Source organism: Pantherophis guttatus, chromosome 13 (genome assembly GCF_059756535.1).
Source record: "Pantherophis guttatus breed Tessera chromosome 13, ASM5975653v1, whole genome shotgun sequence".
NCBI classification, from domain to species: domain Eukaryota; kingdom Metazoa; phylum Chordata; class Lepidosauria; order Squamata; family Colubridae; genus Pantherophis; species Pantherophis guttatus.
Genome location: NC_142075.1, coordinates 9,920,361 through 9,992,145, shown reverse-complemented (window position 1 = coordinate 9,992,145; position 71,785 = coordinate 9,920,361). Strand labels below are relative to the sequence as shown.

The window sequence follows — 71,785 nt, the reverse complement described above, 5'->3', positions numbered from 1 at the left end:
TAGAATGTGTCTGAAGCTTGTCTATAAGTTAGGAAGGAAGGAAAGAAGGAAGGAAGGAAGGAAGGAGGGAGGGAGGGAGGGAGGGAGGGAGGAAGGAAGGAAGGAAGGAAGGAAGGAAGGAAGGAAGGAAGGAAGGAAGGAAGGAAGGAAGGAAATGCAATTTTTATGGAATTGCTTTTAAAGGCTCATTGAAAGTTCACCTGTGCAAATTGTAATGCAGTTGGTTGTGGTAGATGTGTCTGCCAGGAATAGATTGCACCAAGGGGTTATCTTTTAATAATCTGGGTGCTGGAATTCAATCTTTAGGACTTGGAATGAGACAGTCTGATTTTTGAGATTTGTTCTCCAATTACAAACAATTAAACTAGACTGTCTTATCATTACCACCACCATTTCTGTCTCAGCTTTCTGCACTCTTCCACTCTGGTTTTTCTTTTAGCACCCTAATGGATAGAAAAAATAGATGCTTCCTTTTTTAGAGGAGAAATAATTTCTTCCACATTACCATACCCCTTGCCTGTGCCACCAAAAATTTATTCATTATATTCACCGCAATTGTCAATGAATTCCGAAGAAGTCTCCTCCTGGGGAATTGACTTTCTTCTTTTATTCTGAGAAATGCCCAACAGAACATAAGTATCTTTGAAAGCAAAAAATACACATAGGAAACCTATTCAGAAGTAAACTAAATGGTAGCCATCAAAGGAGACAGCATAAAGTCCTCCGGCCTTGCCAACTTTGCATATCAAAAGCTTGTTTAAAAAAAGCTTTACAACAAATTTCCTTAGAGAGGTCCATATTAGGGCCCCATCCAAGTGTTGAATTTTAGGAAGTGTTAAAAACAAATTAAGAAACCAAGGAGTCCAACCAAAAATATATGTGCTAAGCCTACTGGAAACCAGAATGCTTTTTATTTGTTGCTTTGCCTTCAGATCAGTTTGAAATCAATCCCCATTATTTAAGGACAAAGTTTGCCTCTGACCCTTAAGGAATGATTTGGGGGAATTCTGGGAGATACACACACACACACACACACACATACACACACACAAAGTGAGGGAGAATTGAAGCTGATTTCCAGCTCAATAGTCAGAATCCGACTGGAATTTCCTGGTTGCCAGGAAACATAGAATACCCAAGATTGAAAACCAAAGTCCAGTGGAGCAATCAAATGAGAGCAAGCAAGTTCTTCTGGACTTCTGTTGGAACCAGGAAGTTGCACGTCCCAGGTCAGGTTTCAAACAACAAAAGCCAAATCAGCAAGAGTGGGATTCTACCGGTTCAGACCGGTTTGGGAGAACCGGTAGCTCCGACAATCAGTTGGGAGCGAACCAGTTCATCCAGATGTACAGATGGGGCCACCTGCCCGCCCACGCTATTTTCTGACCTTTATCTTCTCAGCTGCTTCGCGCGGTAGAGCAGATTGCCACGCGAATCAGCTGTGTTACTCCTCCGAAAAAAAACAGGAAGTGAAGATTTCTTCAAACTGTGCATGCACACACGTGTGCAAATTGCGTAATCACCGAACCAGTTGTTAAATCGGGAGGATCCCACCACTGCAAATAAGGGGTTGGAACATAGAATAACAGAGTTGGAAGGGACCTTGGAGGTCTTCTAGTCCAACCCCCTGCTCTACCATTTCAGACAAATGACTGTCTAGTCTCTTCTTGAAAGCCGCTAGCACCCACAACCTCTGAAGGCAATTGGTTCCACTGGTTGGTTGTTCTCACTGTCAGGAAATTTCTCCTTAGTTCTAGGTAGATTCTTTCCTTGATTAGTTTCCATCCATTGCTTCTTGTCTTGCCTTCTGGTGTTTTGGAAAATAGTTTGATCCCCTCATCTTTGTGGGGAGCCCCACACAAATATTGGAACACTGCTATCATGTCTCCCCTAGTTCTTCTCTTTGCTAGAAAAGGGTTAGGTAAGAAGAGGAAGAACTAAGGAATTCTTGAAAAATACCTGAAAGGAGACCCAGAGTGGAATAGGATGGCTTCATTCCTCATGACTTCTGAAGCTGGCGTCAACCTAAATTTAAGCCCTTTTCAGAATCTACTCAATCCAAAAGACCAAGTGGAGGTTTCACCTCGTACAACGTTGGAGTAATAATAACACTGTTCCTACCGTTTGATGGACACTGTTGAAATTTTGAAGCTTGTTGTGGGCACTCTCACAAAATGGCTACCTTGGTTTGAATGGCCAACTACCAATGAATCATCTGTAAGGAGGAGAATTTGCAGAACTTCTCTCCTCCGGCTTCCCAGGATACCCTGTGTTTCTATAACTTGCAGTTAATTGGTTTTTCTTGCAGGAAGGCATGCTTTTAAAGTAAATACTCCCTTGAGGCCATCTATACCATTTCTATCTTCTAAGGCTGCCTCTGGGGTCTTCATCACAGCCCAGAAGCATTCTTAGACAAGTAGTTCATGCTGGAAGATGTTTCTTTGTCTAGCAACACATAGCTTTAACATTTGTTTTTTTGGAGAAGTAAATAAGTAAAGAAGGGATCCTTGTGGACACCAAGAGATGCATACAGTTGCCTCCAACCTTCTGGGGGTGCTCCAAGCTTTTTTCACCTGCCATCTCTGCTTTCTTATAATATTGTGATTCAGATTAAAAGGATTTTCAGATTTCAGAGTAACAGAGTCGGAAGGGACCTTGGAGATCTTCTAGTCCAACTCCCTGCTCAAGCAAAAGACCCTTACATCATTCCAGACAAGTGGCTGTCCAGTCTCTTCTGAAATACACAAACTGTCCTTTAAATAGTCCTTAGGGTTTCCTGCCTAAGCAGAGGGTTGGACTAGAAAACCTCCAAGGTCCCTTCCAACTCTATTTTCTATTCTATTCTATTCTATTCTATTCTATTCTATCCTATCCTATCCTATCCTATCCTATCCTATCCTATCCTATCCTATCCTATCCTATCCTATCCTATCCTATCACCCATCTCTTCCCACTTATGACTGCATGACTGTAACTTTGTTGCTTTTATCCTTATGATTTATATGGATATTGATTGTTTCCTGATTGCTTATTTGTACCCTATGACTATCATTAAGTGTTGTATCTTATGATGCTTTATGAATGTATCTTTTTTTTTTATGTACACTGAGAGCTTATGCACCAAGACAAATTCCTTGTGTGTCCAATCCCACTTGGCCAATAAAGAATTCTATTCTATTCTATTCTATTCTATTCTATTCTATTCTATTCTATTCTATTCTATTCTATTCTATTCTATTCTATTCTATTCTATTCTACTCTACTCTACTCTACTCTACTCTATTCTATTTTCTATTCTATTCTATTCTATTCTATTCTATTCTATTCTATTCTATTCTATTCTATTCTATTCTATCCTATCCTATCCTATCCTATCCTATCCTATCCTATCCTATCCTATCCTATCCTATCCTATCCTATCTTATCCTATTCTCTCAGATTAGCCCATTCTAGGGGAGATAGAGATGGTTGAAGAGCTAAATCACACCAACATATCTCTATTAATTCAGTCTTCTGAAAGGGGATGACCTGAACAATCAAGTTTTCTTGATTTAATGAGCTCTCAGAGTTCATCAAAACCTACTCTCCTCACTAATATTACGTTAATGCTTTGGGTCCTTTTCATCTGTAGGTCAACTGTGTTCACAATTCCAAGATCCATCCTTTGCAAACTAGGCCAAGATGTCTACAAAGCTACTGTCTGTAGACCATCCCCAAATCAAGACAGAGAAAGCCCATGTAGTGCATAGACTCTTGAAACAAATTCCACCTGGAGAATTTAATGAGGCCTTCAGTGACTTACGCATGCTGGTAGAAGATGATCATATGATGTGTGAGGAAGCACCCAGTCTCTGTGCCGTGTACAACAAGGACCATTTCACACCACTCCGAACCAAGAAATGCGAGGTCCTCTTGACTCGCCACAATGAGCTGGAAGAGAACAACTTCCTGGATCCACAGAACCAGGTCTCCTTCAAGTATGACCACTTGCGGAGAATACCAAATGACTTCCAGGCTCATCCCGAAGAGGACAAGAAAGGAGAACTATGGAGGAGAGCCCTCCATGAGGCCCTGAAATTTTATGTTGACAACCACTATCCTGATGGGCTTTGTAGTGTCTTCGTCAAGGACACAGCTATGCGGAAGATTTTTGTGGCTTGCATTGAAAGCCACCGATACAAACCTTCTGCCTTCTGGAATGGCTTGTGGAAATCGGAATGGACATTTGCTCTAGCTCCTGCCTCTACATCCACGCAGGTGATCGGGGTCATCACGATCCAGGCACACTACTTTGAAGATGGCAACATACACCTGACAGCAGTCAAGGAAGCTGAGGAGACACTGCTGGTCACCGATGAAGCCCAGACGGCAAAGGACTTTGCCAAGCTGGTGGAAAAAATGGAAAACGAGATCCAGAGCAAAATAATGGAAGAGTATGACCACATGAACAGCAGCTACATAAAGTATTTTCGGAGACAGCTGCCCATCACTCACACCAGCCTTGATTGGGAAAAAGTGGTGACCGTGAAGACAGTAGAAGCTCGTGCGTTCTAGTGGAAGTCCTGCTTCTGTGCGGCCAGAGAAATGGGAGAAGAAAAGCGGAAAAGTTGGAGGAAACCTCAATCAATGGATGTATCTTCTAAAGTAAAGGAGCCAATAAAATAAGCAGTGTAATAAAATGGAAGATGCATGTCTACTTCTGGATAGGAAGATTTGGAAGAAGAAATGCAAAGCTAGTGTATCCCGTAGAGCAGCGGTCCCCAATCATTGTGATTTGGCGGCCTGGCTGTCGGGGGGAGAGAGGGGGAACCGGGTTGCATGAGTGACGACCTGTGCTCGCGTGAATGCAGTTCAACTTGCACGAACATTGGCCAGGCGTGTCTGCATGCACATGCAGCTTGAGTTGTGTGACTTGAGCTGTGTGTGCATGTGTACACGCATCAACCCACCACTCGCACAAGTTCAGCTGTTCACACATCTGTGCGCACCAGCACACTGCTTGTGTGGCCCAGTTCCGAATTGGAAACGGCCTGGTAGTGAACTATGGTCTGGGGGTTGGAGACCCCTGCTGTAGTGATACAAGAGGGAAAGGGGGGGAAAAAAAGCAGAGCGAAGCTTGTGGAAGTCGTGATTTTATTCATTTTCCCTAAAGCTACATTTAAATGCCTGGAAATGGAACAGGACCTTCAGTAAATGTATGGACATACTTTTTTGTTTGTTTTTTAATTTTAATTTATATGCCGCCCTTCTCTGGAGACTCAGGGTGTTAAGGTGTTAAGCAATAGCCTTCATACTTTTGTATATTTTATACAAAGTCAGCTTATTGCCCCCACAAACCGGGTCCTCATTTTACCTACCTTAGAAAGAATGGAAGGCTGAGTCAACCTTGAGCCTGGTGAGAATTGAACTCGCAGTAATTGCAGGCAGCTGGAAGCTAAATACTACCTATAACAGTAGCATTAGTCTGCTGCGCCACTCAGGCTCCTACGTTACCTGTGGCATGTGTGCATGTGTGGCTTCATGGTTAAGTGTTTACACGGCACCAGCAACAAAGAAGTGGTTGAGGTGTCTGGCAATTTGGAGAGCATCCAGGGAGTAGCAGGGGGCCTCTTTCAGCCTTTGCCAGCAGGAGATAATGAGGATGTCAGAAGTTAGCAGGAAGTCAGAGAGAGAGACAGCCCCGCATTACGTAAAAGAAAAACATCTGCTGGTTATTCAGGGTGTTATTACAGATGTTCGCAATGGAACATACAACTTGTATGGAATCCCATCCAAGCAGCAATCAATATCCCTTTTGTCCCATTCTCTTGACAAGACTGACCTTGAGATATTTCCCAACCTGCCATCTTCTGGAGAAGATCAGTCCCAAAGACAGTTGGTGAGCTGACTTCCACCCTGTTTCCAAACAGTACTGCATTCTGGTGCTCATTCGTGCATTGGAAATACTGAAACCGACAGTGAGCTGCTAACATCAAGATAAGCTACCGTATTTTTCAGACTATAAGACACGCCGGAGTTTAAGACACACCAAGATTTTGAAGAAGAAAACAAAAAAAATAGTTTTTGCCCTCCCCAGCCCCCAGGAAAACTCTGCAGGCCTCCCAAGCCCTCTGCGCATCCCATTTTTGCAAAAAAAAAGGGGGGGCATTTTTGGCCTCTGGAACCCCTCACGCATCTCGTTTTTGCCCTCCCCAGCCCCCAGGAGCACTCTGCAGGCCTCCCAAGCCCTTTGCGCATCCCATTTTTGTGAAAAATGGGCCCATTTTTCGCAAAAATGGGACGCACGGGGTGGGGTTTTGGGAGGCAAAAAATTGCTGCATTCGGTGTATAAGATGCACTGACATTTCCACCCTCTTTTAGGGGGAGGGGGGAAATGCTTCTTATACTCCGAAAAGTAGGCAATTTTTTACACAAGCAGCCAAAGTTACTTCACATCCTCCTCCTTCTGAAAACACCTAAGCTTGAGTCGAGGGTTGGACTGGGAAACCTCCAATATTTCTCCCAATTCTGTTACTGTGTATTCAAGGGAAGAATTTTGGATACTCTGAAGCTTATGGGAATCCCAACATTGCTTCATCCTGCAGTGGAACTAGACAAATTCTGAGAACCAACTTTTATACAGTAGTGGCCAAAATTGTGGGAAAAGTGTATTTTTGAAGTTGATGGCTAATAACACCACTTTCTTTCTTTCTTTCTTTCTTTCTTTTTTTTTGAGTTTCAAGATAATCCTATTCCACTGCCAAAATGGCCTGGGAATAGCCCAGACCTTCACCCAACTGAAAATCTATGGAGCCGACTAAAGAAACTTGTTAGTCAGAAGAGACCCAGCCATAAAACCCAGTTAATAGAAACAATCATTCAATCTTGATTTCACATGATAACAGCTGCAAAACTAAAAGACTTGGTTCACTCCATGGGAAGATGTTGTAAGGCCGTAATTCATGCTAAAGGTTACCATTTAGTAAGAGTATAGTAAGTATTAACTGACATGGTGATCATTTTCGTATATCTCGTTTTTTCTACATGTTTCACTTTTCTTCTTTAAACTGTAACTGCTATTCAAATAGCAAATCCTTCATAAAAGTTATTGCATTACATTCTTGATTAAATTATCTTTCCATTGATATATAATTTTAGGGTACTACTCCAAAAAAAAAAAAAAGTGGTGTTATTAGCTAGTTTTAGAAAATACACTTTTCCCAAAAGGTTTCCACAATTTTGGCCACTACTGTACATAGAGCCCTTCACTTAGATGGTCTCCCTTCCTTCACTTGCTGTCTTTTCAAAACTGTCTCTCTTGTGTAAAAGTTTTTCCCGGCCTTACACTTTGCTGATGTTTCCCTTTACACAGTTATAGCAGTCAACTCTGAGTAAATGATAAAGGAGATCAGTGGAAGTTCATCTCTTGTCAGTAAGAGAATGATCAGAGAAAGTAGAACAAATCTATTGAATTGTTATAGTGGGCTTTCATTTGGCATTTCTTTCGGTTGGATGGGGAAAAAAAAAGAATTGCTTCCGGTTTGAGTTAACAGTGAGATGCATCAACAGTTCACAACTTGGCGGTCCATCTCGCAGCCAAGATCTAAACTACTTTAGCAAAAGTCACTAAGATGCCAGAAGCAATATCAAGTTCTCAGACTTAAAAGCTTCCTGCCACGGAATAGGTTTTGGCCTGCGTCCATAACACAATTCAAAATGGTGGCAGTTGCAGAGAAATCTTGCCAAGGGTAGCAACTTTTTTGAGCTCGATGTTGAAGCTGAGCCAGAATTGATGAATTTCCTGGGTAAACGCTCGCTCCGTTTCAGAGAATTTCTTCTGAGTTAGTAGTGCTGTTCTATATTTGTTTATTTATTCTGTGTCAACTCTCAAAACGACTTTAACTAAAGCCGTATTCTCGTTTTCTTCGTTTCTTAGTTGCCATACATATCGGGGGAGAGGGGAGTGTGAAATGTTTTCTTCTAATGTGCCAGACGTAACAGTGATAGGGCTTGTGGGAACCAAAGTCATCCCAACGAGCACTTGTAACAACAGGAGGGAGCAGCTGAGAAGTCTGCCGCTTATCTGGTTGGACAACATGATCTGTGACACTTGGGTAGGTGGGGAATTATCTATTCTTTTAATTATACCAAACCGCGGGAAATATTTAGAGTTGGATTCACACCTGAACGTGCCGATATGATGTACCCAATAAAGGGGATCTTTGAAAAAAAGCTACAGCCTCAGAGTCCTGACTTGATTGGGATCATTACTCGGAACCATCACACTCTGCTTATATCCTATTTTTCTAGCCGCGTTGGCATATGCGACTTGATGGTCTGTACGGATAGCATGTTATGGCGATGCTTTGAAGTTGCAAGAAACTTTGACACTGCTCTAAGATGATTCATTGCTCTCCCCTATATAATAGCAATAGCACTTAGATTTATATACCGCTTCATAGTGCTTTTACAACCCTCTCTAAGCGGTTTACAGAATCAGCATATTGTCTCCAACTATCTGGGTCCTTATTTTACCCATCTCAGAAGGATGGAAAGCTGAGTCAACCTTAAGCTGGTCAGATTTGAACTGCTAAACTGCAGGCTCGAACTTCTGGCAGTGGGCAGAGTTAGTTTGCAATACTGTATTCTAACCACTGGGAAGGAAGGAAGGAAGGAAGGAAGGAAGGAAGGAAGGAAGGAAGGAAGGAAGGAAGGAAGGAAGGAAGGAAGGAAGAAAGATAGCAATAGCACTTAGACTTATATACCGCTTCATAGTGCTTTTACAGCCCTCTCTAAGCAGTTTACAGAGTCAGCCTCTTGTCCCCAACAATCTGGGTCCTCATTTTATCCACCTCGGAAGGATGGAAGGCTGAGTCAACCTTAAGCCGGTCAGATTTGAACTGCTGAAGTGCAGTTAGCAGTCAGCTGAAGTAACCTGCAGTGCTGCACTCTAACCACTGAGCCACCTTGGCTCTTTATGGTCCAGTCATGTCCAGCTCTAGGGCACCATGAATACTTCCGCTTCAGCCGAAACAATACAAGAGCACACAATAGATACAAACTCATGGTAATCCGATCCAAACTAGATTGCAGAAAATACGACTTCAGCAACAGAGTGGTCAATGCCTGGAATGCTCTACCTGACTCTTTGGTTTCTTCCCCAAATCCCAAAAACTTTAACCTTAGACTGTCTACTGTAGACCTCACCCCATTCCTAAGAGGTCTGTAAGGGGCGTGCATAAGCGCACCAGAGTGCCTCCTGCCCCTGTCCTAATGTTTTCTTTTATTCGTATCCTTTTCATGTATTTATAATTATGTTCACACTTGTATCTGTCATAAAATACATGCTTGACGAAATAAATAAAATAAAATAAAAAATAAAATAAACAAACCCTGCTCACCTCCATTTCTTAGCCAAGGGAGCCAGCGTTGTCCGAAGATGCTTCCGTGATCATGTAGCCATCATGACTATACGCCAAGGTGCACAGAATGCTGCTCCCTTCCCACCGAAATGGTACCTATTAATCTGTCAGAGCTGCCATCGTACGCTTCAACTTCACATTGCTAGCTGCCAGCATGCCATAAACTACGGGGAGAGAGGGAGCTGTTGGGAGGGGAAACGCTAACTGCTCATCATATCTTCCACAGACCATCTTGTGCCTTCTAGAGACATCATCTCACCAACCCAAGGTCAAAATCCTGGGAGTGGAATGCAGTGGCTCCCCAGCTAGCCCGCCATTGCTGAGACTGTTTCCAAAACCATTAATTCAAATCTAATTGGACAATGGGAGAGACTTGGAAGGGGAGGAACAGGATGGGAGAAAAGTTAACCAGAGAACTTTGGCACCTAAATTCCAGTTCTGGCTCTGCATTATTGTTATCCACTTGGCTTTCAGTAAAAAAGTATATCTTTCACTATAAATGGAGTCGAGAGTCTCTCTTTCTTAAAGGACCTAGTTGGGGCAGGTCTGACATAATCTTGCATTTGCATGCTTTCAAACTGCTAGGTGGGCAGGAGCTGAGACAAGAACAAGAGCTCACCCTATTGCACGGGTCTCAAACCTGGGCTGTCAGCTTTCCAGCTGATAAGCTCAGAGTCTTTAACCACTGAGCCATTGTGCCCCCTCCCCTCCACTGTCTAACAATGTTTTGAGATTAAGTAATTCAATCAACTCACACATGTGGTTTCCAAATCTGAAATGGTATCTAGCGATTGGGTAGCCTGCATATGAGTGCTGGTGAATCTGAAGCAGATGTGTGTGTGTGTGTGTGTTTGTGTGTGTGTGTTTGTAATAACTCACTGAGCTGAACTGAATTGCAGAGCTGATAAGATGTAGTCATGTAAGCAGTTAAATGAATGGGAAAAACAGCAACGTAATTACAGGCTTCCCACAGCACATTTAATCAGGTTAGTGAACAACCTTGTGGTTGCATTTGTGCAATGAACTCAGATGACTTACGGTAGTTAAAAGCCGAGCAGCTGTATTCTTTCCAGTTGAATCTGATCAATTTTAACCAAGGTTAGTTCTTTTGTGGGGTTTAGAAATTTGGGCAAGTCCCACACCTGTTCGCATACTTCTGGTTCAGCATGTTGTGCAAATCCAGGAAATTGTTGAATCAATTAAGTTAAGCCTACTCTGGAAGCCTAGCTTGTCAGAATATGGAATAACAGAGTTGGGAGGGACCTTGGAAGTGTTTTAATCCAACCCCCTGCTTAAACTTCCATTTCCCTGCTATACCATTCTCACTATCATGAAATTTCTCTTTAATTCTAGGTTGGATAAGCTTCCATTGAAGAAAGAGAGAGAGGGAGGAAGGGAGGGAGAGGAAGAGGGGAAAGGAGGGGAAGGAAGGGGAGGAGAGGAGGAGAGGAGAGGAAAGGAGAGGAGAGGGGAGGAGAAGAAAGGGAAGGGAAGGGGAAGGGGAAGGGGAAGGGGAGGATGAAAAGGAAAAGAAAGGAAAGGAAGGGAAAGGAGAAGGGGAAGGGGAGGAGGAGGAAAAGGAAAGGAAGCGGAGGAAATGAAAGGAAGGGGAAGGGAAGGAGGAGGAAAGGGAAGGGGAGGGGAGGGGAGGGGAGGGGAGGGGAGGAAAGGAAAGGAAAGGAAAGGAAAGGAAAGGAAAGGAAAGGAAAGGAAAGGAAAGGGCCCAAGTATAGAAAATTAGGACACATCCAGACAGCCATTTGCAGATATTTGTCTCCAGTCTGCAAACAACACAAGATAGGTCAGTGTAAATTTGTTCTGTCTGTGTAGCTGCATAGTTGGTCTACCCGCCACTTTGTTAGCAGAGCTGCCGAATGGTGCTGATCTAACAGTTCAGGATGGGGCAAACGAAAATGCAGCAGGAACCTCATCCATCAATCTCTCCTCTGAATGTGTGCTGGGAAGAAGGCAAATTTTGACAGATGGCAAGAGCAGCAGGTTTTGCCATCTGTCGGAAGCTGTAAATATACACGCTGCCCAGCATTTTTGGAGCATCACATATGTCAGATGTATGTAGAAATGCAAGTCCCAACTGGCAGCCAGGTCCCTCTGAAGACATCTGGTCTATAGTTTCTCTAGTGAGTTTGGTACTTGTCTAGTCAACCAAAGAGGTCCTGCTCTACCTCCATTATTAAAGCATCATTATGATCACTAGAGGGGGCACGATGTCTCAATGGTTAAAGACACTGAACTGGTCAACTTGAAAGCCCACAGCCTGGATTCAAGACCTGAGCGCTGTGCAAGGGGGTGAACTCCCATTCTTGTCCCAGCTCCTGCCTACCTAGCAATTTGAAACCTGCAAATGCAAGTAGATAAATAGGTACCACTTCCATGGGAAGGTAGTAGCATTCTATGCACCTCAGCATATAGTCATGTTGGCCACATGACCACGGAAGTGTCTTTGAACAATGCTGGCTTCTTTGGCTAAGAAACAGAGATGAACTCTGACCCCTAGAGTTTGACTTGACTGGATAAGGGAATCCTCTACTTTAACGGTCACTAGAGAAAGACATAGACCAGAATCATTCTTACAGGCAGATGTTTCTAGAGCAGGGTTTCCCAAACTTGGCCACGTCCCGTTGTGTAGACTCCAACTCCCAAAATTTCATCAATGGCTGTGCTGGTGGCTGCATTCTGGGATTTGAAGTCCACAAACCTGCAAATGGCCATGGTTGAGATACCACCTGTCAGGGTTCTGACAGATGCCCTAATTAAATCATGAGCCTTGAGCCAAGCTTCAAAAGAAATCCAGTTATTTATTAGGAGTTTATGTCAGCACGTTTCCTAGTGAAGCCAGCTCTGACCCTATGTAATTTATGCCCCAATTATGACCCTATTTCCCCCCTCCGCCCAGGGTATGTCATCAATCACATTCGCCAATGGAGCAATTTTGAGGGTTGTAGAGGTTACTCCCTCCGACTGCTGTAGGTAACCCTGGGATACAGCCTTGAGAGAGATAAGCATGGAATGTGCATCTGTCTTTGGCTGCCACGTTGTTTCTCCTGTTTCCCATTCCCCCCTGGCCTATGGCAACTCGAGAGCAGGCCAGGGATGTTTTGCGAGTTGACACCACCTTCCAAAGTCCTCTTGATGTTATGGCTTTCTTTAGTGATCTGGGCATTGATGTTTCCCTCCTGAGGGTGACATCAAGGGGTGGGCTGCTGAGGGTTTGCAGGGTTTCAGGAGAACCCCTAGTTAAGATTCTGTGTAGTTCAGAGAACCCCCAAATCCCACTCCTGACTGGCCCTTCCTATCCCACCCCGCCCCTCCCAGGAGTCTCCACGCATCCCGTTTTGGATGCAGGGCATGTGCAGAGGCTCCGGAACCCGGGAAGGGCAAAAACGCCCCCCTTCACCGTGGTGCAGGAAGCCGACTAGGCCATGCCCACCATGACTACGCCCACCCAGCAACTGGGTAGAGAACTCCTTGCTAAAATTTTTGAAGCCCACCCCCGGTGACATCGGTCACACAGAACAAACCAAAGTGTCTGGGGAAAGATTGAGAAGATGCCAAATGGAGCCGGCGAGCCGACACCCAGTTGTGTTTTCATCACAGTTGTATTAATCATGCAAATAACAAGGCTTGTGTCAGGAGAAGAGGGAAAATGTCTACTCTGGTTCAGAAAAAAAAAATCCAAAGACAATCTCAACTATGGGTTTTGGATGAGAGAAACACAGCTGCATCAGACAGAGATATCCCTAACAGATGGTTCAAAAAGGCATCTATTAGCCAAGATTAGGAAGCCCTTCAACCATTCACATCAAATTCAAGCTCTAGAGCCTTTTCTAAATCAAGACATTATTCTTGTACTAGGAATGTCATTGTGGGGCTTAGGAAGGAGATTTGATGTACCCTGTTCCCCCCAAAATAAGACATCCCCTGATAATAAGCCCAATCAGGCTTTTGAGCGCATGGCAATAAGGCCAAGCGCTTATTTCAGGGCTCAAAAAAATATAAAACAGGATCTTATTTTCAGGGAAACATGGTATATCTCCCCCATTCTACTGTTTGGAGAGATAAAGCCCATAAAAATCTATATCACTAAAGATGAAACTTAGTATCTCATCTATCTTTATCTTTCAGGAAGATTCATCACACCAGGAAAAGCTACAGAGGACCCAAGGGAAATATAAAGTATTATCAAGAAAACAACTGATGGCAGAGGGATATAGTTGTCTGTGATTTTCTTACTTACGGTTATAAGATTTAAAGTAGAGAAAAGAATTCATGGTATTGAACAACGTAGGGGAGAATTTGAAATAGAATTGTGTACAAACGTTGAGTTGACTAAGAATGTTGATTATAACATATAGATGGAATTGTAGATGACCAGGCTGAGCCCAAGGGAGGAGTCAAGCACATCATCAGTCTCGAGACCCTTTGAACTCACAAAAGATCCAGGCCCTCTTGAAGTCCATTGACTCTTATCAATTGCCAACTTGCTTTGACCATTAGAAGTTCAAATTCTTGTAGAGAGGGTTAGCATGCCATAAACCTGTATTCATTTCAGCTGCCTTGCCTCCTGATTTCCTGCACTCGATAGGACCAATGGGAAAGTGTGTGATTGCTATAATTGAAATTTACCTTATATTATACTCTTAAGGATTTTTTTTTAACCTGTACCATTGGTTTATGACACTAGAAAAAATATCCAGAACGTATGCAGGTACTTCAAATTTATGTTGGAAATATGAACAAGAAGAATAGTTAGGGACACTTCTTGTTCATTCTTGTTCAGGAGAAAATAACTACCATATTTTTCAGAGTATAAGGTGCTCCAGAGTATAAGATACACCTTAGTTTTGGGGAAGGAAAATAAGAAAAAAAAAATTCTGCCCCTGCCTACCAGCATCCATCGGTATTCATCTGGCCAGTGTCCTGTAGGTAGGTAGATAGGTAGGTAGGTAGGTAGGTAGGTAGGAAAGAAGGAAGGAAGGAAGGAAGGAAAAGAGGGAAAGAGGAAGGAAAAGAGGGACCAAGGAAGAATGGAAGGAAAAGAGACGGAGGGAGGGAGGAAAGGAGGATGCAAGGAAGGAAGGAAGGAAGTAATAGCAATAGCACTTAGACTTATATACCACTTCACAATCCTTTACAGCCCTTCCCTAAGCAGTTTACAGAGTCAACCTATTGCCCCCAACAATTTGGGTCCTCCTTTTACCCACCTCAGAAGGACGGAAGGCTGAGTCAACCTTGAGCCTGGTGAGATTCGATCTGCCAAACTGTTGGCAACCGGTGATCAGCAGAAGTAGCCTGTAGTACTGCACTTTAACCACTGTGGCACCACGGCTCTATAAAGATGGATTAAACTTCCCTTCCCTATTCGCTGTGTTTTGTTAAAGATCACTTCACTCCTGCACAGTGGAATAAAATATTCTTCTGGATCTGCAAGCTTTTCTGAGCAGGGATGAATTGAGTTGGCTAAATGTGATGAAACAAACAAGGAATCTGTCACCAAATGGGGTACCATTCCAACTTCCGACCAATTTCTCATCTGCTGTTTGTGGAAGCCGGGCCTCAAATAACGAAGGCACGGATAGGCTACAGTGACTTAAAACTGGGTTTATTAACAAATCTGCTAAAGCACAATAAAACAGTTGGAACAAAAAGAAAAAAAGGAAAAGGAAAAAAAAATATCTAGCCTGCGAATTTGCTTTTACAAATCGAAAACCCCGAATGTCAATTCTTTCCTTCACGTCGCACCAAGGCAGAGCATGTTAAAAAAAAAAATGGAAATGGCCATTGTTTGTACAATGAGGGCTGCCCCTCTCGTCTCTTTTGATGCCGCATCAATGGATGCTCCAGACTGGCGTCGCTTATTTAGTACCGCCGAAAGGGGCTTCTCTACCAAGGAAGAGGAAAACCACAGCAGGAAACAAAAAAACGATGCTCCCCTTTAAGCCCACTTCCGTCTTTCTTTTATCCTTTTGAAAAAAATAAAAATAAACGACGAACCGCGCCGTCCGATGAATGTTGGCTGATATTTTCTCTTCCAGTATAAATGCCAAGAAATGCCAATCCTCTTGTGTCTGAGGATCCTGAGTTGGCTTTTGTTGCTCTGTGGTTTTTCGGAATGGGCACAGCTGGTGGCCCAGTTGAAAAAAGTTCCGTAGTTAACCTCTCCTTGACCAGTAGCTTTCTGAGAACTGACCTGCAGTGTCTCTGCTCTTTTTTCCCTCCCTGCTCGAAAAAACAGCAGTTCTAAGGATTAATCCCTACCCCCTACATCCACTAAGCCAAGAACACAACACGAACCGGGAAACGCCCGGCTTTCTTAGCCAAACGGGCCCTACCTACCAATTCTAGACCACGCACAACATCTGGCCTAACACTGAGTTGTCACACTAAAGTACCCATACACATCACAGTGGCTTCCAGGCCTGGGAAGGGCAAAGGCCATCTTCTCTTAGAGGTTCTTTCCCAGCTTTTCCGGTCCTTGCACCAAACGCTGGCTCCACTTCAACGCAGAGCCCCGGTGGCCATGTCTGTGCTCTTCTCCCAAACCAAGAAAACCCACCTCTCCATCTACCACTCCTCCCAGCCTCCCCTCCCCAATCCTCCCATGGGGCACAGCCTCCAGGAAAGTGGCTTTCCAGAAGCCTCTTTTTTTTTTTTTTTTTACGTAGTTCCATTGCAAGGCCCAACTGTGAGTTTTAAGGCTCCTTGGTGGTGCAGGAGCTTTAACGCTTTGAATTCCAAAGGCATGGTATGAGGACTGGCCTGGGACATGTAGCCGTATTTCAGGCTGTCATAGTAGTGGTACTTAACGGGGTTTTGGTCTGGACCTTGGGGAAATGGCCAGAAACCGTAGAGGTAAATCTGGTTGCAGAAGCGGGTCGCCAGGGTGTACATCAATAAACCGGTGGTTGGGCGCTTGATATATACTTTGTTCGTCAGCCAATACCTGGAAAGGAACAAAAAAAAATCACACAACAAATTGTTAACTTCTTTTGGCATGAGTTTGAGACCACTGAGGGGGAAATGCTTCTTTACACAAAAAGCATCATCATTCCTGCCAAAAAAAAAAAATTGGAACAGCTTGGAGACGAAAAATCATTCGGGGCTAAAACTCAGTATCTATAAGTTCTCGGCAGACCTTGAGAATGTCAGAAGATGAAGAACAAGAAAATAACAAAGAGCAGCGATGAGTGATAACCACCCAGAGGAAGAGGTGAAGGTGAGGATGAAGGTGATGAAGGAAAGGAAATACCTGCTGGAATTTCCAGCAGAGCTTTGGAGTAACAAGTTGCGAGCTGTCAACTTAATCTACTCACAAGTAACTGAAATGACCTAAAAGAGAGAGTTGTTTTCATTTTGAAGCTGGTAAGATTTATTCCTAAGCGAGCCAGCAGGGCATCAATGTAAGGTTTGCTATGGTTGCTATTGATTTATTTTAATTTTGAGGCTGCCCAACTTCTCAATGACTCTGGGAGGTTCACAATTAAAGGAGCAAAAGCAACGTATGTCAAAAGAAAACACGCAACCAACTTGAAGGCTAACTCAATACCCAAAGAACCAAAGCCACGACTTCCCTCTCTCAAGGCCTGGGAAAACAACCAGATTTTTAATAGGTGGAGGTTTTTTTTGGGAAAGTCATTAAGATATGAGCAATATTGAACCAATACAAAGGGAAGTCATTCCTGGACTGCCAACTGAGAAAGCTGACTTCTTGGGTCCCATGAGATGACATTGTTTAATCAAATGGATTAAACAATGGATTACTTTTAAAAGCATTTTTTCGGCAGAAGAAAAAATGCTTTTAAAAGTAAAAGAAAACAGCCTCTGATGATTGCGCGGCTCAGCTGGGCATGGGGGGTGGGCAGGGATTTTTGCTACCGGTTCTCCGAACCACTCGCCTTCATCGCTACCGGATCGGGTGATCCGGTCCAAACCGGGAGCATTTCACCCCTGGCGCGGCCCCCTTGCGAACCGGTAGTAAAGGTGGATCTAACCGAGGTAGAGGGGCAGCCTTAGAGACATGGCCTCTGTTGTCCTTCAGATGGTGTGCTTCAAGATCCCAGTTGCTCAGACAGAGAGAGAGCAAAAGGCAATGAATTTTCTGTTCTATTCCAGTTTCAAGAAGGATTTGCTGCCACCAACCACTTCCCTCTCCTCTTGGCTAAACACCTGGGCCCACAACAAAGGCTAATTAATTTTGCAAGCATGTAAGCAATGTGGCATCGACTGTGTGTGCCACCACCGTAGTGTGAGATTCCAGGCTTTAATGAGAAGGCTGGCAGAAAGGGCATCATTATTTCCTTACTGCCAACTCGTCGACTACATCATTTGGCATTGCTATTAAACATACCACTTGAAATTGACCGAGGCAGCTGGGGAAAAAAAAACCCCACATAAGCAGACATCTGTTCTTTGGTACGGGGTTTCTATGAGCTGTGACGGTTGTGCCAAGCTTCTTCCTTAGTTGGAAAAATACTATTTGCACGAAAGGGTTTATTTTGGAGAGGGTTAGTCCCTTGGATGCCAGGGGACTCGCGAAGGTCAGTTCAACCGAAATGAGCAGGGTTTAAATCAGGAGTTCTCCATACGAGAAAACCACCTGCCTCTTTCTACCTACGAGCCGTCACTCAATTTGCTGAAAGGAAATTTGCTTTCCAAATTCATTTCGAAGAAGAATGGAACTTTGCTGAAATTCTCCTGTATGGAGCAGGGTGCTATGGCACATTGAGTGATGGGGTGGCCAAATGGAGAATAAGGCAAGTGACCTTATAGAACTGCGCAAGAGTTTCTAACTACAGTAGTGGCCAAAATGGTGGAAACCTTTTAGGAAACGTGCATTTTCTAAAACTAGCTAATAACACCACTTTTTTTTTTTTTGGAGGAGTAAAATTATATATCAATGGAAAGATAATTGAATCAAGAATGTAATGCAATAACTTTTATGAAGGATTTGCTATTAAAGTAGCAGTTACGGTATAAAGAAGAAAAGTGAAGCACGTAGAAAAAATGAGATATACAAAAAATATCACCATAGAAAAAACAAGATATATAAAAATGATCACCACATCAGTTAATCCTTAGCTGGGTAACTTTTAGCATGAATTACGGCCTTACAACATCTTCCCATGGAGTGAACCGAGCCTTTTAGTTCTGCAGCTGTTATCATGTGAAACCAAGATTGAAGGATGGCTTCTATTAACTGGGTTTTATTGCTGGGTCACTTCTGACTAATAAGTGGTGGCTCAGTAGACTAAAAGCATTGTGATTAATACCAGCTGTCTGCAATTACTGTAAGTTTGAATCTCACCAGGCTCAAGGTTGACTCAGCCTTCCATCCTTTCAAAGGTAGGTGAAATGAGGACCCAGTTTGTGGGGGCAATAAGCTGACTTTGTATAAATATACAAAAGTATGAAGGCTATTGCTTAACGCATTGTAAGCCGCCCTGAGTCTCCGCAGAAGGGCGGCATATAAATCAAATTAAAAAAAAAAGTTTATTTAATCAGCTCCATAGATTTTCAATTGGGTTAAGGTCTGGGCTATTCCCAGGCCATTCCGGCAGTGGAAAATGATTATCTTGAAACTCCCCCAAAAAAGTCGTGTTATTAGCCATCAAACCTCAAAAATACACTTTTCTCAAAAGGTTTCCACAATTTTGGCCACTACTGACTGGTTCCATGGAGAGAGGTTTTTCCATGGACCGGACGGGGGCTGGTTTTGTGTGTTGCCTGCATCCCACAAATGGGTCTGCACTTTTTTGTGTGGCCCGGTTGCTGGCATGCCGTGGCCCGGTGCCAGTCCATGGACCAGGGGTTGGGGACCCCAGATCTAGGTAAAGAGGGCTGAAACATTCTTTAAGTCCTCGGAAACCAAATCACGTTCAGAAATGACTCCTGTAAAATGATCCACTGGAGTGTAAGAGAGTGGGGAATGTGGCACAATCAGACATACAAGATTCTGTTATTATACAGGTAACTCTCCATTTACAGCAGTTCATTTAGTGACCGTTCGAACGGCACTGCAAAAAGTGACTTATGACTGTTTTTCACAATTGCAACCCCGTGGTTCATGGGATCAAAAAATTTGGGCTCTTGGCAACAGACTAATGTTTATGACGGCTGCAGCGTCCCGGAGCCCATCTGATCCCCTTTTGCGATTTTCTGACAAGCAAAGTCAATGGGGAAACCAGATTTGTTTAACCCAGAGGTGGGTTCTAAAAATTTTTATTACCGGTTCTGTCGGCGTGGCTTATTTTGTGGGTGTAGTTTGATGGTCATGTGACAATTCTTTAGGATTTAGCAGAGGTACTGGTCTACCAGGCTTTTAACTGCTTGCAGAGCTGTACTGGTCTACCCATTTGTTCTTGGACCGTCCTGGTCTACCCATTTGTTCTTGGAGGCACCGGTCTACCACCAGACTGCCTTTTGACACTGATCAGCTGTAGGGCGGCCCTTTGAAGCCCTCCACAAGAGTTTAAACAGTTTTTTTCCTTCTAGCCATCAGCTGGGACTCGGGAGGCAGCGAATAGATTGGAGGCGGGGCCAAATAAAAGGTAAGAATAATGGAGGCAGGGCGGGAGGGCCCAGCTCCTGAACAAAGAGAACCAGTTCGTCATATCGTCACCGCTACCGGCTCGGCCGAACCGGGCCGAACTGGGAGGAACCCATCACTGGTTTAACAGCTCTGTGATTAACTTCGAAACGGCAGCGATTCACTTAACAAGAAAGGTCATACAGTGGGGCAAAACTCACTAAGGTCTCACTTAGCAACGGAAATGTCGGGCTCAGTTGTGATCGTAAGTTGAGGACTACCTGTAGTTAGTCTATTTCAATAAAGCATTAGTTCTAGCTTTCCTGTCGAGTTGATTTTATGATGTGGTCTACCCAGTCAGGCTGATATGTGGATGTCCAGGGGTGGGGCTGCTGGGGGTTCGCAGGGGTTTGGGAGAACCTCTAGCTAAGATTGTGTGCAGTTTGGAGAACCCCCAAATCCCATTCCTGGCTGGCCCTGCCCTGCCCATCCTGCCTCTCCCAGGAGTCCCCATGTGGCCCGTTTTGTATGCAGGTAAGCACAGGGCGCGCGCGGAGGCTTGGGGAGGGCGAAAAATGGGCCTATGGGAAGTTTGGGAAGGCCGGAAACGGGCCTGTTTCCGGCCTCCAGAGCCCGGGGAGGCCATTTTCACCCTCCTGGAGGCTCAAGGAAAGCCTCTGGAGCAGCGATGGATTTCAAAAATTTTTACCACCGGTTCTGTGGTTTTGGCTTGGTGGGTGTGGCTTGCTGGGCATGGCAGGGGAAGGATACTGTAAAATCTCCATTCCCACCCCACTCCAGGGGAAGGATACTGCAAAATCCCCATTTCCTCCCGATCAGCTGAGACTCGGGAGGCAGAGAATAGATGGGGGCAGGGCCAGTCAGAATTTTTACTACCGGTTCTCCAAACTACTCAAAATTTCCACTACCGGTTCTCCAGAACTGGTCAGAACCTGCTGAAACCCACCTCTGCTCTGGAGCCTGGGGAGGGCAAGAACACCCCCTCCATGCCGTGGTGCAGGAGGCTGACTAGGCCACACCCACCATGGCCACACCCACCCAGCAACCGGGAAGAGAACCCCTTGCTAAAATTTTCGAAGCCCACCCCTGTCGATGTCCAGCTTTTTATTGTCCAGTCCTCTCTCCAGCCAATTACAGCCTCCCTGTCTGCCGACATTTCCAATATGAAATCCCAAGGGGGAAAAAAAGGCCAGGAAGGAACTTTTCTGAGGGGCTTTTTCACATCAGGAAACTCTAAAACGATAGGAAATGAAGATAGGAAAAATAGCACCAGGGATAGCTCCTTCTATCCCTTTAGTAAGAAACTGAGCTCAGAAACTGCACAAAGGTTATTTGGAATACATTTCCAAGCACACCAAATGTAACATTAAAAACCCAAAAGCTTTTCTTTCACAGAAAAAAAGAAAAGAAAGAAAGCTTCCAGAAATGGCAAGGCTTGTTTTGATCTTCATCATCAAGAAAGATTGTGGATCTTCAATAATCAGAATTTCCGTTTATAACACACGGAACAAACATGTCCTTCAAGTCAAGCTTAAACCCTGCTAATCTCCCAGAGACACCTATGCATTTTTCATAGCAACAGGGAGGAGGTGGTTAATCACAGCTTTCTTCTGAGAGAGTTTTCAAGTACCCGATTTAGCGTTACGCCTGAGATTTCCTGGTAGTTTCTCACCCAAATATTATCCCAGCCCAACCTTGTTTAGCTCCCTACGATCAATGCAGCTCCAAATTAGAGTAAAACATTGATTCTCCAAGACTTATAAATTGAAGAACACATTCATTAATCTCAATGCTTAAGTAACAATAATCTCTTTATCAATATTAAAATAATCAGAATTTGTCTGTCTGTCACTGTCTCTTTATTTCTCTCTCTCTCCCTCATCCATCTATCTGTCTATCCTCTATCTATCTATCTATCTATCTATCTATCTATCTATCTATCTATCTATCTATCTATCTATCTATCTATCTATCTCTATCTGTCTACCTATCTACCTACCTACCTACCTACCTACCTACCTATCTATCTATCTATCTATCTATCTATCTATCTATCTATCTATCTATCTATCTATCTCTATCTATCTATCTATCTATCTATCTATCTATCTATCTATCTATCTATCTCTATCTGTCTATCTATCTATCTATCTATCTATCTATCTATCTATCTATCTATCTATCTATCTATCTATCTACCTACCTACCTACCTACCTACCTACCTACCTACCTACCTACCTATCTATCTCTATCTATCTATCTCTATCTGTCTATCTATAAATCTATCTATAAATCTATCTATCTATCTATCTATCTATCTATCTATCTATCTATCTATCTATCTATCTATCTATCTATCTATCTCTATCTATCTATCTATCTATCTATCTATCTATCTATCTATCTATCTCTATCTGTCTATCTATCTATCTATCTATCTATCTATCTATCTATCTATCTATCATCTACCTACCTACCTACCTACCTACCTACCTACCTACCTACCTGCCTGCCTACCTATCATCTATCTATCTATCTATCTATCTATCTATCTATCTATCTATCTATCTATCTATCTATCTATCTCTACCTACCTACCTACCTACCTACCTACCTACCTACCTACCTACCTACAGTAGTGGCCAAAATTGTGGAAATCTTTTGGGAAAAGTATATTTTTGAGGTTTGATGGTTAATAACATCACTTTTTTTTGGAGTTTCAGGATAATCCTATTCCACTGCTGGAATGGCCTGGGAGTAGCCCACACCTTCACCCAATTGAAAAATCTATGGAGCCGACTAAAGAAACTTGTTAGTCAGAAGCGACCCAGCAATAAAACCCAGTTAATAGAAGCAATCCTTCAATCTTGGTTTCACATTATAACAGCTGCAGAACTAAAAGACTTGGTTTACTCCATGGGAAGACGTTGTAAGACATTTTATGGTACTACTCCAAAAAAAAGGGGGGTGTTATTAGCTAGTTTTAGAAAATACACTTTTCCCAAAAGGTTTCCACAATTTTGGTCACTACTCTGTCTGTCTGTCTGTCTGTCTGTCTGTCTGTCTGTCTGTCTGTCTGTCTGTCTACCTATTTATCTAATCTACCCACCCAACCATCCTTCCAGCCATCCCACAAGATCTCACATTTTAGCGGCAGATCAATACATTTTCCATGCCTCACTGAATTTGCTTATATCAAATAATCCATAACTTGTTTTTATCTTCTGGGTCTTATTTTTCTGCTGCCTGAATAGAAAGGAAAAAAAAATTATTCTCGCTCCACAGGAAGGACAATTCTGCAATCAGCAATTAGGGTTACTTTATACATAGCTGCTAACCACTGCACAACCACTAGAAGACAGCAAATAGCTGGTGCCTTCTGCATCATTAGGCTGCTATTTAGGGGTTATGCAGATTTGTCCAGCTCCAGACATGATAGCTCTTTTAATAATTCACTCTTGGGTTTCTTTATCTCCATACTAACAATACTTACAGAAACAAAGAAGGACAAAAGGATGCATATAATAAAGCTGGTCACTTCACAGCTTATTCAAGGGAGAGTCAAAGGTTTGAACTTCTTTTATATCTTGAAGCTGCATCCTGAACCAGCTCTGATTTTGGCAGCTTCCCTCCAGTTGTTCTACCATAAAGGAATGCAGAGATGACCTTGTGATGAAGAAACCGTTAAGGGAAAAGAAGCGGCAACTCAGACCAGGAAAAGGGGACGGAGTGAGAAGGCAACTTAAAACATCCCACCTTCATCATCAAAAAAGCACGACAAAGAATGTTCTTTGTGTGCCAACTCAGAAAGCTCCAACTGCCCAAGGAGCTGCTGATCCAGTTCTACAGAGGAATTATTGAGTCTGTCATCTGCACCTCTATAACTGTCTGGTTTGTCTCTGCAACCCAACAAGATAGACACAGACTTCAGAGGATCATTAGAACTGCAGAAAAGACAATGGCTACCAACCTGCCTTCCACTGAGGAACTATATACTGCACGAGTCAAAAAGAGGGCTGTGAAAATATTTACAGACCCCTCACATCCTGGACATAAACTGTTTCAACTCCTACCCTCAAAATGACGCTATAGAGCACCGCACACCAGAACACCTAGACACAAGGACAGTTTTTTCCCCAACGCCATCACTCTGCTAAACAAATAATTCCCTCAACACTGCCAAACTAGTTACTAAGTCTGCACTACTATTAATCTTCTCATTCTTCCCACCACCCATCTCCTCCCACTTGTGACTGTATGACTGTAATTTTGTTACTTGTATCATTTGCCCCCTACAACTATCATTTATTTATTTTATTTATTTATTAATTTTATTTCTATACCGCCCTTCTCCCGAAGGACTCAGGGCGGTGTACAGCCTAATTAAAAACACAAAGACAGACAATATTTAAAAATAATTAAAATTATTAAATAGTAGGCCCAATTTATAAAACCCCAAATTTAAAACCCAATTTAAAACCAATTAAAATCTTTATATTGATAGCCCAGCCTGGCGTAACAACATGGTTTTGAGGGCACAGCGAAATACACGGAGATCAGAGATTTTGTGAATTTCTGGGGGGAGTTCATCCCAAAGGGCATTAAGTATTGTACCTTATGATTCTTGATGAACGTATCTTTTCTTTTATGTACACCGAGAGCTTATGCACCAAAGACAAATTCCTTGTGTGTCCAATCACACTTGGCCAATAAAAAATTCTATTCTATTCTATTCCTTAATTCTGCTTGGTATAAGGTGGAGTAGAGAGGAAATCCTAGAGCAGTGTTGGCAAACCTTTTTGGCACCAAGTGCCAAAACGAGCACATGCAGGCGCGAATGTGCGGGCATGTGCCGGGAAACCGAAAAAGCAGCTGACCGGTGCAATGTGTGCGCCGGGCGGCTGCTCTACTAGTTTCCGGCACACATGCGCACATGAAGACCAGCTGGCTGGCACGCCAGAATCTGGAAGAGCAATGGGTGATGGCTCACATGCCCGGAGAAATGGTTCTGCTTGCCATTTCCGGCATGTGTGCCATAGGTTCGCCATCACGGTCCTAGAGATTTACAAGATTTTGCTATTCTATTCTACATCAACCGAAAAAGTAATACAGGTAGTTCTCGGCTTACAACAATTTGTTTAGTGACCGTTCAAAGATACAAGTACAATTACACTTACACGCCCATGGTCACATGATCAAAATTTGGAAGCTTGGCAACTGGCTCATATTTATGACGGTTGCAGCATCCTAGGATCCCCCTTTTGTGACCTTCTGATAAGTCAAGTCAGTGCGGAAGCCAGATTCACTTAACAACCATGTTCCTAACCGAATGATCGCAGTGATTCACTTAACAACGGTGGCAAGAAAAGGGGCAAAATGGGGCCAAAACTCACTGAACAATGGTCTCGCTTTGCAGCAAAAAGTTTGGGGCTTAATTGTGGTTGTAAGTCGAGGACTACCTGTAGTCCTAGAATCCTTTTGGTATCTCTTTCCTGACCTGGCTTTCCCTGAGGGTCTAACATCAATTCCGAAAGCCTATCAGTTGTACCAAATGGAATCAAGGTGATTGTCAGAACTTCCATCCAGAGCTTCAGCTTTGCTTTGCGAGATATCAGCCTGCCATAAAATATGGGGGGGGGAGGGGGATGACGATGACGGAGCTGTTGGGAGGGAGGAACAGAAACTACTCATTGTGACTTCCAGAGACATCAGCTCACTGTCCCAAGGCCAGAAGCCTAGGAATGAAATGTAACGGCTTACCGTTTCGCCTGCTCCGCAGAGACTGTTACCAAAACAAATCTTTTGAATGTAACTATACAATAGGGAGATAACAAGGGGGAGGAATGGAAAAGGGGAAGTTAACTGGGGAATCTTCATGCACAAACCTTTCATTCTGGCTTTGCTATCCTGTAAACCTTTGGCTCTTAGTAAAAGTATATCTTTCTTTTCTCACCAAATGGAGTCGAGGGTCTTTCTTTCCCAAGGATCCAAGCTGTGGCAGGTATGACAGTGATATTATTCTGAGCTACTTTCTCACACTTTCCCCTGCTCCTGGATTCAATTCTCGCTTTACCCTCCCTTAATGGTTCAGTGCACAATAGAAAGGCAGAAGTCCTTAGACTAGAGGCACTCCATCGCTTCCTACATCTCCTCTACTTTGTCTCAACTGAGATGATGGAACCGTCCCGAATTTGAAATGTTGGATTCATCCTCCGCTCCAAGCTAACTTCCCCTCCTGTTTTGCTTCACCCTCTGTAGCCCGAGAGCTGCTCACCCTCGTACAGCATGCAGCAGTCGCAGAGATGGGTAGGCGGTGCGGACGTTAATGCGATGCTTGAGGATGAGTTCGTTGACCCACTCTACCCGTTCCTTGCCCCCTTTGGCCATGAATGCCGGGATCCAAAGGATGCTGCCATTGAGGCTATGAAGGCGTTGAAGCAGCTTCTCCCGCCAAGTGTCATTCACCAGGTCCTCAAAGGCACGCTGGATGACAGAAGGATTCATGGTGACCAGATCAGTCTTCGTTCCAACGTCATGGATATATTCCTGCACCGGGGCTAAATTGCATCTGGAAATGGAGATGATTAGAATACAGGCTCAGGTTTCCCTTTAAGTTAAGGAATTTGAAAGAATAAAGTTAATATAATCGGTAATAGTTTATAAAGATCATTAAGGGCAAACAGAAATACACAGTATATTACTTCCCCAGCAAGGAAGAAAAAGCAGAAATGGTTAAATATTAAATATATTTAATTATGGTTTTTTAAAAATATTTGGAAGTCACATCTGGATTTTGTGCTTGTGATTAAAAAGAAAAAAACTTTGACTTTGGTTTGGCCGATTAGATAAATTTGTTATCATAGAAATGGCTAATGTATACTAATGTGGAAAAGTTAAAAAATGGAGGCTGTAATGTTATCTTCTACTGTGCTAAAGAGTCGGAAGTCAATGCTTTTTGCTTTTTTCCCTTGTACCCCACATTTTATTCCCCCCCTCTTTTTCCTTCTCCTAATTTTCTATTTTTAGTTTCCTTTATATTTTATACTTGGATAAAACAATAAAATAGCAGTAGCAATAGCACTTAGACCAGTGGTGAAATCCAATTTTTTTGATGTATGGGTGCCTTTCCCAGGCCTCCCATTCGTGTCTTTTTTTTTTTATTGAAAAAGTTTTAAAACAAACACAATTTCCCCACAACCCTCCCTCCCAACCCCCACTCCCCCTCCCCGACTTCCCAGAGCAGAACACAAGGTATTTCTATTGACCTTTAACAATAAACTAAATTGCATAACCAATCATTAAACTAACACCCCCTAAAAAAAAAAATTCTTAACCCCCCATATATAAAATCCTATTTCTTAAACATAATACTTCTAATATCACTTATATAACGCTTATACAAATAAAAGAGATCATTCATAAGCTATTTGATATTTTTTGGTCTGATACTTATTTTGTATATAATCAATCCATCTTCTCCAGTCCTGTATATACCTTTCTTGTGTGTGATCCTTCAGATATGCTGAAATTTTAGCCATTTCAGCTAAATTAGTTACTTTCAATATCCAATCATTAATAGTAGGCAAAAAGTCCTTCTTCCAGTGTTGTGCTACCAACAATCTTGCTGCTGTTATCAAGTTCAAAATCAATTTAGTCTCTGCAACTGTACAATCCGTAGTTATACCCAGTAAGAACAACTGTGGAGTAAATTTCAGTCTCTTTTTAAGAATATTCTGCATCACCCACCAAATCTTTATCCAAAATGCTTTGATTTTTCTACAAGTCCACCATATATGATAATAAGTTGCATCATCACAGTCACATCTCCAACATTTAGCTTGCACATTAGGATACATACATGATAATTTTTTGGGATCTAAGTGCCATCTATAAAACATTTTATAAAAATTTTCTCTTAAATTTTGTGCTTGTGTAAATTTCACATTTCTAATCCAAATCTTTTCCCAAGTCTCCATCATTACTGGCTCTTGAAAATTTTGTGCCCATTTAATCATACAGTCTTTAACCAATTCCGTCTCAGAATCTATTTCCAATAAAACATTATACAACCTTTTAATATGCATTTGTTTTTGATCTCTAATTTGTTTTACCAAATTCTCCTCATTTTGCACAAAGCCAGTTTTTTGATCTTCCTTCCATCTAGCTTGAAGTTGACCGTACTGAAACCATGTATAAATTATACCTTCTTCTCTCAGTGTATCTAAAGATTTCAAATACATTACCCCCCTTTCCATAATAAGAAGCTCTTTATAGGTAATCACCTCCTGTTTTTGTTCTATACTTATATTTTCTATTGCATGTCTAGGATTTGCCCATACAGGTATCTTATAATTTAACTTATATTGATACTTTTTCCAAACCCTCAACAAAGCATGAAATCCAATTTTTTTTACTACTGGTTCTATAGGCGTGGCTTGGTGGGCATGGTGTGGCTTGGTGGGCGTGGCTTGGTGGGCATGGCAGGGGAAGGATACTGCAAAATCTGCTAGCAGCCTAGCTAGATGGTACATTAATAAGAGAAAAGGAGGGAACGAGGGAACGAGAGAAAGAGGGAAGGAGAGAAGGAGGGAGAGAAAGAAGTTTTCCTAAAAGAGAGCCTGCTTTTTTGCAGCCCAAGGTCTCTCTTACCCTGCTTTAAACCCAGAAATCCCCTTGCCCTTCCATGAGGGGTTACCTTATCACAAAGCTGTGGGTGTCAATTTCCTTGCCGCAGCCGCTGTTCAGCAGGATGCCGGAATTCCCCACGATGGCACAGGTCCGATAGTGCTTGCCCTTCAGTGGGGATGTCCTCGGCAAGAGGGCATAGAGGTTTTGGGAAACATTCATGGTGCTGTCTCTGTCAAACACATAGTGGATGATGTCTCCTGGTTTCAGAGTTCCCTTCAGCACCGAGATGTCTTTCTCGGCATCCAAAAACTTCAGGATGTGTTTTCTGTTAGAAGAAGAGGAAGATAAGAACACAGAAAGAGCCATTAGGCTTCAGGAATACTGCCTAGCCCTCCCTTCCTCCCTCCCCCCTCCCTATCCTTCCTTCCTTCCTTCCTTCCTTCCTTCCTTCCTTCCTTCCTTCCTTCCTTCCTTCCTTCCTTCTTTCCTCCCTCCCTCCCTCCCTCCCTCTTCCTTCCTTCCTTCCTTCCTTCCTTCCCTCCCTCCATTTCTTTTTTCCTCTCTCCCTCCTTCCCTCCCTCCCTCTCTTCTTTCCTTCCTTCCCTCCATTTCTCTCCTTCCCTCTCCTTCCCTCCCTCCCTCCTCCTCTCCTTCCTCCCTCTCTCCCTCCCTCCCTCCTTCCTTCTTTCCTTCCTTCCTTCCTTCCTTCCTTCCTTCCTTCCTTCCTTCCTTCCTTCCTTCCTTCCTTTCTCCCCCTTCCCTTCCCTTCCCTCCTTCTCCTTCCTTCCGTCCTCCCTCCCTCCCTCCCTCCTACCCACCCACTGTAGTGGCAATGTGGAGGACAATTGTTATTTCAAATTGTCCTCAATGTGGAGGACAATTGTTATTTAGCGACATATTTGGATTTCTCCTTGATATTAAAAAAAAATAAAGAAAGAAATCCTACAAGTTTAGAGCTCATTCTGAGCCAGCCTGCTTGGTTAATTTCATTCTTGTTTACTGAATTGGGGGAGGGAAGGATCTTAACATAGCTTCAAAGCTTCTCTTGTTGTGAAAGTCCCAAGACATTCAATACCCAGGCCAGAGTCATGGGCCACCCAATCAAGGGCAGGTCTAAGCAGTGGTGGGTTGCCCCTGGTTCGGACCGGTTCTATAGAACCGGTAGTAAAACCAGAGGGAGACTCCGCCCACTGACTCCGATGTCATCAGAACGCTTTTGCGCGAAATGGCGAAAATCTCAGCGTACTTGAAGGACTATACACAAGAAAGATACGTATCGGAATGGAGAAGATGGATTGATTATATTCAAAATAAGTATCAGACAAGAAAATATCAAATAGCTTATGAATGAACGTTAAGTATTAGAAGTATTATGTTATCTATAGTGGAGTTAAGGTTTCAGGGGGGGAGTTAGTAGTCTGAGGATAAGTAGGTTAATCTAGTTTATGATTGTTAAATGAAATACCTTGTATTTTGCTCTGGGAAGTCTGGGGGGGGAGGGTGGGATGAGGGGAGGGAAAGGGTGGGGGGAACATGGGGGGGAAGAAAATTCTTGTTTTTTTGGTAAAACTTTTCAATAATAAAAAAAAAAGAACGCTTCTGCACATGCCCAGAAGAGCGTGCACGCGCACTTACTTTGCTTACACACACGTGCGGCTCCATTGCAAACCGGTAGTAAAGGTAAGTAGAACCCATGCCTGGGTCTAACAGTCTCCTGACCACAGCAGGGCCATGAAGTCACAGTGCCAGGTTTGGATTAAAAACTACACTGTTGTTTTGTTGTTTGTCGGGAACGTCTACATACAACCTAGTATTGGATTCTGTAGAAACTGGCCACCTTGAAGTACCTCTGCTGTCATTATCAAGGAGCTCCTAACAGCTTATAGGAGCTCTTGCTTGGCATTTATGTTTTTAATCCTAGGCTTTTAAATATGTTTGCTTAGTTGATAATAAAGCTTAAAATCCCTTTATCCACTTGTTCATTGTCTCTGAATCCGAAATAACCAGTTGCTCGGTCAACTAATCACTGCTTTGACCCTAAGCAAAACAACTACCTATCTTTTCACATCTCTCTCTCTCTCTCTTTCCTTCTTTCCTTCACTTTGCACCCAGTCTTGGCTTTTGATGTTATGTCCCACCTCCCTTCTTCTTCAACAGCTTTGAAAATTTGCCAAATGTTTTTGGGGTGGCTGCAGGGGTGGGATTCAGCCAGTTCGTACTGGTTCGCCGAACCGGTTTTTGCAAGGACTGCCTGACCCTGCCCTCCCTGCCCTGCCCCTCCCCTACCATGAGTCTCCAGGCAGCCCGTTTTGGATGCCAGGTAAGTGGAGGGCCTGCGCGGAGGATCTGGGAGGGTGAAAAACAGGCCTACTGGAAGTTCCGGAAGTCTGGAAACGGGCCTGTTTCTGGCCTCTGGAGGGCCTCCGGAGCCCGGGGGAAGCCATTGTCGCCCTCCCAGAGGCTCAAGGAAAGCCTCTGGAGCTTGGGGAGGGCAAAAAACAGGCCTACTGGAAGTACCGGAAGTTCAAAAATGGGCCTGTTTCTGGCCTCCGGAACCCAGGAGACGCCATTTTTGCCCTCCCAGAGGCTCGAGGAAAGCTTCCAGAGTCTGGGGAGGATGAAAAACAGGCCTACCGGAAGTACCAGAAGTCCAAAAACGGACCCGTTTCCGGCCTCTAGAGCCCAGGGGAGGCCATTTTCGCTCTCCTGGAGGCTCAGGGAAAGCCTCCGGAATCTGGGGAGGGCAAAAAGCATCCCCCTCCCCGTGGTGCAGGAGGCCGAGTAGGCCATGCCCACAATGGCCGCACCTACCCAGCAATCGGGCAGAGAACCAGTTGCTAAAATTTCTGAATCCCACCCCTGGATGGCTAGGAAATCCTATCTTGCAAATGGTTACAGGAAGTTTGAAATTACAATTGCTCCTGTCACAACAAGGAAAAGCATGATACTAATATTGATTTATGTAACCTTATCGCAGATAGGAGCCGAATCAGATCCGAGATTAGTAAGGAAAATTGAGGGAGGGAGAGGAACAACAACAAAAAGGCAAAAAGAAAACCCATAAGTTGAAAGCTAGGCCTCCATTCCTGATCCACTACACGGATGTGTATTCATCAGGCATTCAGCTCGACTCAGAGGCCATTTGAGTAATACTAATACTTCTTGGCATGCATAATCTATCTGCACTTCATGCAAAAATCATTTCCCCAGCTCTGTCAACAAGGTTTTTCAGCCTGGAGCTATCCGATTCTTTGAGGGATTCCAACTTATGCAAACAGAACTGTACAATGGAACAAAAGAAGAAAGTAATCCATTGGTGCTTGCAAATGCTTTCTTTTTTATATATTCCATGATAGGAAGGCTTTTTTTTTTCCAGGCCCGTCCTGAAATATAAGTACTGTGCTGCTTCTTCTGTTTTTGAAAGCAGAAGGAAGATTGAGCCATCTTTCCTCAGGGTTTTTCTGGAAATGGGAGCCTTAAGATATCTGCAGTAGGGTTAGGAGGTGGAGCAGGGGTGAAATGCTCTCGGTTTGGACAGGATCACTCAATCCAGTAGCAATGGAGGTGGGTGGTTTGGAGAACCGGTAGCAAAAATCCCTGCCCACCCCCGTCATGCCCAGCTGAGCCATGCGATCATCAGAGGCTTTTTTTTCTTTTAAATGCCTCTGACGATCCAAGCTGAGTTGCCTGATCGGCAGAGGCATTTAAAAGAAAAAAAAAACTTTTCTATTTCATCAAGCTGGCCTGGCCTAAATCTTCCCCCTTTTTAAATGTGGAAATTTTAAATGTGGAAATTTTAAATTTTAAATTTGTCTTATTTATAGGGTCATGGGTAAGGCGTTTTAAATTGGGGAGCCATTTTGGATTTAATTCTGTTTTAAACGTATTTTAATGTTTATATTGTAGGTTTTTAATTTTGGCTGTTCATCGCCCCGAGTCCTTCGGGAGAGGGGGCGGTATAAAAATCTAATAAATAAATAAATAAAATAAATAAATAAAAGAAAAAAAAGCCTCTGACGATCAGGCAACTCAGCTTGGATCGTCAGAGGCATTTAAAAGAAAAAAAGCCATAGTCAGAGCCTTTTGAAAGCATTTTTTTACAACCCCTTCGCCGAAGAAAAAATGGTTTTAAAAGTAAAAAATAAAATTGGCCACGCCCACCCAGTCACATTACACCCCCCACCAAGCCACGCCCACAGAACCGGTAGTAAGAAATTTTAGATTTCACCACTGAGGTGGAGGTCCCAAAAAATCAAGATGGCAGCCACGGTCAAGGCACCAGGTTGGAGAAAGTAGATTGGGGCTTAGAAACGGGGTTCTCCGCTTTTTAAAAACAACAGTATAATATACAGGTAATCCTCCACTTGCAACCACAACTGAGCCCAAAATTTCTGTTGCTAAGTGAAACATTTGTTAAGTGCGTTTTGGCCCATTTTGTGACCTTTCCTGCCACAGTGGTTAAATGAATCCCTTTAGTTGTTAAGTTAGTAACACGGCTGTTAAGTGAGTCTGGATTTCCCGTTGACTTTGCATATCAGAAAGATATGGGACCTATTTTATCAATGGCTAGATAAAAATATATGGAAATGAAATATGGTAGAGATCTTTATAATACAAGAATTATATAAAAATATAACATAAAGATGTATTGTTATTGGATCGATTTAGGATGATGAAATGAATGTTATAATATAAATCAACTCAAATCTTAGAATATTTTGTACAAAATGAAGGAAGAAATAGCCATAGTCAAATAAATGATTAATGAGGACAATAATACATAGATATATATTAGATCGATAATATGAGAATTTAGGTAAACTGTAAGATATGAATATGGCGAAGATGCACAAAAGACTTGTAACCAACGGACACAGTTTGTTTGTAATTGAAGATGGTTTTATATTTTTATGTATGTATGTTTAAAAAAAATTAAAAAAAAAGAAAGTAGCAAAAGGGGATTGCATGATCCCGGCAACCGTCATAAGTATGAGCCAGTTGCCAAGCTTCTGAAATTTGATGACATGACCATGGGGATGCGGCAATGGTGGTAAGTGTGAAAAACCATCATAAGTCTCTTTTTTCAGGGTCTTCAAACAAATAGTTGTTAGTAACTATTGGTTACTGTGCTGGTTTTTCCCTTGAGCTTTTCAAACAATTTTATTCTGTGTGTCTTTAAAATCATTTGTGTTAAGGAAGCTGCCTATGGAGCCGTTCATCAAAGAGGGGGATTAGAAACCCATCTATCATTTGGAAGGCCCAGACTCGCCCCATGAACTGACCCCCTGGTTGTTCCACTCCTTGTCCCCCCTCTAACTAGTATCCACCTTGGCCTTCATCTGTCCTTTGTCAACATTTGTCCCTGTGGGCCATTCTCCATACCTGATGGTCAGTGACAGCGTCTCATTGTGTATCCATTGGGATTGAACTGTCTTGTCATGGTGCTTAATGTTGTTGGTACTTTGCTCAGCAACAGCTGGAGATGAAGACCCATTGACTGTCCCTTCCGTTCTGGAGAGAAAAAGGAGAACAAAGAAGAATGAAAGAGACAGACAAACAGACAGACAGACAGACAGAGATGATAGATAGATAGACAGACAGATAATGAGTAGATTTTAGAGAGAGAGAGAAAAATAATGATAGATATGTAGATAGATGAATATATTGTGCATGTGTGTGTGTATATATATATGTAGATAGAGATAGATAGATAGAGATAGATAGATAGATAGATAGATAGATAGATAGATAGATAGATAGATAGATAGATAGATAGATAATGAATAGATTATAGAAAGAGAGAGAGAAATAGATGATAGAGAGATGATAGATATGTGGATGGATGAATAGATTGTGTGTGTGTATATATGGATATGGATATGGATATGGATATGGATATGGATGGATAGATAGATAGATAGATAGATGATAGACAGATAGATACACAGAGAGACAGAGACAGAGAAGTGGGGGGATTTATTAATAGTATTCCCAATATCCTTCTGATTGCTCGCCTATGCCAGCCAGCCTGCAATCCCCGAGAAGTGAGCTCGTTGAAGCGATCAGTTAGAATGGCTGGGTTTCCCCATTCCTGTTTCTCTTCTGATGACAGTCAAACAAACACCTTCCTGATGGGTTTTGTTGGAGTCATTTGGGAGGGGTGATTCTATCAATTTTGGTTCCTCTCTATTTTTCCATTTTTGGAACCAATCCATTTAGGTTTTCTCTGTTTCTCACCTCCGTGTCTTATTTCCTTTATCGCATGGATTTTTTTTAAAACAAAACAAAACAAAACGTGCTATAATTTGCTTGCAGTTTGGTAAGCGTTTTCTTGAAGAGGTTTATTTTGTTTGCAAATTAATGTACACCGTGTGTGCAAGCAGTTTTTCCTTCAGGCAATTCGGAAATGTTGTTTTCACAGATACATGCAGAAGTCTGAGTTTATCATTTTATAAGAGTAAAAAACAAATAAACAAAAAAACAAAAAAACAAAACAAATCAGCACATTTAAATTGGTAACTTTGGGTTTATTGGTCAGTTTGAAAGTGCGGAATTAAATTCAAGCTTTGCATAGTCCTTCTCGAACTTTGCTTCCTATAATATGCCACATATTCCCGGGGTTTCTTCACCCATTCACTTCTTTGGTTGAACATGCCAAAGCAATGAATCCTATGTATTGGATGATGCCCGTCTTCCTCAACCTGACGTCTTGCGTATTTGCAACTTTGGCCCATGTTGTTCTTCACAGGAGTTGCAATCCTAACAAATCTGGAAAGCAACAGGCTAAGGAAAGGTTGCCCAATGCAAACAAACCAAGAGACTTAAGCAATCATGCATAGAGCACATCTGGGACATGAATCCCTTCCACATAAGCCTGTTGTGGCCCCGCCCTCTGAGCCTGTCCCATCGGAGGAAGAAAGCTCTGAGCATGAGGAAGAGGAGTCAGCCAGGCTTCCCTCTCCAGGCCCCTCCCCTCTGGCACTGTCTCAGGTGCCGGCCGAGGGAGAGGAGATTAGCAGGGAGACAGGTGGCTCGGATGAGAGCGAAGGAGAGACATCATTCCTGGACGCACGCCTCCGAAGGCGTGATAAACGATTGCAGCAGCTCAGGAGGCGTGCTAGGGATTAGAACTGAGTCACTGGACCACACCCCAGAGACTATATAATAGAGGGTGGTGGCCAGTGATCCTTGTGACGAACAAAAGTAAACCTTGGATAGTCACTAAAGCCTCGTCCGGAAACTGCTGAGAGAAATATTATTCTGATTGGACTTTTGTACGCTAAGTATCTTATCTTTCTGTTTTGTGGAAATAAATGCACTTGGCAGACAGTGTGTAAATCGCTGCCAAGTTGGAGATAAAGACCTGGGTGTGTGCCAAAGTGTTTCCTTAACCCTCGGCTGGCTGTGTTTGTGTGTGTGTGTGGACGGGGACAGATCAAAGCCAGGGGTGTCAAACTCAAGGCCTGGGGGCCGGATCTGGCTGGCAAGTGCTTAGATCTGGCCTGTGGGACCAGCAAAAGACCAGCCCATGGTGCCTCTGCCAGCGAAAATGCAGGCAGCCCTCCGGAGCTCCATTTTTGCTGGCAGAGGGTTGCTGGAGGTCGTCGCAGCCGAAAATGGAGCTCGGGACCCCATTTTCACTGGCAAAGCGCTCAGGCCACCACAGGAGCCCCCAACATGAGTGACATTGAGTTGGCCACACCCACCATGGCTCCCACACAGTCAAACTGGACCCTGATGCGGCCCTCAATGAAATTGAGTTTGACACCCCTGACATAAGCAGTTCTTTATTTCCCACATCGTCTGAATTCCATTTAAAATGCCTCTGAGGATGATCCAGGCTGATCTGACTATCTGGACCTCAGGATGCTGTAAACATGAATCTCTTGACCTATCTGTGAGTGAAGAATTTAGGAAGGACCATCAGCCACCAACCCTTGCTAGCAGGGGTGAAATGCTCTGAAGTCTGCTACCGGTTTGCTTCAGTACTGGTTTGCTTCGCGTGCGCATGCATGGTGCGCACCAAGCGCATGCTTCATGCGCATTTGCACTGCAGGCGCTACCACGCAGTGCTGAAAAAGGAGGATTAAGAAACCTTTTCTGAGTCTGCAAAGGTAAGTAGGACAGCGAGGGGGGGAACGGCTCTGCCGCACGATTTAGATTCGCTAGAAAGCAGGATTTTCTGCTTTCTAGCAAATATAAATTGTGTGGCACAGCTGATCGTCGGACATACCGGTTTGCCCGAACCAGTAGCATTTTTTTACTATAGGTTCAGGCGAACCGGTCCGAGCCAGTAGCATTTCATTAGTCTTCCACATAAGATTAGCTGAGTTTAGAGAACTGTCCACCAACTAGTGCTGATTTGTTGACCAGTAACCGAGTACCATTTTTTAAGTCAATGACTCAACACATGACTTTCCCCTTTCCCCCCCACCTTTCTTTTCATTTCGATAAAAGGGAACATATTGCTAACACATTGCCGTGTTTATGAGATTGCCACAATACCAACCTGCAAGACTAAATTGCCTTCAAAACTTCCCACATATGTTGGTAACCTAAATTAAGGGCTTCTTTGAAGCTGAAATCTGAAGGCATAAGGCAAGGTACAAATGTTGCTGTTTGTTCTCGTTGTGGAGAACAACTTGCCTGAACCCAATCAGATGTTAAATTGAAGGGGGCAGAGTTCACATCGGTCATCACACACAGATGTAGAAAGCTTTCCCTTTTTTGCCCTGTATATGTATACTGTCGAACTAGACTGTGATGTTTCTCTGTGTCATATATGTGTGTGTATGGGGGTATATGCATAATGGCTAGCTTTTGAGAGCTGAATGCAAGGAAATTTCACTTTAATGTATGCTGATTAGTGTACATTTAAAGTGACAATAAAATTTCTATTCTATTCTATTCTATTCTATTCTATTCTATTCTATTCTATTCTATTCTATTCTATTCTATTCTATTCTAACCTACCCTACCCTAGCCTACCCTACTCTACCCTATCCTTTCCTATTCTCCATTCATTCTACTGTATTGTACTGTACTGTACTGTACTGTACTCTACTCTACTCTACTCTACCCTACCCTACCCTACTCTACTCTCTACTCTCTACTGTCTATTCACTCCATTCCATTCCATTCCATTCCATTCCATTCCATTCCATTCCATTCTATTCTACCCTACCCTACTCTACTCTACCCTATCCTTTCCTATTCTCCATTCATTCTACAATATTGTACTGCACTGTACTGTACTGTACTGTACTCTACTCTACCCTACCCTACTCTACTCTCTACTCTCTACTGTCTATTCACTCCACTCCACTCCACTCCACTCCACTCCACTCCACTCCACTCCATTCCATTCTATTCCATTCCATTCCATTCTATTCTATTCTATTCTTCAGAAAGGGCAGAGATGCATTTGGATCCAGGAAAGATCCAGCTGTTTATTTGCCTTCAACACTCCCAACCAGTTAATGGCTGGATTCAACATGCTATCCATGGTTTGCTAAAACCATTGTGGCTTAGTATGTCAGCAAATTGTCACTTATTCATAAACTGAACATGGCCTGAAGGGATAAACTGTATAGTCTCTTTGTGGGAAAATAGCCAGAAACATGGGGGTGGGGGTGGAGAGGTGGAAAGCAGATCTAGAGAGTAAGTGAATAGAGCATCTCCCCCAGACAGACTGAAAAAGAGAAAATGACACAATGAAGGAGATTAAGAGCACCTTTGAGCAGAAAACAAAAGGAACACACCATCTATTTTACGAACCTATTAGATCTGCTGTGTAAACTGCTCACTGCTGATCGGACTGCACCTCGGCCCCCAGAATTCCTGCAAAACAAAAGAAATGTATTATTTATCAACCGCTCACAGCGATTCCTTTTGCACCGTGGAGCAGAGAAAACACTCACAGAGTTCATCGTCTAGAGATAAGATGCTTAGATACACTCTTGTGTTCAGAGACTGTTCCTTTTTTCTCCCGTCCTTCACAGTGCCGATGAAACATCTTCTAACCAAGATGAAAAGCAAGCAGTTTGATGAGAAATGATTCAACCCAGGTCAATCCTTTGTTGGAATTGATTGAGAGTGTTGGCCAAAGGACTCTTATTCGGCAGGAACTTCAACAGTGGGTTTCAAAAAATTTTACTACCGCTTTTGTGGGTGTGGCTTGGGGGTGTGAGTGGCATGGCTTGGTGGGCGTGGCTTGGTGGGCGTGGCAGGGGAAAGATACTGTAAAATCTCCCTTTCCTCCCAATCAGCTGGGACTTGGGAGGCAGAGAATAGATGGGGGCGGGGCCAGTCAGAATTTTTATTACCGGTTCTCCGAACTACTCAAAATTTCTGCTACCGGTTCTCCAGAACTGATCAGAACCTGCTGAAACCCACCTCTGAGGAGCTTCCAATGAAATCAATAGGAGCAAAACCAATGAGAGCAGCAAAGCCAGCAGGATGATTTTGCCACTTCTGGTTTAGCTTTTCCTTGCATCTTCTACTCACAATTTCCAGCGGAATCCAGCATTTCCCAGAAGCAGAACTGGCCCTCTGGGAACTGAAGCCCAACATCTCTACAGAGTGAAAGATGGTTATATGCAGGGGTGAAATCCAGCAGGTTCTGGAGAACCGGTAGCGGAAATTTTGAGTAGTTCGGAGAACCGGCAAATACCACCTCTAGCTGGCCCCAGAGTGGGGTGGGAATGGAGATTTTGCAATATCCTTCCCCTAGGAGTGGGGAGGGAATGGGGATTTTGCAGTAACCTTCCCCTGGAGTGGGGAGGGAATGGAGATTTTGCAGTATCCTTCCCCTGCCACGCCCACCAAGCCACGCCCACAGAACCTGTAATAAAAAAAAAAATTGGATTCCACCACTGGTTACATGGTCTCCTTTTCAGGAAATTCACAACTGCAAAATCAACCTTGGATGATCTAGAAAGCTAACCATTATCATGGAAACAGAATCTTTCTTATTAGGACTTATGGATAGTCAATAAGAAAAGACTCATGGGTGGTAGGTTTTATATATGGCAACACACACAGACACACATAGAAGTCCATATAATTGGGGAGGGGGAGGGAAACAGCTGCTTTTGTATTACTGAGAGGGTGTGACTGACCAAGATCAAGATACCATTTAGCACTAGCACTTAGACTTATATACAGCTTCGCAGTGCTTTACTGGCCTCTCTAAGCGTTTTACAGAGTCAGCCTATTTCCCCCAACAATCTGGGTCCTCATTTTACCCACCTCGGACGGATGGAAAGCTGAGTCCACCTTCAGCCTGGTGAGATTCAAACTGTCAAATTGCAGGCAGCCAGCAGTCAGTAGAAGTAGGTTGCAGTACCGCACTCTAACCACTGTGCCACCACGGCTCTTAGTATGGTTTAGGAAAGACCAAAACTCAGGTATTCTCATTCCTAACCCAGTGCCTTAACCACTACCACAAACAGGTTCTCTTGTTGCATGATACAAGCTATCTAACATTCACTGAAAATTATTTGAGTTCTTAGCCAACAACATGGTATATTCATCTGCCCACCCAAAACATTTCTAACATCACCGCAAGCGTTCCTCCAAGAATTCTCCATAAATACATGAAGCAACCAAGGGGACATGACCAGGGCTTGTTTTATTCTTTGCTCACTATTAAGACTTGCACACATTTGCACGGTTCTCAAAGATCTGCTGAAGGGCAACTATATGGGCTGCATCACACACACACACACAGAGAGAAGGGAGAGAGGGGGGAGGGGGAGAAAGGGAGGGAGGGAGGGGGAGAGAGAGAGGAGAGAGAGGGAGGGAGGGGGAGAGAGGGAAGGGGAGAGAAAGAGGAGAGAGGGAGGGAGAAAGAGGAGGGAGAGAGAAGGAGGGAGGGAGGGGGAGAGAGAGGAGAAAGGGTGAGGGAGGACAGAGGAAGGGAGGGGGAGAGAGATGGGAGAGAGAGAGGAGGGAGGGAGAGAGAGGGAGGGGAGAGAGAGGAGAGAGGGGGAGGGAGAGAAAGAAAGAGGGAGATGGAGAGAGAGAGGAGAGAGTAGGAGGGAGGGAGAGAGAGAGGGGAGAGAGGGAAGGAGGGAGAGAGGAGAGAGAGGGAGGGAGGGGAGAGAGGGAGGGGGAGAGAGGGAAGGAGGGAGGGAGAAGAGAGGGAGGGAGGGAGGGGAGAGAGAGGGAGGGAGGGAGAAGGAGGGAGGGAGGGGGAGAGAGAGTGGAGAGAGGGAGGGAGAAAGAGGGAGGGGGAGAGAGAGGGAGGGAGAAGGAGGGAGGGAGGGGGAGAGAGAGAGGAGAGGGGGAGGGAGGGAGGGAGAGAAAGAGGGAAGGAGGGGGAGAGAGAGTGGAGAGAGGGAGGGAGAAAGAGGTAGGGGGAGAGAGAGGGAGGGAGAAGGAGGGAGGGGGAGAGAGGAGAGGGGGAGGGAGGGAGAGAAAGAGGGAAGGAGGGGGAGAGAGAGTGGAGAGAGGGAGGGAGAAAGAGGTAGGGGGAGAGAGAGGGAGGGAGAAGGAGGGAGGGGGAGAGAGAGAGGAGAGGGGGAGGGAGGGAGAGAAGGAGGGAGGGAGGGGGAGATAGAGGAGAGAGGGGGAGGGAGGGAAAGAGAGAAAGAGGGAGGGAGAGAGAGGAGAGAGGAGGAAGGAGGGAGAGGGAGGGAGGAAGATGGTGAGAGAGATGGTACGTAACATCTGCCTACAATTCCCAAATTTTGCTCACAGTCTCCTCTTCTACCCTTTCAATCATAATTCTGCCAAAATTCTTCCCCAGCACATTTAACAAACTACTATTGAGTTTTTTTCATTCAGTTTTTTCTTTGTAGAGGAAATGGTGGTGTTTCAATTATCAGGCACAGTTGCAGCTTTTACAGACCTCTTAAACAAATTGCACCACCTCTGTTTTTCTCCAGTTACGCCATCTACTCCTGTCACTTTACAAATTTCCTTTCAACGCGTTTGACTTCCGTCTCATCATTTTTTTCCCCTTGAACCCTAGCATTTGCAGTACAGGGAGTCCTTGACTTACAACAGTTCATTTAGGGACCATTTGAAATTACAGCGGCACAGAATAAAGTGACTTACGGCCGTTTTTCACACTTACGACCATTTCAGCATCCCTGTGGTCACTTGATCAAAATTCAGAGGCTTGGCAATTGACTCACATTTATGACGGTTGCAGCGTCCCGGGGTTACCTGATCCCCTTTTGTGACCTTCTGACAAGCAAAGTCAACGGGGAAACCAGATTCACTTAACAACCATTTGACTAACTTAACGACTATGGTGATTCACTTAACAACTGTGGCAATAAAAGTTGTAAAACGGAAGAAAACTCACTTAAGAACTGTTTCACTCAGCATCAGAAATTTTGGGCTCAATTGTGGTCGTAAGTCAAGGACTACCTGCTCCTGGTTGTGTTCTCTGTGATACTTTATAGCCGTGATGGCGAACCTATGACATGTGTCCCACAGGTGGCACGTGTAGCCATATCGGTGGGCATGTGAGCTCAGCTCCAGCTGATTTTCGGGCCTTCTGGGCCCACCAGAAGTAGGGAAACAGGCTGTTTCCTGCCTCCAGAGGACCTTGAGGGGTGATGGGGAAGGCCCGTTTTTTCTCTCCCCAGCCTCCAAAGCCTTTCTAGGAGTCTGGGGAGGGCAAAAACAGCCTTCCCCACTCCCCCGGCGGCTCTCCAGAGGCCAGAAACGGCCATTTATGGCCTCCCCAGACTCCTAGAAAGGCTCTGGAGTCTGGGGAGAGCAAACGGGCCTTCCGGTCCCATCGGAAGTTGGCAAATGGGCCGTTTTCAGCCTCCGGAGGGCCACTGGAGCGCCTCCGGAGGGGGGTGGGGAAAGCCGTTTTCACCCTCCCCAGACTCCTAGAAAGGCTCTGGAGGCTGGGGAAAGCATAAAACAGGCCTACCGTGCCATTGCGTGCCAGGAAGGGGAGGGAGTTGGGGGGGAGTTGCATGCACATGCGTGGGGGCAGGGTGCATAGAATTATGGGTGTGGGCACGTGTGCGTGACACCCGCTCCCCCCCCACCTCAAGGCACATGATGGCAAAAAGGTTAGCCATCACTGCTTTAGAGCTTTTCTTTTTTCCTATTGGCCTTTTCATAATCGGCTTTGGGGGTGTTTTTTTCTCCCCTGCATAAGGGACTTTTCCAATCACTCTTGCCTGTTCATTACATCTCCCCAAAAAACATTAGCTTCAAATCCTGTCTGTTTTTCATTGTTAGCATTTCTGGCGAGTTTCATTATTAGCGCTTCCAGTAGATTTTACTTCAGCTTGTATTGAATTATTTGTTCCTTTTGCAGGCTAAGCTCTTCTCGACAATTGTCTGCAGCACCGGAGCTAAAAGGCATTAATTCTTCTTCTTCTTTCTGATGATCCAAGTTGACAATACATACCTTTCCTTCGGGTGATGTCTCTGCACTTCAATATTTCATCTCAGTTCATCACGGTCTTTCTCCCAGCTAGCTTATTATAGTGGTTAGTTATCACTCTAGTGAATTGCTGAACCTAGTCAGATAAAAATCTCATATCGCTGCAACTTCTACACCTATTTGCATTGCATTGAGGTTACCGTGTTTTCCCGAAAATAAGACCCAACCGGAAAATAAGCCCTAACATGATTTTTCCAGGATGCTCGTAATATAAGCCCTACGCCCAAAAAATAAGCCTCAGTTAAGATTGTCAGCCAGATGGATGCATTTAGTACCGTATTCCCCTGAAAATAAGACCTAACTGGAAAATAAGCCATAATGCATCTTTGGGAACAAAAATTAATATGACCCGGTCTTATTTTTGGGGAAACATGGTACCTATTGATGTAACCTAAGGCTAATTTATTAGTGGCTTCAACACTAGAGGTTTTAAAGAAGAGACTGCACAGACATGTATCTGAAATGGTACAAGGTTTCCTTCAGGGATTTGGACTAGAAGACCTCTAAGATCCCTTCCAACTCGGTTATTCTGTCTCTTTTGCCTTCAACAAGACATTTTTTTCCAAAGATTTCCTCACGTCTAGCCCTCCAAGTGGTAATCAGCATATCTGAGATTGTTGTTTCTCCCAGCATTTGAATTCCATTTCTTATTTCTTCCTATTTCGTTTCTTCTTGGGATAGATGCCCCAAGTCTGCCAACTTAGATCTAAGGACAGCTTTTTCTAAGAACAAACATTCTTGAGGGTACACAAGAACAAAACTGAATCAAAAGATGGAGGAAGGAGATTATCGAGCAAGAAATAACCTTAAAGGAGGATACGGTCGAAGGATCCAACCTGAATAGGTTGAGAGTTGGAGAACCACCTAAGGGTAAAACCAATATGCTCAAGTGGAGACTCTTAGTGGATAACAACACGCTGTGTGAATGTGGAGAGACACAGAGGCTGGCCCATCTGCTGGTATGTCAGCTACTACCAGAAATATGTACCGATAATGACTTATTTTTGGCCAAAGACAAAGCCAATAAGGTGGCTTCATTCTGGAAGTTTAAAGTCTGATTTACACATAGGAGGAGGAGGAGGAGGAGGAAGAGGAGGAGAAGGAAGAAGGAAGAAGGAAGAAGGAAGAAGGAGGAGGAGGAGGAGGAGGAGGAGGAGGAGGAGGAGGAGGTATGTTGTAGTCCAGTAGACATTCTCCTTTCATTCCAATTCCTTTCATGTCCATTTCTTTCCACATTCCCTCGTGACGCTATCAAGAAAGGCTCCTTCTTATATTGAGAATCTCTCATCACTCCTGAATCGCTCATCAATTCTCCCATTCGTTCATTATAAACAATGAAAGAAGTCATTTTTTTTTCTTGTGTATATCTGAATAGACATACGCCTCAAATTATATATTTGAAGCCGTATTTAAGCAGATGCTCACGATATAGTTCTCATTCATTCCAGTATCTCTGAGTGACCTAAGCATTCTTTGCTACACTCTACACACCCACTTAATCATGGTACCTAAGCAAGTAGCTCCCATCTCCAATTATATTAATTCAGAATGCCACTCATTTTTCCGCAAAATTCATTTCTGGCCCTTTTCACAATCACCATTCGCTGGAATGTAACATGCATTTTATTACCAACTTACAGATTCCTATTTTCACAGATACTTGTAATAGTCTGGAGAACACTAATTCATACTTTCTCTGATACGTTTTAGACCTTTCATTTATAACTAAACATACCCCTTCATTTCCCTGCTTATATTCATCCCTTCGTCAAGACTGCTTTCTTTCAGATCTATTACATCTTTTCCCAAGAGAGCTTTTTTCACTTTGCAGCTTTCAGCAGTTAGTCTCCCAAGCATAAAGCAGGTGGAAATGAAGCTGGCTTAAGAAATCCCTTTATAGATTTTAACCCCTTCCTCTACAGGTAGTCCTCAACTTATAACAGTTCGCTCAGTGACCATTCAAAATTACCACGGCACTGACAAAAGGTATTTATGACCATTGCGGCATCCCCATGGTCCTATGATTTACATTTGGGTGCTTGGCCACTGACTCACACTTATGACGGTTGCAGACTCCCGGGGTCACGTGATCCCCTTCTGTGACCTTCTGACAGGCAAAGTCAACGAGGAAACCAAATTCACTTAACAAGCGTGTGACTAAATGAACAACTGAAATGATTCGCTTAACAACCGTGGCAAGGAAAGTCGTAAAATGGGGCAAAACTCATCTAACACATTTCTCACTCAGCAGCATAAATTTTGGGCTCAATTGTGGTTTGTAAACTGAGGACTACCTGTAGTTTGGATGCCAGGGTGGGCAGGTGTTCCATCTGGATGTTAGTTAACCCAGCCCTTGATTATCTATGGAGATTTTCAATCATCTAAGTCATGGTTGTCCCAAAGGTGCTTTCCACCCCCCCACCCCCCCAAAAAGGCAACTGGACTTTGTTTTTCCTTGAAGACGTTTCCCTTCTCATCCAAGAAGCTTCTTCAGTTCTGACTGAATGGTGGAGGATGGAAGGATTTATATTCCTTGCAGTCATTCGGTCGTTAGCACTCTTTCTGAGAGTTGCTGAGGCCACTTGGAGCTTTATCTGTGCCTTCAGGGTCATTGTAACAACACAGTCCTTTTAGCAGTTCCAAAAAGATTCCACACCCGTTTGCACTATTCAGGTGACCCTGAAGGCACAGATAAACCTCCAAGTGGCCTCAGTGACTCTCAGAAAGAATGCTAACGACCAGATGACTGCAAGGAATATAAATCCTTCCATTCTCCATTATCCTATCAGAGCTGAAGAAGCTTCTTGGATGAGAAGCGAAACATCTTCAAAAGAAAAAACAAGGAAGTCCAGTTGCCTCTTGAGAAAGTACCTTTGGGACAAGATTTTTGGATGCACAGAGATGGAGGGACACAATAGAAAAATGGATGAAGAAGTTGATGAAATTGGCTGAGATGGTGAAAGAAATAATCTTGATAAAAAAAAACTTGGTCTAGCTTTATTTCTATGCGGTCTGTTTGCTTGAAACAGAAAGAAAGGAACTTTAATTTTGGGATTTGATGATTAGAATGGCTTATCATTATAGAAATACTGTGTACTATTGAGTTTTTGGAGCCAAAAGTTAATATGTTTTATATTTGAGAAAGAAAGGAAGGAAGGAAGGAAGGAAGGAAGGAAGGAAGGAAGGAAGGAAGGAAGGAAGGAAGGAAGGAAGGAAGGAAGGAGGGAGGGGGGGGGGAGGGAGGAAGGAAGGAAGAAGGAAGGAAGGAAGGAGAGAAAAGAAGAAAGAAAGAGAGAGAGAGAGAAAGAAAGAGACAGGAAGGAAGGAAGGAGAGAGAAAAGAAGAAAGAGAGAGAAAGAAAGAGACAGACAGACAGACAGACAGAAAGGAAGGAAGGAGAGAGAAAAGAAGAAAGAGAGAGAAAGAAAGAGAGACAGACAGACAGAAAGGAAGGAAGGAAGGAGAGAGAAAAGAAGAAAGAGAGAAAGAAAGAAAGACAGACAGACAGGAGGGAGGGAAGGAAGGAAGGAGAGAGAAAAGAAGAAAGAAAGAAAGGGAAGAAAGAAAGAAGGAAGGAAGGAAGGAAAGAAAGAAAGACAGGAAGAAGGAAGGAAGGAAGGAGAGAGAGAAAAGAAGAAAGAAAGAGAGAAAGTAAGAAGAAAGAAAGAAAGAAGGAAGGAAGGAAGGAAAGAAAGAAAGAAAGATAGATAGATAGATAGATAGATAGATAGATAGATAGATAGATAGATAGATAGATAGATAGATAGATACATAGATAGATAGATAGATAGATAGATAGATACATAGATAGATAGATAGATAGATAGATAGATTGTCTGGTCTTTGGAATCTTTTGCAATTAAAAACATGTCAGTGGTTCCTGAAAGAGAACTCACTGTCTCCTCTCTCACCTTATCTGGAGGAGGAACATGGTAGAAAGCAACCTTCCCCAACCTCTCGCTCTGCTAATGTGTGGCCAAACCAATCCTGGGAATCACAGCCCTGCCTCTCTCGTGGGCAGCGGGCCGAGGAATGAGAGCGGATGGTGCCTTCTGCATAATAATTGATTTTGGGGTCCCACCTGCCAACTTGAGGTGAACAGCCTGTGATGTCATGGTCAGATGAACAGAAGAGCTGGGGGAACATTAAAGACATTCGGACTTGTGGAAATCCTGAATGGACTCCTGGGATTAATTTTGAAAAAAAATCTGGTTGCATCCATTTCCTTGCTAGAGAAAAGGGAATCTAATGTTCCTATTTCAAATGAGACATTTGAAAGGAAGCACATAAACAATTCTCATTCATGTCTTCACAACTTGGCAATTGTGTGCCCAAAGATTTAAATTTTTTTTGCTCTTAATAAACCAAGCTGTCATATTTAAAGTCAGTTTTGGGAATTCGAGGAAACCTTTCCCAATAAAATTCAAAAAATACCTTTTTATTTTTCCCCTTGGGAAATTTTTCTCAAGATGTTCTTCTCCAGAATTCCTGAATTTGGCAATCTCCCCCCTCCCAATCTCTGAAGGTTGTTCAACTTGTGTCCAACTTTTCCAACTGATCTCATTCACACAACAACTCAACCTTGAATTATAGTTCATAGACTACAGCGGCTGAGTCTGTCCAATAGGCTAAGTTGATACCAAACTAACCAGCATGTCAAATTAGTAAGCAATCTACTCACACCTATGTTGCCCACCCACAGAAGTCAATTGCTTCTCAGGTTCCCATGACCTGCTAGTCTAGGCCAGGTCGCCTTGGGTTGTTTGCAGTTCTGCTGTCAGGTTTCGATGTCGTCTCAAATAAAATAAATTGCATTTCCAAACAGATAGTCTTTGAAGAAATATTTCATTTTATTAAGCACAACAACCTGTCCCCGATCTTGGCGTAGCCAACTCTGACTTCCTGACCCAAAACCTTCCCTTTCCGTTCCCCAATTCTCTGTGTCTCATTGGCCTTCTTCCAAATCACTCTCCCCATATCTACTACTTAAGCTCCCAGGAATGTCCCTCCTCCCATCTCATCTCCTAGGGGATATTATCTTCAGAGAAAGTAAGTAGGTGAGAAGTCAAGCGTCCTCTTGCCAGCTGCCCCCTCTTCTCCTTCCTATGTCAGCACTAGAGTAAATGCAGGTTGAAGTGCTGACATCTGCATGTTGTGTGAATCCAGCTTTGTCTCAATAGGTTGTGGGAACTTGGCCATTATATTAAGTCATAATATATGTCTGGAGGATGCAATTCTGTTCTTAACTTGCAGTTGGTGTTAAGCAATTTGTATGAATCAGCCATTTCCTTCCCCATAAAGAGAGAAACCAAACATCACCCATATATTAAAGGTAATGGTCCCCCCGCACATATGTGCTAGTCATTTCTTCTCTAGGGGGTGGTGCTCAACTCAACACAAAAGAGCTTTGGTGGCGCAGCAGACTAAAGCACTGTTAAGTACACCAGCTGCCTGCAATTACTGCAAGTTCAAATCTCACCAGGCTCAAGGTTGACTCAGCCTTCCATCCTTTCGAGGTAGGTAAAATGAGGACCCGGTTTGTGGGGGCAATAAGCTGACTTTGTATAAAATAGAGAACACCGCTTAGTGGGGGGCCAAAAAGCCCTACTAAGCAGGTATATACAAAAGTATGAAGGCTATTGCTTAACGCATTGTAAGCCGCCCTGAGTCTCCAGAAAAGGGCGGCATATAAATCGAACCAATAAATAAATAAATAAATAAATAAATAAATAAATAAATAAATAAATAAATAAATAAATAAATAAATAAATAAATAAATAAATAAATAAATAAATAAATAAATAAATAAACTCTGTTTCAAAGCCGAAGTGCCAGCGCTGTCTGAAGATGTCTCTGTGGTCGTGTGGCCAGCATGACTCAACACTGAAAGTGCACGGAACGCTGTTCCCTTCCCACCAAAGGTGGTCCCTATTTTTTCTACTTGCATTTTTTATGTGCTTTCGAACTGCTAGGTTGGCAGAAGCTGGGACAAGTAACAGGAGCTCACCCCCTTATGCGGCACTAGGGATTCAAACCGCCGAACTGCTGACCTTTCGATTGACAAGCTCAGTGTCTTAGCCACTGAGCCAACCATATCCTTTAGCCCTGAGCCAGCCATATATTGTACTTGTAGAACTGAGTCCTTGGTGCAGAATCAGGACTCACCATTTTCTCATTTCTAGCCTGTTGCTGTAACCACATGCTAAGAGGATCTAGGACAACTCACCATGGCCAACTCAACATGGCCAACTCTTTATGGGACAACTTTATGGTCAACTTGCTACAGGACAAGAGTTACCCTAATATTGAGGAAATGGTAGAACAGAATCATTAAAGCAGAGTTTCTCAACCTTGGCAGTTTGAAGACGTGTGGACTTCAACTCTCAGAATTCCCCAGCCAGCAACGCTGGCTGGGGAATTCTGGAAGTTGAAGTCCACACGTCTTCAAACTGCCAAGGTTGAGAAACTCTGCATTAAAGAAAGGACGCCAAAGGAGGGACAAAATGTAATGTGAATGGCAAAAATTAAAATTATTTTTAAAATTATTTTAAATGATTAAATTGAACTGTTGAATTGTTCCACAGCAAGTTGGCCATGAGTTGGTTGTGGCAAGTTGGCTGCGGTGACTTGTCTTAGACCTGCTTAGCATGTGGTTGCAACAACAGGCTAGAAATGAGAAAACGAGTTGTCCATAGTGAGTTAGCCGTGACGAGTTGGCCATAGCAAGCTGTCCCATTCTGGGTTAAGCCACAAAAAAGCTAACTACAATCAACACGATCTAGAATTCAACAACTTCAGCCATTACAGGGCAAACCTAACCTAAGGATTGGTGCTAGAAGGAATGGCTTATTTGTCCTCCTTTCTCCTTCTATGTCATGCTTCTTTAGAACAATCTAATCCAAACCAATCTATCTCTCGGACTAACTCAGATAAACCCAAACTCTGCTTGTGTACATACCGACATGCATCTCTGAGAAAGCGGAACAAACAAACAGCCTCACAAACAGGCTGAAGAACAGTTTTTAGCCGTGGGCTCTCAAGACTCCTGAATGAAAAATAACTCTACAACAACATAGTACGATTGACTTGTGGGGCCAACGCAACGTGCATTAAGTTCACATGGAGCAATAGGACCAGTGATGGGATTCAGCCAGTTCGCACCACTTCAGGAGAACCGGTTGTTAACTTTCTGAGCAGTTTGACAAACTGGTTGTTGGAACAAATCATTAGGGCAGAGAACCGGTTGTTAAAATATTTGAATCCCACCACTGATGGGACTGAGTGTTTGTTAATAGGATTCACTGAGCTTGGGATTTTCTTTTTGTCTTTCATTGTGAGTTGCATTGTGTTGGGGAGGGGGTGCACGAAGGGAGGCTCAGCCAATCTCATAGTACACATGTTGTACTCTGACAATAAAGGTTTGAATTTGAATTTGAACAATGGATTTCTTAAGAAATCCCCACTTAAGAAAAAGAAGGAAAAAAAAGCCCTCAAAATATTATCCTTTCCCATCCTGAGACCCTTGTAGGGTGGAAAATCCTGGGGATTGCATCCCTAAGATCTTTTGGAATCCCCTTTCAAAGAGCTAAAGGAAGCAGAATAAAGAGAAGGAAAAGGAGAAAGGCCAGCAGGAGGATTTGGCACTTGTACAGCATCTTTTCTGGGAAAGGGTGGGGAATACGCAGCTTCATTATTATGCTGGGATTGTTAGACCAGACCAGACCACCGTTCGTTCTGCATCACATCCCGGGCTGTTCGGTTACGGCTCCACTTAATTCAGTGGGAGGTTATTGTCCTTTCTGTAACCTCCATTATGCACTCAGCATCATTCATACTCTACCATTCCATAATAATAATAATAAAAAAAAAGGAGGAGGAGAAGTGTATATTGATTAAAAATAAACAAATAACTACTGACACACTGTGCATCCAGCATTGAGTCAAAAAAAAAAACATTCCTAGGAAGACATGAGTTTCATCATAAAGGGAACTGAGAAGAAAGAAAGAAAGAAAGAAAGAAAGAAAGAAAGAAAGAAAGAAAGAAAGAAAGAAAGAAAGAAAGAAAGACAGGGAAGAGAGAGAGGAAGGAAGAAAGAAAGAAAGAAAGACAGACAGACAGGGAGGAGAGAGAAAGGAAGGAAGAAAGAGAGAAAGAGAAAGAAAGAAAGAAAGGGAGGAGAGAGAGGAAGGAAGGAAGAAAGAAAAAAGAAAGAAAGAAAGACAGGGAGGAGAGAGAGGAAGGAAGGAAGAAAAAAAGACAGACAGACAGAGAGAGAGAGGAGAGATAGAAAGGAAGGAAGGAGAAAGAAAGAAAAAAGAAAGAGAGAGGAAAGAGAGAGAGAAAGAAAGAAACAAACAAAGAAAGAAAGAAAAAAGAAAGAAAGACAGGGAGGAGAGAGAGGAAGGAAGGAAGGAAGAAAATAAGACAGACAGACAGACAGACAGAGGAGAGAGAGAAAGAAAGGAAGGAAGGAGAAAGAAAGAAAGAAAGAAAGAAAGACAGGGAGGAAAGAGAGAGAGAAAGAAAGAAACAAACAAAGAAAGAAAGAAAAAAGAAAGACAGGGAGAGAGAGGAAGGAAGGAAGGAAGAAAGAAAGAGAGGGAGGGAGGGGAAAGGAAGGAAGGAAGAAAGACAGACAGGGAGGAGAGAGAAGAAGGAAGGAAGGAAGAAAGAAAGAAAGAAAGAAAGACAGGGAGGAGAGAGAGAAAGAAAGGAAGAAAGACAGACAGGGAGGAGAGAGAAAGGAAGAAAGGAAGGAAGGAAGGAAGAGAGGGAGGGAGGAAGGAAGGAAGGAAAGAAGGAAGGAGAAAGGAGAGGGGAGAGGGAGGAAAGGGAAGGGGAAGGAAAAGGGAAGAGGAAGGAAAAAGGGGAGGAGAGAAGGGTCAAAGGTGACATCCTTAGTTCTCCTTCATTGGCTTAGGAAAAGGGGGCACAAATTCTGCATCCTGCGATTTCCTGCCTTTAAAAGGTAACATTCAGTGATCATTTTTGCAGAGGTTCTTTCTAGGAAAACAGTTCCCAGGGTGTTCCCTGATTCACAAGAATCCCCCAAAGCTTTTCATACAGAAAGATGCCCCTAGACCAGAAGTTGAGAAGTCTGCAAGGATGCCACAAACCGTGTCTTGATTTTCACTTCCAGCCTTCAGATCGATCGTCTCTTCTTCTAGGTTTCTCCTTTCGTGCCAGTGGGTAGTATCAGAGGTCCGTGAACAACCTTTCCCTTTCTCAATCTTTTGGAAAACCCAATTAAGATAACTGCTACCAATGCCCATAGTGAAAAGCAAGCAACTTTTTGCAAAGCTCTCACTTTTCTTTGCTGCAGAAGCCAACCCACTTATGGGTGGATGGTTTGTCTCCCTTGCATTGAGCTCAGCTAACTGGTGGTGTCTTCATGTGGTGGTTGTTGTTAGTTGCAAAGTTGTGTCCGACCCATCGCGACCCCATGGACAACGTTCCTCCAGGCCTTCCTGTCCTCTACCATCCTCTGGAGTCCATTGAAGCTCACACCGACTGCTTCAGTGACTCCATCCAGCCACCTCGTTCTCTGCCGTCCCCTTCTTCTTTTGCCCTCAAAACGTTCCCAGCATTAGGCTCTTCTCCAGGGAGTCCTTCCTTCTCATTAGGTGGCCAAAGTATTTGAGTTTCATCCTCAGGATCTGGCCTTCTAAAGAGCAGTCAGGGTTGATCTCCTCTAGGACTGACCGGTTGGATCGCCTTGCAGTCCAAGGGACTCGCAGGAGTCTTTTCCAGCACCAGAGTCTTCATGTGGGCATCTACATAATTTTTCTTGGCAACAGGATGGAAGTGTATTACAATTGGGTGAGATTACAGTCCTGGGATTTCCCAGCAATCTCTCATTCAACTATGGTCTTGATCCAACCCAATTTAGCTCTTTCTGAAATTAACCATGGTGAACAAGGTATTGTTGCTTGCTGTAGACCAGTGTCCCCTAACGTTTTTAGGCACCAGGGACTGGTTCTGTGGAAAGACTGGGGGTTGGGGACTCCTGCTGTAGACTATCGGTGTCCAGTCTTGGCAACTTTACGTTTTATAGACTTCAACTTTCAGGGAATTCTGGGAGTTGAAGTCCACAAGTCTCCTCTCATTCTCTCTCGCTCTCTCTCATTCTCTCTCTCATTCCCCCCCTCTCTCTCCCTCATTCCCCCTCTCTCATTCTCTCTCATTCTCTCTCTTTCTCTCTCTCTCTCTCTCATTCTCATTCTTTCATTCTCTCTCTCATTCTCTCTCTCTCATTCTCTCTCTCATTCCCTCTCTCTCTCTCTCCCTCATTCCCCCCTCTCTCCCTCATTCCCTCTCTCTCATTCTCTCTCATTCTCTCTCCTCTCATTCTCTTTTTCTCTCTCTCTCATTCTCATTCTTTCATTCTCTCTCTCATTCTCTCTCTCTCATTCTCTCTCTCTCTCATTCCCTCTCTCTCTCCCTCATTCCCTCTCTCTCATTCTCTCTCGTTCTCTCTCCTCTCATTCTCTTTCTCTCTCTCTCTCATTCTCATTCTTTCATTCTCTCTCTCATTCTCTCTCTCTCATTCTCTCTCTCTCTCATTCTCTCTCTCTCTCTCATTCTCTCTCTCATTCCCTCTCTCACTCTCCCTCATTCCCCCTCCCTCTCCCTCATTCCGTCTCTCATTCTCTCTCCTCTCATTCTCTCTCTCATTCTCTCTCTCTCATTCTCATTCTTTCATTCTCTCTCTCTCTCTCATTCTCTTTCTCTCTCTCTCATTCTCTCTCTCATTCCCTCTCTCTCTCTCTCCCTCATTCCCTCTCTCTCTTCTCTCTCATTCTCTCTCCTCTCATTCTCTCTCTCATTCTCTCTCTCTCATTCTCATTCTTTCATCCTCTCTCTCATTCTCTCTCACTCACTCACTCACTCTCACACACACACTTTCTCTCTCTCCCCCTCCACCTTTCTTTCTCTCCCCCCCCCTTCAAATGCAAAGGCACACACTTCACTTTTCAATCTACACCCTCCTTTGACTTTTGAATAGCCATTGGACAAACTCCCAAACATACTGGGGTCAGGTTAAGAATGTGGGTTTAACTCCATTTAAATTAAATTAAAGCCATTTGCAATACATTACAAGCAGTTAATGGTTGCTCCCCATGAATCTGACAATCCCTTCCCTTTTCTGTCACGTTAAACGTTACAATTTAGTGACCATTCTATTTGGAAGGGGCTCTGAAAGCTACATTAAAGCTTTCAGGGGGCATCTGTGATTTGAGTTCTCAAGTATATCCCCATAATACAGCGCATTATTCTGCAGAAAAAAAGATAGGCGCTTGCCTTGAAAGTGTAAACATAAAAGGAAATCCACAGGATTGGAAAAAAAGCAGAGGTGAAGCCATACATTGAACCACATTCAAATCATAGTTATATACTTAGATACGCATTACGCTTTTCCCTTTTGAAGTAAATGGTGTTATGCAGAGGCTAGAAGACAAGCGAGGAGAAGCAAGCCAAAGAAAAAAGGGATAAGAAAGGGAAATCAAACCAAATCAGATTTATATCAAGCCCATTCATTAAATCTCTCCAGTTCTTTCATCTCTGCAAACGCATCCTTGTTTCTATCACGTTTATCCACCACTTCATACACTGACTGTTTTTTTTTTTTAATCCTCTCACTTTATTTTTAGGATTGGATTAGAATACCAAATACAGAAGAATAGAGTTGGAAGGGGCCTTGGAGGCTTTTCTAGTCTAGTGTTTTAAACAGGAAATATGATACCATTCCGGACAAGTGGCTCTTCAGAGATGGAGCAGCCACAATTTCAGGAGGCAAGTCGTTCCACTGGTTAATTGTTCTCACTGTCAGAAAATTTCTCCTTGGTTCTGGGTTGGATCTCTCTTTCACAAGCTTCCACCTGTTACTCCTTGTCCTGCCCTCAGATCCTTTGGAGAATAAGTCAACCCCTTCTTCTCTGTGACAGTCTCTGAAATCCAACCCTGATTTTCTGTTTTCCTCCTTTCTCAACCCAGTTCTTCCCTCATATATTAATCTGGCAATTTGATCTTTCTTCCTTCCTTCCTTCCTTTTCCTTCCTTCCTTCCTCCCTCCCTTCTTCCTTTGACCAAAGTTGCTCACTTTTGTAGAGTAACTAGTATAAGATCCACTTTTAAGCATCACCCAATTTTTCTTTACCTTTTTGCTTCTTGTCATGGGTATCTGCAAATGTGTATGTGTGTCAATGTATCAAGATGGCGTCTATTTACATCGCAATGTATCTATCTATCTATCTATTATCTATATCTATCTATCATCTATCTATCAATCATCTATCTATCTATCTATCTATCCATCCATCCATTCATCCATTCATCTATCTATCCATCCATCCATCCATCCATCCATCATATATCTCTAGATAGAGCTAGAGATAGATATAGATATAGAGATAGAGATAATATCTATCTATCTAGCTAGCTAGCTAGCTAGCTAGCTATCTAGCTATGTATCTTGCTATCTTGCTATCTTGCTATCTCGCTATCTCGCTCTATCTATCTATCTATCTATCTATCTATCTATCTATCTATCTATCTATCTATCTATCTATCTATCATCTATATCTATCTATAATCTATCTATCATCTATCATCTATCTATCTATCATCTATCCATCCATTCATCCATTCATCTATCCATCCATCCATCCATCATATATATCCATTGTGTATTTCGCTGTGCCCTCAAGACCCTGCTGTTCCGCCAGGCTGGGCTATCAATGTAATGGTTTTAAATTGGGTGTTTTAAATTTTTGGGGTTTTAAATCTGAGCCGAAGTTATTTAATAATTTTAATTATTTTTAATTGATGTCTGTCTTTGTGCTTTTAATAGGCTGTACACCGCCCTGAGTCCTTTGGGAGAAGGGTGGTATAGAAATAAAATTATTTATTTATTCATTTATACATCTCTAGCTCTATCTATCTACCTATCTACCTATCTATCTATCTATCTATCTATCTATCTATCTATCTATCTATCTATCTATCTATCTATCTATCATCTATCTATCTATCTATCTATCATCTATCTATTCATCTATCTATCTATTCATCTATCTATCTATTATCTATATCTATCAATCATCTATCTATCAATCATCTATCTATCTATCTATCATCTATCTATCTATCTATCTATCTATCTATCTATCTATCTATCTATCTATCTATCTATCTATCTTTCATCACAGGGTTGTAGCAGCCATCACAACTGTTTTAACCCCCTCCTTATGGATATCTCTGCTCCTCCTTTTATTTCATTTTATTCTTTTATTAGAGTCTTTCTTAAATATCCTGTTCCAATTGAATATTAAATTAACATTATAAACACAAGATGAAAGTTATACCTTCTCAGGTAGAAATGGGCATGTTTGCTGCCGAGAGTCACTTGTTTGAGATGGGCAACTATAGAAATTGAATGAATGAACAATTAAATAAGTTAACCTCGAAAGACATTCTGATCCAATTTCAAGTCTAATTCGTCTTACCTGTTGGATTCACATCGGCTTGACTTAATGGGCCGTACACTCATTCCACCCATTTTGTTCCATTAAAAAGTAGATTGAAACGAGAGTGGAGAGGTTTTTTTTAAAAGAAACTAAACAATGGAAAAAAAGGTGAATTGCTCTGGATGCAAAGAGAAATTCATCCCAAACAAATAAGAAACCACATGGAAGCCAATGTCACATGTAGAAATACTTGGGAGGGAAAAGCCAAGTCGGATACTATAAATTCAGTTTTCCAGAAAAGAGAAAGGGGGGAAAATACAGAGGAAAACAGTATGTGTGTAAGATATCAGAAACATATAATGGGATGGTAATAATTAAGATGTTCACCACAAGCCTCAAACCGAGCAATTTTCTTCTGAATAGTCTGGATTCCGTGCCCAATTTTTATGTGTTTCTTAAATACATGGAGCTCTCCAATTATTTTGCTTCTCTTTTTTTCACACCAAGATCTTCTCCAGCAGTCTCTGCTGACAATCAAAAGCAGAGATTTATTTATGTATTAGAATTTGTCAAACAAAAACGAGAAAAAAGAATAAAAGAACAAAAATACAACGATAGGGACGATAGGCACGTTGGTGCACTTACGCACGCCCCCTCTACTAACCACTTAAGTATGAGGTAAGGTCCAGGGAAGTCAATTTGTGCCTGAAACTGTGAAAATTTGTAGCTGAGACAACTGACTCAGGTAGGGCGTTCCAGACTTTGACAACTCTATTACTGAAATCATATTTTTTTACAGTCAAGTTAAGAACGATTTACATTGAGTTTAAAACGGTTGTCGCACGTGTATTATTACGATTAAAACTAAAAAAAGTCATTTACAGGCAAAACATTGCTACGTATAATTTTGTATGAAATACCTAGGTCTGACCACAAGCGACACACTTCTAAGTTATCCAAACTGAGAATTTCGAGCCTAGTAGCATGAGGAATTCTACTGTGTACCAAAGAGTGCAAGTCTTTTCTTGTGAAGCGGCTCAGTGGCTAAGACGCTGAGCTCGTCGATTAGAAAGATCGGCAGTTCAGCGGTTCGAATCCCTAGTATAGGTTTCCTGCATGAGCAGGGGGTTGGGCTAGATGACCTCCAAGATCCCTTCCAATTCTGTTACTGTTACATATACTTCTGAACCAGGGGTGAAATCCAACAGGTTCTGACAGGTTCTGGAGAACCGGTAGCGGAAATTTTGAGCAGTTCGGAGAACCGGCAAATACCACCTCTGGCTGGCCCCAGAGTGGGATGGGAATGGAGATTTTGCAATATCCTTCCCCCAGGAGTGGGGAGGGAATGGGGATTTTGCAATATTCTTCCCTAGAGTGGGGTGGGAATGGAGATTTTGCAATATTCTTCCCCCAGGAGTGGGGAGGGAATGGGGATTTTGCAATATCCTTCCCCCAGGAGTGGGGAGGGAATGGGGATTTTGCAGGATCCTTCCCCTGCCACGCCCACCAAGCCATGCCCACCAAGCCACACCACGCCCACCAAGCTATGCCCACAGAACCAGTAATAAAAAAAAATTTGGATTTCACCAATGTTCTGAACTCGCTTGATTGTACTGATGTCAGATTATATGGTGGGGATTCCAAACAGCTGAAAAATAGATTGGTCTAGCGTAAGTTTTATAAGCTCTAATTAGCAATACAATGTTTCCGGTGGAGGGGGGGGGGATGTTTTCCAATATTTTGAGATGGGAACAATACAAACACTCCAGAGAGTTTAATGAGTAACATAAAGGGGGGAAATTATTTGGTTTATTATTATTGGTAAATATAACTAATTGACTTGTAAGAAATTAAATTGCATGGAAATAATTGGAAGATTTATGTTCCAATGAGTAGGCCAGAACGCTCCAAGAACAAATGAGTAGACCGGTGCAGCTCTGCAAGCAGTTAAAAGCTTGGTAGACCAGTACCTCTGCTAAATCCTAAATAATTGTCACATGACCATCAAACCATGCCCACAAAATAAGCCACACCCTCAGAACTGGTAGTAAAAAATTTTAGAACCCACCCCTGGTTCAAAGCAATGGTGGGTTGCTCCGAGTCCGGTCTGGTTCGTAGTAACAGCAGTGGGAGGCTCCACCCACCCACCCGGATGTCATCAAAAACGATCTGCACATGTGCAGAAGCATGCATGCTTCCGTTGCAAACCGGTAGCGGATGTAAGTAGAACCCACCCCTGGTTCAAAGTTACGACACTGACAAAAGTGCCTTAGGACTGTTCTGAGTGCGTGTTTGTGTGGGTAGGAGGGTAGGCGGGTGAGTGGGATTTCCAGGCTCTACTGTTGCTCCCATCCTGCTTATTCCCCTCTTTGTTCTTTCTGCTCACCTATGACAATGAAGCAATTGGTTGCCAAAGATAAAGTGATCTCGAGAAGAACAGCAGTTGACTTCTGCCACAATCACCTTCAAAAATTCTGGAGAAGACCCCTCCCCTTCCTGAACTGTCCAAACCGAGCTCCACCTTTCAAAATCCTCCTTCAGACTCCAGTGTTAGCTCTCCCTGGTTCATTCCAATGAACCAAATCAGGGGTGAAATTCAGAAGTTCTGACAGGTTCTGGAGAACCAGTAGCGGAAATTTTGAGCAGTTCGGAGAACTGGCAAATACCACCTCTGGCTGGCCCCAGAGTGGGGTGGGAATGGAGATTTTGCAGTATCCTTCCCCTGCCATGCCCACCAAGCAGAGGTGGGTTTCAGCAGGTTCTGACCAGTTCTGGAGAACCGGTAGCGGAACTTTTGAGTAGTTTGGAGAACTGGTAGTAAAAATTCTGACTGCCCCCGCCCCCATCTATTCTCTGCCTCCCAAGGCCCAGCTGATCGGGAGGAAATGGGGATTTTGCAGTATCCTTCCCCTGGAGTGGGGAGGGAATGGAGATTTTATAGTATCCTTCCCCTGCCACGCCCACCACAGCACGCCATGCCTATCAAGCTACTCCCACAGAACCGGTAGTAAAAAAAAAATGAAACTTACCACTGCCACCAAGCCACGCCCACCAAGCCACATCATGCCCACCAAGCCACGCCCACAGAACCGGTAGTAAAAAAAATTGAATTCCACCACTGAACCAAACTGACGATAGGCAACCACGACCCAGAACGCTGTTACGTTTCAAAAACTGTAGAGGTGTTTGCAGGAATCGAGTTAGAAAAATCAAGATGGCGGCCACAACCATGGGACAGAGAGACATGTACCTAGATTCCTCTTTCTAATAGGAAACAGTCCGCAAGCAATACAAAATACACTTTCTTCTTTCTCCATCTTCCTCACACAGAAGAATGGAACAGAAGTCGCCTTCAGAAGTTGTGGGAGCTTCATCACTGGAAGCTTTCAAGAAGAGACTGGACTTCCATCTGTCAGAAATGGTGTAGGGTCTCCAGCTTGGGCGGGGGGTTGGACTAGATGACCTACAAGGTCCCTCTGTTGATATGTATAACTGAACTGCAAAAGCTGGTGTCTCTCTGGGCTGCATCAGCATACGTTTAACCTCGTTATTCAATTAATCCATGTCCTGAGTTCACACAAGACGCCAAGCCATCATCGCCTAAAGAGATTTAATTTGCAGAGTAGACTAAACCACAAACCATGACATGTTCACCTTTGCTAAGGAGTGTCAATCAACATGAAATAATAAAACTTTCATGCCCTGGTTGTCACAATGTAAAAAAAAAAAAAAAGATGTTGAGACTCTAGAAAAAGTGCAGAGAAGAGCAACAAAGATGATTAGGGGACTGGAGGCTATAAAGCATATAAAGAACGGTTGCAGGAATTGGATAGGTCTAATTTAAAGAAAAGAAGGACTACGATAGCAGTCTTCCAAGATCTAAGGCAGTGTTTCTCAACCTTGGAATCTTGAAGATGCTGGCTGGGGGATTCTGGGAGTTGAAGTCCACCCAATTTCAAGCTACCAAGGTTGAGAAACACTGATCTCAGGGGCTGCCACAAAGAAGAGGGAGTCAAGCTATTCTCCAAAGCATCTGAAGGTTGGGCAAGAAGCAACGGATGGAAACTAATCAAGGAGAGAAGCAACTTAGAACTAAGAAGAAATTTCTTTTGTAATGATTTGTTTCTGGAACTCTGCACTTTGATATGGCCCAAGGGCTAATCAATCAATAAATTCAAATTCAATTTCTAGACAGTGAGAACAATTAATCCGTGGAACAACTTGCCTCCAGAAGTTGTGAATTTTCCAACACTGGAAGTTTTTAAGAAGAGATTGGATAACCATTTGTCTGAAGTGGTGTAGGGTTTCCTGCCTAAGCAGGGGGTTGGATTAGAAGACCTCCAAGCTTCTTTCTAACTCTGTTATTCTGTTGTTCTAGTTAAGGGAGTGGTGGAAACTCAAACCCGAGACAGCGACTTCCCCCCCCCCCAGTCCCAAATCTGATTTGATCCAGCAATGCTTCTGTTTGGTTTTTCCAGAGCCGCGAATGCTTTGGATATTATCCGACACCCCTTGAAGCTTTTTTCTCATTCATTGAATTGCTCTGCTAGGCCACAAGTGACCCCTCCTCATCTCTACCTCCATCTTCATTGATCCCAAGAAGTGCCTTGTCCAAACAAGACTGACTAAAGAACCACTTGAATGGTGATCTTTCTAACTCTTCCAGGATCCTGCTGAGAACTAATTATTATTATTATTATTTTTGGTATTCGTGATTCAGTCCAATGCCATTGCGAATAGTCATTAATAAGCCCGCCAGCCTTCCTCAATGGGTTGGACTCCAAACTCTATTGTCCACAGTCCTGCCTTGGACATGAGCTACTGATTTTTCCTTCTAAGGTAGGGTTGCCAATCAAACTAAGGCAGGGTTGATTTAACTGTGGCGTTAAATCCACAGCGGGGTGGAATCCCACCCAAATTAAAGCCAGGAAATCAAAATAAGCCATGCAAAGCCCATCTCATTTAAGTCATTTTTCCCTTCCATGCTAAATTCTGTTGTGGAAGTGAGGCGTCCTGGGAGGGGGTGTGTACATAGATAGGTCTGCACAATCCACGGAACAATGAACTCATCAAACCGGCGTTAACTCATCACGTTAAAGGACCAAGCAAGTCGCCACTGTTCGAACGAACCGGACTTAGCCCGTTCTACGAATGCACGGAACCGGCTCGATTCGGGGCGCTCGGACAGGGTCTTCCCTGGGCTAAGACTGGGGTCTTTTCCAAACTCCTCCCAGGGGCTTGTCAGCTATCCACACCCCCCCCCCTTTCCTCACTTTAGGGGTCTAAGCGCGGGGGTTGCCAAGGCAACTCAAAGTGGGGTTTTCGGGGATGGGGAGGTGGAATGGGGGGCTGATCGGGTCTGGCCGGCAAAGTCCCGGAATGGTGCCGCACCGGCTAGGAAAAGCTGCGCTCTGCACCTGCTCAGGTGAAAACCTGTCGCGGTTCCCTGGCCGGCAGTGGAAGCCAATTCTAAGGCGCGGAGCCCCTTCCCCAAGCTAGCCTGAGAAGTGGGGTGCGGAGCGCTAGGAGAAGAAAGAGGGGTGAGGAGGGGCAGAGAGGTACCCCCAACCGTCCAGGCGAAATTTATCCCTAACAATCGGAATTGAGGAGCGCTCTGGGCGCGGTGCTTTCCTCCACGCCCCCTTCGCCCCCTTCCAAACCTTCCCCGGCTCGGCTAGCCCCCCCACCCCCACCCCCAAACCGATTCTTCACTCACGAAATGGGGAGGGGGGTTTAAAAAGAAAGCGTCCCCCCCTCCTAGCCACCCCGCAAGCTCCGTTTCTCCCTTCCTTCTCCAGCCGACGAGGCAGAAAGAGGCTGCGCTGGAAACAAAGAAAACTCCGGCGCCCCCTCCCAGCCCTTCCCCGAAGTCCTCTTGGCACCCCTTTCTTCCAGCAGCCCGTCTTTTGTCTCTTCCCCCCCCCACCGCTCCCCTTGCTGTCTAGGCAAGCAAAGCCGACCCCCTTGCCCCCACCTGTCTGACTCACCTCCCTGCCCCCCCAGCCCCTTTTATCAGTTTTCCCACTCTCGCCCCCCCCCCCCCACAACCTTCCCGCCCCTTCTGGGTTTTCTCCTGCCTCCAAACTGTTCTTAAGCAGCCCCAACAGAAGAGAGACCCCCTGGCCTGGCTGGTGGGTGGGTGGGCGGGGAGGTTGGGGAGGGGTGGTAGTAGGTAGGGGTGGGCGGGGGAGGTGGGGGCTTGCCCCCTCTCGCGCGCCACTTCTTGTACCCGATTTCCAGTTCTATCTCGGCGATGTCCGCGAAAAGCAGGATTCCCACGAGCAGGGTGAGCAGCGCCAGGGTCCAGCTCCGGCAGGGCAGCGGCATGGTTCCGGGGCCAGCCCGGCCGCCACAAGATCCGAGTGGCGGCTGGAGGAAGAAGAAGAGGAGGAGGAGGAGGAGGAGAGGGAGAGGAGGAGGAGGTGGTGGAAGAGGAGGAGAGGAGGTGGAGGAGGCTGAACTGCAGAAAACGGTGTGTTGGGGTGGGGGGTATAGGGGGGGAGGGAAGAAGGGGGGGCGGGCTCCTCTTGATCCTGAAACGCCCCCTCTCCGCTCCCGATCCTGAAGGAAGCGGTCCCGAAGCCCGGGAGTTGGGAAACTGCCTTGAACGCACAAACGGGAGGCTGGGTGTCTTCCCGCAGCCGCCTTTCCCAACACACACACACACACACACACCCTCCCTCCCTCCGCCTCCTTCACCGCATCTTCTGGCCGGTAAAGCCAACTTCCATCCCTGTCCAGGATGAAGCAGAATCCCGTCTCTTAGTATCTCCCCCTGCAAGGTTTTCTCTGAAAGACAGGACGGCCAGGGGGAAGAGAAGGTCTCTGCCTCCCTTCCCTCCCCTCCCCTCCTCTCTTCTTTCTCCTCCCTCTACAACGCCCCTTTGCAAAGTTTCAGCCCCCCCTTCTCTGTGTGTGTTTCTTTCTCTCTCTCTCTCTCTCTGTTTCTCTGTGTGTTTCTCTTTCTCTCTCTTTTTCTTCCCCCCTCTCTCTATTTCTCTGTGTGTTTCTCTCTGATTTCCCTCTCTCTGTTTCTCTGGGTGTTTCTCTCTGTTTTTCTCTCTCTCTGTTTCTCTGTGTGTTTCTCTCTGTTTCTCTCTCTCTCTGTTTCTCTGTGTGTTTCTCTCTGTTTCTCTCTCTCTCTGTTTCTCTGTGTGTTTCTCTCTTTTTTCTCTTTGTTTCTCTGTGTGTTTCTCTTTCTCTCTCTTTTTCTCCCCCCTCTCTGTTTCTGTGTGTTTCACTCTCTGTTTCTCTCTCTGTTTCTCTGTGTGTTTCTCTCTTTTTCTCTCTCTCTGTTTTTTGTGTGTTTCTCTCTCTCTTTTTCTTCCTCTGTTTTTCTCTGTTTCTCTGTGTGTTTCTCTCTGTGTGTTTCTCTCTCTCTCTCTCTCTCTCTCCCCCCTGTTTTTCTCTGTTTCTCTCTCTCTGTTTCTCTCTCTCTCTCCCTCCCTCCCTCTCTCATGCTTACCAGTCAAATCTGGTGGAACCCAACAGCAGCCAATTCAGAGGCATAATGATCTTGGGATCAAGCATTGCAGCTGACTTAACCTTGCCAAAGCCTCATTACAGATAGTCCTCGGCTTACCACAGTTCATTTAGTGACCATTCAAAGTTATACCATCACTGAAAAACCAACTGTTTTTCACACTTACGATCATTGTTGCTTCCCCATGGTCACATAATCAAAATTCAGCTGCTTGGCAATGGACTCATATTTACGACGGTTGCAGTGTCCCGGGGTCATGTGATCCCCTTTTGTGACCTACTGACAAGCAAAGTCGATGGATAAACCAGACTCGCTTAAACAACTGTGTTACTAACTTAACAATTGCAATGATTCACTCAACAACTGTGGTGAGACAGGTTGTAAAACAAAACTCGTTTGACAAGTGTATCATGTAGGAACATAAAGTTTGGGCTCGTAAATTGAGAATTACCTGTATACAGTTGTAAGGTGGATAAATTTCTCCATTTGTCCCCAACTTGGAAGCAAGCTCAGAATACCCTCACCCCATTTGCTATCTGTCCATTATCTCTCTCTCTGTGTGTGTGTGCCTCTGTCTCTGTCTCTCTCTGTCTCTGTCTGTCTCTGTTGTCTCTCTGTCTCTCTGTCTCTGTCTGTCTGTCTGCCTGTCTGTCTGTCTGTCTGTCTGTCTGTCTGTCTGTCTCTCTCTCTCTCTCTCTCTCTCTCTCTCTCTCTCTTGGTGTGTCTCTCTGTGTGTCTCTGTCTCTCTGTCTCTCTGTTTCTCTCTCTCAGTGTTTCTCTCTGTGTCTATCTCTCTCTGTTTCTCTCTGTCTCTCTCTGTCTCTCTCTAACTCTCTCTGACTCTGTCTGTCTCTCTGTCTCTCTGTCTCTGTCTCTCTCTCTCTCTCTCTCTTGGTGTGTCTCTCTGTGTGTCTCTGTCTCTCTGTCTCTCTCTCTGTCTCTCTCTCTCTCTGTTTCTCTCTGTCTCTCTCTGTCTCTCTCTAACTCTCTCTGACTCTGTCTGTCTCTGTCTCTCTCTGTCTCTCTCTCTCTGTCTCTGTCTCTGTCTCTCTCTGTCTGTCTCTGTCTCTGTCTCTGTCTCTCTGCCTCTGCTTCTGCCTCTGCCTCTCTCTCTGTGTCTCTTTCTCTCTGTGTGTTTGCCTTTTGTTAGAAGCGTGAGTTCCAGGAAGAATTTGACGCTGTGCTTTAGTGTTTAGGGGAAGAAGAGTTGTAAGTATTCAGGAAACGGACTCACAACTCTCTTATCTGTAACCAATGGGCAACAGGGACTTTGACAGCAGGTTCCAACATGGACACCTGTTGCGGTGGGGAAGTTCTTAAAAAAAGGAGGGGGACTGTAGAAATGAGACCAATCAAAAGAACCACATCTCTTCCTACTGCCCAGAGATGCCTTTTGTTAAAGCCAGAATAGTTGAGTTGCATTCCACAACGTAGGAAGGGGGATCAGCCAAATTCCACACGAGATAGGAGGGCCAGGGATACTCTAAAATGCATCTTTTGGGAAACGGGAAGTTAAATCCAAAGGAGGAGAACAGAAAGGGGAAGAGAAAAAGTGTCCCATGAGCAGCACAAAGGCAACAGAAATAACTACAGAAATACATTGAAGAGGGGATCCCAAAGAGATAAAGTGTTAAAGAGAGGAAAAAAACAAAAATTTCCTCAAATTCTTTTTCAGGCAGAAAAATCACCCAGGAAGTAGGCGGTTGGGCCACCAGAAGATAAATCAGTGAAAGGAAAAAATTGGGGGATTGTGGAGAAACTGAACAGTTTAGTGTAGTGGTTAAAGCATCAAGGCTGGGAACCAGGAGATGGTGAGTTCTGGTCCTGCCTTAGACATGAAAGCCCATTGGGTGACTTTGGGCCAATCACCACCAAGCAATGAGTTCTAGTCCCGCCTTGGGCATAAAAGTCATTCTCCTTCAGCCTGACCCACCTTATAAGGTTGTTGTTTTGGGGAAAATAGGAGGAGGAACGAATATTATGTATGTTTGCCTCCTTAGTTACTTATAAAGGATTTTTAAAAAATGAATTAGAAGATTTTATGCCCTATCTCTTAGAAGCTGTAAGAACAGGGGTCATTCCAGGAACTGATTGGAAAGTTAGGAGATTTTTTTCCCCCTTCTTTGTTAAAAATATTTCTTCTTCATCTTCTGCATAAACTGTGGGGTGCATCCTCAGAAGACCTGACAGTGACCCCACTTGTGATTGTAAATCACGGACTACCTGTAATCTCAAAAAACTCAAAATTTTCAATTTTTCAACTTTTCATCGAACTGTTTCAACTTCTGCCCTCAAAATGACACTATAAGGCACTGCACACCAGAACAACTAGCTGTAAGGACCGGTTTCCCCCCCTCCCCCCCGACATCATTCTGCTAAACAACTAATTCCCACAACTCTGTCAAACTATCTAGTAAGGCTGTATTACTATTATTTTTTTCTCATCTGTCCTATTGATTATCTCCTTATCTCCTTATGATTATAACTTGGTTGTTTGTATTTTAGGATTATACTGTTTTATTTAGTATCCTAGTATGATTTATGTTGATTGCTTTTTTAGTATCCTATGACTACCAATCTTGTATCTTATGATTTAAGATGAATGTATTTTTATGATGACTATGATCTTGATTTATCACTTATTGCTTGTACATACACTGAGAGTTTATGCACACTTGGCCAATGAAGAATTCTATTCTATTCTATTCTATTCTATTCTATTCTATTCTATTCTATTCTATTCTATTCTATTCTATTCTATTCTATTCTATTCTATTCTATTCTATTCTATTCTATTCTATTCTATTCTATTCTATTCTATTCTATTCCATTCCATTCCATTCCATTCCATTCCATCCCATCCCATCCCATCCCATCCCATCCCATCCCATCCCATCCCATCCCATTCCATTCCATTCCACTAAACTCTACTCCACTCCACTCCACTCCACTCTACTCCGTGTTCTGTTCCAATCCATTCCGTTCCATTGCATCGCATTGCATTGTATTCCTCCAGGTTGGAGATAGTTAACCTCCAAAGAAGCACTGCAGAAGACTAGCAGTGGGAACAGACAAAATCTCTATCTCCTGCTTGTGAGCATCCTGCTCAGCTGGTAGGAAAACCCAAAGATTAGCCTAGAACTGTGATGGCAAGCCTATGACACGTGTGCCCAAAGTGGCACATGGAGCCAGGTCGCCTGGCATGTGTGGTGTCAGCTGTTCCTCTTCCGGGTTTCTGGTACGCATGCGCATGTGATGATCAGCTGACCTCTGTGCGTGCGGCACTGCCGGAAACCAGAAGAGCTGGTCTTCCATTTTCCAGCATGCGCGCGCTGGCCAGCTGATTGGCACGAGCACATGTGCGGCAGTAACCGGACGTCTTGCTGGCGGAAACCAGAAATACCTTATCCGGTGTGTGCATGCCCCCTGGGCAGCTTCTCTCCCTGGTTGTGGCCCTGATGAGCGTGCACGAATGCCGAAAAGGTTCACCACCACTGGACCAGAACAAGTTTGCCAGTTCCTGTGTTCGCTGGGGTCTCAAATCAGCACAATTAGTCTTAGCAGGCGGTACCTTTAACCTTATCCGAGTTCCGAATCCAAGCAGGGTCAACCCTGGTTAGTATGCGAATGGGAGACCATCAAGAATCCCTGGATTGTCACAATTCCAGGAAATGGTCGGGGGTGTGGGGGGGAAATATGGGAAAGCATACAGTGGCCAATCCCTTCTGTGTTTTTGCAAGGAAAACTCCACAGCTTGTGAAATCCCCAGGAACCAAGCTGGATTTGAGGCCATCATTATCTTTTATAGCATTATTCAATTATCATAAACAGTAGGAGGGGAGGAACAGTTAAGGAAAGAAATGAATTGCTGATAAAAAGGATGAAATTCTAACAAGGCAATATTTGAAGGGAACAATCCCTTCAAATATTCCCTTTGGAGGGAAATGAGAACCATCAACACAATTAAATCCTTATGTGAGTTGAAGATGGGAATTATTCTTTTTTTGGCTATTCTTTGGCTATCCGGTAATTTCGTTTACCGGATCATTTGGATCTTCAGCTATGGAGAGAAATGCCTTGTTTCTCTTCTTGTTATTAAGGCAAAGGTAAAGGTTCCCCTCGCACATATGTGTTAGTTGTTCCCAACTCTAGGGGGCAGTGCTCATCTCCATTTCAAAGCCAAAGAGCCGGCCCTGTCCGAAGATATCTCCATGGTCATGTGGCCGGCATGACTAAACGCCAAAGGCGCACGGAGCGCTGTTACCTTCCCACCAAAGGTGGTCCCTATTTTTCTACTTGCATTTTTACATCCTTTTGAACTGCTAGGTTGGCAGAAGCTGGGACGAGTCACGGGAGCTCACTCTGTTACGCGGCACTAGGGATTCGAACTGCTGAACTGCTGACCTTTCTGATCGACAAGCTCAGAGTCTTAGCCACTGAGCCACCGCATCCCCCTTGTTATTAGTAAGGGATTAAATCCTGCAGAATCTTGTGGCTGAGTTATTTTGCCATTACATCCCCAGCCTCGTTGTCTGCCGCTGGACTGGACTCTCGGCATACTCGATGGCCTTTTAAGAGAATTTCTGTGAAGCTTTTAAAAAATTTACTCTGATCTTTTTTTTAAAAAAAAATTATTGGTGCTATTTTGCGCGCGTTTTAACCTTTAAGAGACGGAAAAGGGCAAATGGGCACATTTTTTAAAAACACGGAGCTTCGAGGTCTCCGAGCTGCAAAGGAAAGGTGAACGTATGCTGAGATAATCTCACTTTTTCTTTTTTATTCAAAAAAATAAAAAAATAAAAAGAGAGAGATGATAGGTGCTATGGAAAATCGCACATTTTGTTATGCTTTTGTTCTTTCACTTGGAAGGGCTCTGTGCTCCCGTTTCGGATTTTCAGTGTTAAGAAACAGAGAGAAAAACAGAAAGCCAGAAGGAAGATGTATCAGATATCCTGAAAATGTCCCACTGAAAGGAGAATGAACAATTTGTGAACGTGGGAAACCCTTTATCACAAAGAGGCTGTGGTTTGGTCATTAAGATCCTTATAGAATAGAATAGAATAGAATAGAGTAGAGTAGAGTAGAGTAGAGTAGAGTAGAGTAGAGTAGAGTAGAGTAGAGTAGAGTAGAGTAGAGTAGAATAGAATAGAATAGAATAGAATAGAATAGAATAGAATAGAATAGAATAGAATAGAACAACAGAGTTGGAAGGGACCTTGGAGGTCGTCTAGTCCAACCCCCTGCTTAGGCAGGAGACCCTACCCCACTTCAGACAAATGGTTATCCAACATCTTCTTAAAAACTTCCAGTGTTGGAGCATTCACAACTTCTGGAGGAAATTGTTCCAGGGATTAATTGTTCTAACTGTCAGGAAATTTCTCCTTAGTTTTAAATTGCTTCTCTCCTTGATTAGTTTCCACCCATTGCTTCTTGTCCTGTCCTCAGGTGCTTTGGAGAACAAGTTGACTCCCTCCTCTTTGTGGCAATATTTTGGGTTTTATTTTCTCAGCATTCTTTCCTAACACTCACATAGCTCATTCATATAGAGAACAGAATAGAAACTGAGGAGAAATGAAAGACTCAGCATGTAATTGAATAGAATAACAGAGTTGGAAGGGACCTTGGAGGTCTTCTAGTCTAACCCCCTGCCCAGACAGGAAACCCTACACCACTTCAAACAAATGGTTATCCAACATCTTCTTAACAATTTCCAGTGTTGGGGCATTCACAACTTCTGCAGGCCAGTTGTTCCACTGATTTATTGTTCTAAGTGTCAGGAAATTTCTCCTTACTTCTAAGTTTTTCTCTCCTTGACTAGTTTCCACCCATTGCTTTTTGTTCTGCCCTCAGGTGCTTTGGAGAATAGCTTGACTTTTTTGTGGCAGAAAAGTTGGCTTTTCTAACTCTACACCTCCATCAGTCCAAACCAAGGCTTTTTTTTTTAAAAAAAAAATCTAGAACAGTTTAGGAACAAGAAAAAGCAATCACATGTAATACAATGTATTAATAGTAGAATCACACGGACTGGATGGTTGGAAAGAACATGAATAGATTTACTCTGTATGTTTAAATGATCGTGATTGGTACTAGAAGTGTACACTGAAACACTGAACAATGATAGAATGAATGATGAAACATTAATATAAATAGATGTGAGGAGCTAAATAAGGGAACTATGAATAACAAAGCAGGTGAAAGATGGAAGATAGAAAAGAAATGTTTTTTTTAAAAAAATATTATGGTGACATGGGAAAAAAAGTTAAAATAGAGATAGAAATAAGAGGGAAATAATAGTATATACCAAGATATATGTAATAATAAGAGGGAGGTCTAGAAATTGAAGGGCAGTATTAGGTATAAAAGAGATGCAGTGGCTCAGTGACTAAGACAGTGAGCTTATCAATCGAAAGGTTGGCAGTTCAGCGGTTCGAATCCCTAGTGCCGTGTAATGGAGTGAGCTCCCGTTATTTGTCCCAGCTTCTGCCAACCTAGCAGTTCAAAAGCACGTAAAAAATACAAGTAGAAAAATAGGGATCACCTTTGGTGGGAAAGTAATAGCGTTCTGTACGTCTTTGGCCTTTAGTCATGCCGGCCACATGACCCACGGAATCGTCATCAGACAGCGCTGGCTCTTCGCCTTAGAAATGGAGATGAGTACCGCCCCTTAGATCGGGAGTGACTAGCACATATGTGTGACGGGAACCTTTATCTTTACCTAGTATTAGGTTTGTTTAAACAATATGAAACAATGAAAGTGAAATGTAATAACTATGAATAATAATATTATGTCTATTTGTATCAAAATGTATGATACTCAGGTATCACACTATTCATACATTATTTATTTATTTATTTATTTATTTTATTAAATTTGTATACCGCCCTACTCCCGAAGGACTCAGGGCGGTGAACAGCCATAAAATAAAACATGTAGATACAAAATTTAAAATAGAGATAAAACTAATTAAATAAATTTGGCTGAGATTGATATCAGGGGTGGGTTCTTAAATTTTTTACTACTGGTTCTGTCGGTGTGGCTTATTTTGTGGGCGTGGATTGATGGTCATGTGACAATTATTTAGGATTTAGCAGAGGTACTGGTCTATCAGGCTTTTAACTGCTTGCAGAGCTGTACCGGTCTACTCATTTGTTTTTGCAGGCACTGATCTACTCGTGTATTTTTGCAGGCACCGGTCTACTCATTTATTTTCTTTTAACACTGATCAGCTGTAGGGCGGCCTTTTGAAGCCCCGCAGCAAGAGTTTAAACAGTTTTTTTCCCTCTAGCCATCAGCTGGGACTCAGCAGGCAGCAATAGATTGGGGGTGGGGCCAAATAAAAGATAAGAATAACGCAGGGGGGCGGGAGGGCAGAACTGGTTCGGTGACATCATATCGTCACCGCTACTTGCTCGGGAGAACCGGGCCGAAGCGGGAGGAACCCACCACCGATTGATATGTATAAATAATATAAAATAAAAAACTTGGAAAGACAAAAAAGAAAAAAGCAATCACAGTAGCTTAGTTTTCAAACCTCAGCAAGCATCAAGAGTCATCCAAAGCCTCTTAGCTTTCAGCAGTAACAAAATCCAGACCTTTGGTGTTTACAGAAGAGGTCTTAATAAATACCTTCAAAGTATCCTTCTCCAACCAGATCTGCTGGAGCTACAATTCCAAAATTGCCCACCGATATGATTCCATATCGCTTATTTTCACATGTTGCTTATTTCGGTGTTGCCCATAAGCTTGAGCCGTGGTGACGCAGTGGTTAGGACACAGTATTGCAGGCCAACTCTGCCGACTGCCAGGAGTTCGATCCTG

The 71,785-nt window shown here is 43.6% G+C and overlaps 1 protein-coding gene and 1 pseudogene across 2 annotated transcripts; one reads left to right on the top strand and one right to left on the bottom strand.

The window, feature by feature from the left end:
- Positions 1-1,131: 1,131 nt before the first annotated feature.
- Positions 1,132-4,679, top strand: LOC117669878 (F-actin-capping protein subunit alpha-1 pseudogene; annotated as a pseudogene). Its single transcript, XR_015729816.1, has 2 exons — positions 1,132-1,229; positions 3,632-4,679. The product of XR_015729816.1 is annotated as an F-actin-capping protein subunit alpha-1 pseudogene (transcript).
- Positions 4,680-15,005: 10,326 nt separating this feature from the next.
- Positions 15,006-63,334, bottom strand: ST8SIA2 (ST8 alpha-N-acetyl-neuraminide alpha-2,8-sialyltransferase 2). The gene is made up of 6 exons (XM_060694784.2): positions 62,713-63,334; positions 38,372-38,434; positions 33,977-34,105; positions 28,662-28,919; positions 26,241-26,534; positions 15,006-16,362 (listed from the first exon to the last, which is right to left on the bottom strand). Exons 1-6 carry the CDS (start codon positions 62,808-62,810, stop codon positions 16,077-16,079), a joined length of 1,128 nt encoding a protein of 375 aa, XP_060550767.2. The 5' UTR covers positions 62,811-63,334; the 3' UTR covers positions 15,006-16,076.
- Positions 63,335-71,785: the final 8,451 nt, after the last annotated feature.

Coding starts and splice junctions, on each gene's coding strand:
- ST8SIA2 (XM_060694784.2), bottom strand. CDS start 62,810: ATGCCGCTGCCCTGCCGGAGCTGGACCCTGGCGCTGCTCACCCTGCTC. Junction 34,106..38,371: donor TTACACAGCAGATCTAATAG/GTTCGTAAAATA, acceptor TTTTCTCTCCAG/AACGGAAGGGACAGTCAATG. Junction 26,535..28,661: donor ACCCACAGCTTTGTGATAAG/GTAACCCCTCAT, acceptor CTCCATTTCCAG/ATGCAATTTAGCCCCGGTGC.